Source organism: Erinaceus europaeus, chromosome 11 (assembly GCF_950295315.1).
Source record: "Erinaceus europaeus chromosome 11, mEriEur2.1, whole genome shotgun sequence".
NCBI classification, from domain to species: Eukaryota; Metazoa; Chordata; class Mammalia; order Eulipotyphla; family Erinaceidae; genus Erinaceus; species Erinaceus europaeus.
Genome location: NC_080172.1, coordinates 27,160,641 through 27,232,729, shown reverse-complemented (window position 1 = coordinate 27,232,729; position 72,089 = coordinate 27,160,641). Strand labels below are relative to the sequence as shown.

The following is a 72,089-nucleotide window of genomic DNA, read 5'->3' as shown; positions in this document are numbered from 1 at the left end:
TTTAAACAAGAACTTTCATAATTTCATCTCTTTTTATTTATTGTCCTCCAGAGTTATCACTGTGGCTCAGTGCCTGCACTACAAAGCCGCTGCTTTTATAGCATTTATTTATTTATTTTTCTTTTAGATAGGACAGAAAGAAAATGAGAGAGGATGGAAAGATACTGAGGAAAAGGAGAAAGAAAGATACCTGTAGACCTGCTTCACAGATTGAGAGGCAAGCCCCCTGCAAGTGGAGACCGCAGGCTCAAATCAGGATCCTTGGGCAGGTCCTTGAATTTTGTACTTTTTCCCTTAACTCAGTCTGCCTCAACCTCACCCCCTCTGTATTTCATCTCTTAATAGAACTGACTGAAGAGTAAAGAAGGAAAAGACTTTTATAAAAACGTGCTTTATGCTGTCTTAGGGTTCAAGAAGACAATGGATAGTTATTGTTATCATCACATTATTTGGTAATTGGGTTAACTTTGAAAGGTCCCTTTGTTAGAATTTTCTGTACAATACCCAACATCTTGTATACAGCTGTTCCACCAGTTGTTTCTGTTTTCCCTGGGGTAGGCTTTTGAGAGAATCAACATATCAAAGACTCAGCCTATAAATTAAAAAGACTTTGTGTGTGTTTTTAAAAGTTCAAGACATACAATCAATTTGCCCCTCTCATATTAATTAAATAGTGATTCACATGACTATAATTTAATAGGAGGGTAACATACTCCATTCCCACCACCAAAAGACCGTGTCCCCTCCCACCCAACCACCCCCGCCTCTCCGCCACTCTGGGAAGCCGAATGTCCACCCTTCCCCTAACCACAGGGTTTTCACTTTGGTGCCCTACTCTAGATTTAGTCAAATCCTGCTTTTAGTTTCCCTTTCTGTTCCTCTTTCTCAACTTCTGTTGATGAGTGGGATAATCTCAGACTAATCTTTATCTTTCTGACTTAGCTCACTTAACATAGTTCCTTCTAGCTCCATGCAAAATGGGTCAGAGAACGTGGGTTCATTGTTCTTAATAGCTGCATAGTATTCCATTGTGTATATATATAACAGCTTTCTCAGCCACTCATCTGTTGTTAGGCACCTGGGTTGCTTCCAGGTTTTAGCTATTATGAATTGTGCTGCTATGAACATGGGAGTACACACCTCTTTTTGGTTGGGTGTTATGGAGTCCTTGAGGTATAACCCCAGAAGAGGGATTACTGGATCATATGGAAGGTCCATGTCTAGCCTCGTGAGAGTTCTCCAGACAGCTCTCCAGAGAGGCTGGACCAATTTACATTCCCACCAGTAATGCAGAAGGGTTCCTCTGTCCCCACAGCCTCTCCAGCATATGTTGTTGCTGTCCTTTTTGATGTATGCCATTCTCACAGAAGTGAGGTGGTATCTCTATGTTGTCTTTATTTGCATTTCTTGATAACAATAACTATCCATTGTCTTCTTGAACCCTAAGACAGCAGGAACCTCACATTTCCACTATAGAGCCTAAATTTTCCCCCAGTCCTGGAACCTACGGTGGGGCGCACTTACCTGCATGCTTCTCTCAATTCATATCAAATAATATTGCATCCACCGATCACAATCTAATCAACGCAAAGAGTGCTACCATAGCATGCTTCACTTCTGACTGTGTCCAGAGACTTCAGGTGTGGAATGACAACCCTTCAGCTTCATTACTCAGGTGAGACCTTTCCTTTCATAGTCTTCTCTAATTCCATTCCAGGTGGCTCACTTCCTAACAATGTCCCAAAACCTAGATATAGACCAAGTCCCCTGAGATAGAGCATATGTTGACATGTATCCATAAATTAGGGCAAAATATATACATGAAAGCAAAAGTAGACAATAGCCTGCAGTGTGTACCCCCCAACACTTCATCTGCACTATTCCAGCCTTTAAGTCCATAATTGTTCAACAATTTGTTTGGCTTTGTATGTTAACTCTCTTTTCAGCCACCAGGTTCCAGATGCCAGCAGGATGCCGACCAGACTTCCCTGGACAGATGACCCCACCAGTGTGTCCTGGAGTTCCACTTCCCCAGAGACCCACCCTACTAGGGAAAGAGAGAGGCAGGCTGGAAGTATGGATCAACCACTCAATGACCATTTTCAGCAAGGAAGCAATTACAGAAGCCAAACCTTCTACCTTCTGCAACCCACAATTACCTTGTGTCCATACTCCCAGAGGGATAGAGATGGAAAAGCTATCAGGTGAGGGGGTGGGTCATAGAGATCTGGTGGTGGGAACTGTGTGGATTTGTACACCTCCTATCCTACAGTTTTGTTAATATCTCCTTTTTAAAATAAATAAATAATAAATAAGAAACTGGGAGTTACAGCAAAAAATATGCTTTATGCCTTTGAATTATTAGATGAACTGTTATATGAACTTTTGTTTTATCTACACGTCTAATGAAACAAAGATGTTTTATATTTTATATATATGTATGTATACATACATTTATATGAATATTCTAGTAGATATTCAATATATTGTTGAACTTTTTAATAAAATATGGAAAGTTATTAAGCTATGCATTAGTCACATTAAATAACTAAAGGTTTAGTATAGTCTAGAAATTAGAAAAATATTTCAAAACACTTAGGGAAAAAAATGCCTATGCCTACGTAGACATAAATTCTGAAAGGAAATACACATTAAGAGAAAGATTGTAAAAAAATAAATAAATTCTAGCTCTGTGCTAATGACTTAATTTGGTTCATACGCCCTTGTATTTCCTTTAGCTGAAATTTTATTTTTGAGATAGTCAAATTATAGTACTTAACAAATCAAACACCAATTGCTTCCGTATGTCTAATCTAATTTTTGTTCTCTTGCCTCTTTATTCATTTATAGATGATTCCTCATTTCTTTTTTTTCTTTTCTTTTATATTACTAGGAATAATAGTAGTTAGCTAAATCATTGGAGAGAGCACAGAATACTGCAACTAATATTATTTACACCCTGATCTCAACAGATAGCTCATTATTAATGTCACTGGGCCACAAAAAAAGCTAAATGAGAGTAAAACAGCATATCATAAACAACCACTTTTGAGTTTCTCCAATCCAAACAATGCTTACTTGAAGACCTGCAATTTGTAAAGCTACAGTATTAATACTCTTCTATCCCTAAAGACAAGGACCAAAATATTCATTATTGAGGCTAGAATTTCATTTCAGTTTTGCACTTTTGATCTCTTAATGTATATAAAAGAGAAGTACATGAAGAATTATGCAGGGATTTATTCTGCAATTCTAAATAATACCTTTTATGTGAATTATCTCAGGGCAAATATATAATTGCAATTGTACCATATAGTAAAATGAAACTTAAGGATTAGATTTACACCACCAACCTATCAGTAAAGCCTATAAAAAAGATGTGATCTCTCATTATAGCCTAAAGGTTAGAAAATGACATATTCTAGAAATGTGGTTATTCCAGAAACATAAAACTGTACACCAAAGTACATATGTCTTTATTTTTGAAAAGGATAAATTTAGAGTGAGATAACAGAAATATACCAACTGATTGCAATATTCATAATGATGCAAAAATGTCATTTTTCTAAAAGAAATCTCATGTCATGCACTGTTTTATCATTCCTCAAAATCAATATCTGTATTTAAATATTATTATGAGAGAGAAATGATTATACAGATGGTAATAAAGTAAAACAATGATAACCAGATGTGGAGTTTTGTAAAATAGATGGTATCTGAAAAGATGTAAAAGACCTACGGGATTTGTGGAACTATACCACTCTTATTCTATGGTTTTGTTAATGTCTCCTTTCTTAAATAAAAAAAGAAGATAAAAAAATAAATAAAAATTATCTTAAAAAAAAAAGATTTAAAAGACCTTTGGAAAATCATTGGCCCCCTTAGACTCCCCACACATGCTCTGATTAGCTCAATAGCGGTCTTTACCTTATCCAAATCTCTCAACCTTGAAAAAATACTCATCTCTATGCAAAGTAGGAGAAAAGTGTTTCCTGCACAATGCAGGTTCTCGATAGTCTTTGGACTAGCCAGAATAACATGGGAAGTAGACAGACATTACAGAGTTAGGTCTGCTGGAAAGAATGCACATTTTAAAAACAGAGATATTTTCTAGAAAGGGCATAATTTCATTTCTGAAAGTCATGGAGCCCTTCATGTTTAGTTCATTTCTGGATAGTGTATGCTGAAATTAAAATAGTCTTTCTACAGGTCAGAATATGCTGGATCAGGTCAGTAGAAAGAAACCACCTTTAGCACAATTTGAAATTCTAATCATTTCTACATGGCCGTTATTTCTGAGGAACTCACTATAAGAGCATATACTTATTTAAATATATATTATTCACTAAAAGTGTTTTTTTTCTTATACTTATGATCAGAGCCAAAGTGACTGAGAAAAACTTGGAGCTAGGAGACAGGTCACCCAGTAGATGATACATTTTATCATACAGCCCAGTAACAATAGAGTATCATGCAAAATGGAAATTCATAAGCAGAGAAAGTGTGCTATAGTATTACTTCTATACTCCCTCCTTTCACCCTATATTGGAAGAAGGAGGAGGTGGAGGAGGAGGTGATGGAGTAGGAGGTGGATGAGGAGGAGAAAAGAATCCACTTGACCAGTGGAATTGTGCAAGCATGAAATCCTAGAGAAAACCCTGGAAGCAAAAAAAAAAAAGTCCAAATTGTTCCAAAAATAGTAATAATAGAACTAGAAAAGCAATATTTGAAACAGACTAATAATTACAGATCAAGGCTTAATACTATAATGTATACAAAATGCTACAAATCTAACTATAAGTTAAAATTACAAGGTATGTACTGTAGCATATTTCTCCCAATGGCCATAGTAACATTGCTGCCCCACAAGCAATTCCAGATCCTTGCCACCTCACCAGCTAACCTGTGGTCTTTTTACCTCCCCATAAAATTAAGAAATTATTTAACAAACAGATTACAAAGAAGAGATACTGTGTAACTTCTGAGAGGAGGTCAAAAAAGCAATTCACTTTTTGCTGGCTCTCCTAATTTCTCTGGGCATGAGTACTGGGGAGCACTCTGCCAATTTGTAACAACTCAGAAACCCTGAAGCTTCCTAACAATTATATAGAAAGTCTACAAACATGTGCCAACAATTATACTGTAAACCATCAGCTTCCCAATGAAAAAGAGAGAGACTACAGATAACCACCCCCAGAGAGAGAGAGAGAGGAGGACAAAGGGGGGGATTTTCAAACAATTCCAGCTTCCCAGCCTTCAAATCTTCCAGCTGAGGCCCTAGACATTGTAGAGTACAAACAAGTCAGCAACTTGCTGTGAAAAAAGATCCCTGACTCAGGTAAATTTGTGTTTAATAAATGATGCCTGATGTTACTAAGTTTGAAATGCTTTGTTATTCAACTATGTCAAGTAACTGAATCCACATACAAAATACAAAACAAACAAAAAAACATTCCATTCAGTGAATCTGATGATCCTCTCCTTTTATTTTTATGGTATTAAAAAATCTATATTACTATTAGATCCCTTAATGTTAATGAAATAAGAAAACTTCATGTCCCACCAAATACATAAATATAAATGATGCAATATTCAATAAATATAGAGTTTTCAAAGAGCAATTTTAATATAAAATCTTCCCCAAAAGGCCAGCAACAAAGCTCACTTGTATAGTGTGCTTGCTTTGTCATGGGCATGACCCAGATTCAAAAGCAGTCATCACAGAACTGAGGGAAATTTCAGTGCTAGGTTGTCTTTCTTTGTGTATCTTTATATCTTTCACTCTATCTGAAAAAGTCAGCCTGGTGCAGTGAAGGACCAGGAATCACAAAAATATTAATAAGACAAATGAATTTTTAAAAAAATCTACTCAAATAAATTCCAAAGATCTACTCTTTGCACATGTTTCCTGGGACATGCCCAACCCTTCTCACACCCACATTTATCTCTAATATGAACAAAGGATTAAATAATTATAGTCTTAATTTGACTCTCTCTTATTAATTTTCTTTACCTCCCAAATTTCTAGAATTATGTCTCAGAGAAAGTTCAAACATAAGAAATTACAAACTAAGGGTGATGATCAGAAGAAATTGGTACCCTTCAATGATAAATGCCTAAGTGGATATAAGTGGTAATTTCCATAAAATCTATGAAGTTGACATAAAAAGTCAAAGGAAACAAGTTGTATACCATCAAAATAAAATTGTTCACATCAGCAAAGGATACTATTAGACATAGTAGCTTGTGAAAAAGAGAAAATATGTGCAAGCTACATATTCCTTTTTTCAGTTTTATTTAAACACATGTGTTTTTAATTTTTATTTATAAAAAAGAAACACTGACAAAAACCATAGGAGAAGAGGGGTACAACTCCACACAATACCCACCACCAGAACTCCGTATCCAATCCCCTCCCCTGATAGCTTTCCTATTATTTATCCCTCTGGGACCCAGGGTTATTATGGGGTACGGAAGTTGGAAGCTCTGGCTTCTATAATTGTTTCCCTGTTGAACAGGGGTGTTTGTTGATAGGTTGATGCATACTCCCAGCCTGTCTCTCTTTCCCCAGTGTGGCGGGGTTCTGGGGAAGTAGGGCTCCAGAACACATTGGTGGGGTCCTCTGCCCAGGGAATTCCAGTTGGCATTATGGTAGCATCTGGAACCTAGTGGCTGAAAAAAGAGTTAACATATAAAGCCATAAAAATTGTTGACTGGGAGTGGGCAGTGGTGCAGTGGGTTAAGCGCACGTGGCACAAAGCGCAGGGACCGGCGTAAGGATCCCGGTTCGAGCCCCCGGCTCCCCACCTGCAGGGGAGTCGCTTCATGGGTGGTGAAGCAGGTCTGCAGGTGTCTATCTTTCTCTCCCCTCTCGCTCTCTGTCTTCCCCTCCTCTCTCCATTTCTCTCTGTCCTATCCAACAACAAAGCAATGTCAACAATGGCAATAATAACCGCAACGAGGCTGCAACAACTAGGGCAACAAAAAGGGGTAAAATGGCCTCCAGGAGCGGTGGATTCATGGTGCAGGCACCGAGCCCAGCAATAACCCTGGAGGGGAAAAAAAAAATTGTTGCCTAAGCATTAACCTAAAGGCTGGAATATTGTAGATGAAGATTTGGGGTCTCTGTTTTGGAAATAGCTAGCAGATCTATTTTAGGAATATTCCATAGGCCCATGACTATACTAGTTTTTTTCCTGAGCCTGCCATCTGATATGCTCGTGGACCCAGGTTATTGTCTGGGGAGATATGCAAGCTACATATTCTGCAAGAGGTTAATAGCCAAAATACAGAAGGAGCTAATACAACTCTATAGAAAAAAGAAATATATATTTAAAAAGAATGAATTACTAAGCTGACAATGAATCCAAGGGACATTATTGTTCCGAAGCAGAGATACAGAAGGACAATACTTTCATGGATAATTACTCAATAACACTAATTATCACTGTAATACAAATCAAAACTACAGTAACCTACCACCACACACTTGTTAGAATTACTACAACGAAAAAGCAATGGATAATGTATATTGTCAAGGGTGTGAAGAAAAGATAATCTGATTGGTTGTTGGTGTAAATAAAAAGGAGATTCCTTAAAAGATTAAAATACTGTTATGACATGATCCAGCAATCCAACTTTTAGGTATTTAGCCTAAGGAATAATGCTTTTAAAAAACTATTTACTTATTCCCTTTTGTTGCCCTTGTTGCTTTATTGATGTAGTTATTATTGTTGTTGTTATTGATGTCGTCGTTGCTGGGTAGGACAGAGAGAAATGGAGAGAGGAGGGGAAGACAGAGAGGGAGTGAGAAAGATAGACACCTGCAGACCTGCTTCACCACCTGTGAAGCGACTCTTCTGCAGGTGGGGAGCCAGGGCTCGAACACGGATCCTTAAGCTGGTCATGGCGCTTTGCGCCAACTGCGCTTCACCCATTGCATTACTTCCCAACTCCCAGAATAATGCTTTTATTTCAGAGATATCTGTATTCTTATATTCACTTGATATTATTCACATGAATCAGAGTATGGAAACCATCTCAACCTGTTGCTGAACAATCATCCTATTGTTCATCAATAGAAGATTGGTACGTAGTGTACATATACACACACATACAAACATATATTTATTTTATGTAATGAAATAATTGGCTTTAAAAAAAGAACATAACCTTAGTTTTTTGTTCAAATATGTGGAATATGTGCAAGACAAAATGCTAAGTGAGATAAACTACTTTGTTGTATCATATATATAGAATGTTTTTAAAAATCAAATTGATAATAATAGAGTGGAATAGTGGTTTCCAGAGGCTAAGAGATAGTAGGGGTTACAAACTTTCAGTATAAGATAAACCAGATCTGAAGATATGATATATATGGTGACTATAGTTAATAAAATTGCATTATATAATCGCATTTTTATGAAAGAGTAGAATTTAAATGTTCTCATGCTTACAAAGTGTAACTATGTGAGCTGTTATATGTCTGCCATTTCAATGGCGATACAATCCATACATAATTTATTTGTAGTTAAAATTTTCAGTGTGTACGTGATGTAGCCTACAATTATATTTTCTAAGTTTTCCTTAATGAAGCTGAAATTTCTTAAGAAAAAATACTGTGCGTTTTATAGCAAATTAACAAGTTTGCTATAAACAAGTTCTGTTTTCCATCTACACCATGCCTCGGCCTCGCGTGAGCTTAATGTGCAGCTTGGCGGTACGAGAATCCGGCATGAAGCCCAGCCAGTCTATCTTGGGGTTACTCTCAACACTCTGTCATTTCACAAACATCTCATAAAAACTGCAGCAAAGGTGGGCGCAAGGAATAACATCATTGCAAGACTGGCCAGCTCCTCATGGGGCGCGAGCACTTCCACACTACGATCATCCTCTCTGGCATTATGCTATTCCACTGCAGAATACTGTGCCCCAGTATGGTTCCGTAGCCCCCATGTCCACTTGGTCGATTCCAAATTATATTCCTCCATGAGGATAATTTCTGGAACCATCCGTTCCACCCCGGTTCCATGGCTGCCAGTTCTTAGCAACATTGCCCCGCCAGATATTCGTCGGGATGCGGCATCATCTAAGTTCATTTCCCACGTCTACGCTCGACCGGACCTGCCAATATACGCAGATATCTTCACCCACCCTGTCCAACGCTTGACGTCTCGTCACCCAATCTGGTCCCCTACGCCTACACTGAACTTCTCTGTTCCAGACTCTTGGAAACAGAGTTGGCAGTCAGCTGAGGTAAAGAACAAACACCTCATCACAGACCCCTGCAAGCGTCAACCCGGCTTTGACCTAGCACGTTATGATTGGGCCCTCCTCAATCGCTATCGAACAGGCCATGGCCGGTGCGCCGCTATGTTCCATCGCTGGGGAGCCAGAGACGACATGAACTGCCCCTGTGGCTACAGACAGACTATGACCCACATAGTCAACGACTGCCACCTCTCCAGATTCAAAGGAGGTCTCGAAACTTTACATCAGGCTCAACCTGACGCTGTTGACTGGCTACGGAAGAAGGGCAAATGCTAGAAGAAGAAACAAGTTAATTATAAAACAGCGAAGATGAGCTGTTAAAGGAATTTGGTAGTACCAAGGATTCCTTCAAGAATACATATTAGAGGGTGTAAAAACTGCTCGTAAATGAGTTAGAAAGTGGTAAAATGAGGAGTCGGACAGTAGCGCAGCGGGTTAAGCACACATGGAGCAAAGCATAAGGATCCAGGTTCAAGCCCCCTGCTACCCACCTGCAGGGGAGTCGCTTCACAGGGAGTGAAGCAGGTCTGCAAGTGTCTATCTTTCTCTCCCCCTCTCTGTCTTCCCCTCCTCTTTTCATATCTCTCTGTCCTATCCAACAATGACAACAAAAATAACTGCAACAAAAGGGGAACAAAAGGGAATAAATAAATATTTAAAAAAGAAAAATAGGTACTGAGTAGAAGATAAAGCACATATTTTGTATGCTTCTTCCTAAATTTTAAAACAATTTATAAAATTTCCATTAACACTCTCACTTGAATATACAGATCAAATTAAAAATTCTAGAATCTTGTGCTTTACTAAGCCTCCAGAATTTAAAATCACTAAAAATCAATAAGAAATTAATGTGGTAAATTATAGTTTATCTTGAAGATCTTTGTAAATCTACAAAATCTTCCAAATCATTGCAGTTTTTCCTAACTGCTCTAAGAAAATAGATCTGTCATATTTTTTATTTCTTTATAATTGAATGGGATATTCTCTCCTCCTCTCTAGTGTAATGCCTGTTATAAAAGGCAAAAATGATTTCTGACAAAAGCTCATGTGAACAGTTCATGTGTGTTATCTATGTTTGAGCCTGTTCCCCACCACATTTAGTGTTGTAGTGTTTGTGGCTGTCTGTCTATCTGTCTGTCTGTCTGTCTGGAATATCACAGAATAGTGAAACCCCAGTGATAACAACAACAACAACAACAAAAAAATCATAAATGTAAAACCACACCAAAAAGAAGTAGGTCTAAATGTATGCAGCTTAACTTCACAAACTCTCAAGGAAGAATAAATGCCCAGGATTTTCACACACAAAACTCATGAGCCAAGATTCCAAAACTATTTGAGCAGACAATGAACTAAAACAATTAAAATGTTGGTACAATTTATGTGACAGAATTGCTTCTCTCCATAACTACTCTGCCAATATTCTCTCACAAGCAAATGTCAGGAGGCACAATTCATAGTTAAGTTGACAATCAAACAGAACAGCTGCATGTGTCTGGCACATTGGGAATTTTGAGGGCCTTTACCAAACAGACAAGCCAGAAGTTGAATTTGTAAGGAAAGAACAACACCAAACTAGATGTTCATGGAAAATAGTAGACTATCACAGTCAAGGGAAAAAAGAAACAGAATATTTACTCCCAGGAATAAGTGTGTTCACACTGATATTCATGTGAGCATTATCATGTGGCACTCACAAATCTCAACATATCATTTTCAGTCTTTTCCAGATGCAATTTTATAAGCAACAAATATCTATTACTGGATATGCTTTGTGGGCCATTAGGCTTGTAGTAAGACCATCAACTGGATCGAAAGAAATATTGAAAATAAAAAGTCAAAAAGTGCCACCAGCTTTTTGCCATATTGTAATAGTGTTATAGTCACTTTATCACTCAGATTCCATTAAAAAAATGCATTGAGCACTTAGGAAAATACTCTTCTGTCAACAGAAATGTATGCTGTGATTTTAGCTCAATTGTTTATCATGTATGTGTGTGTATGTGTGTGTGTGAGAGAGAGAGAGAGAAAGAAAGAGAGAGAGAGAGAGAGAGAGAGAGAGCTAATTTTGATCTCAAGGGGATTTATTCATCTCTGAGTTTTCCATAAGGAAAGATATTCTGATATTCTTTTATGATCTGCATTCATAACCCTATTTTCTTGGCCTGAAAGTCACTAAACTTCTAAGCACATTCTTCTATTTTCTGTTTTAAATGTTTTATTGTATTTCAATGAGAAAGATAAAAAGAAAGGTATAGAGTTCTATTTTAAAGATGTGAAAACTTCTAACTACAGGAAAAAAAATAACACCCTCTATGTTAGGAATGTAAGTAATATACATTCCTTTTAGGTTTTTATTCACATAAGCTTTCCATTTACCTATTACATTTTCCCCAAGTATATATAAAGTCTACACCTAGACTCAATGTACCTAGAATGGAGATAAAATGCAAATTTTCTTCTAATTGTCCTGCACTGAGTGGTGTCTATTTTCTTTTATACTTTGCTCTTCATATACTTTCTGAAAACACTTCTTCTTCTAGTGTTTGCCTCTGAAAACACTAATAAGCATTATATCTACAAAGATATCTAAGTAAATTATCAGCATACTAATGACTTTGAATAACAAAGTAGAAATGTGCTTGTTAATATAATATCCATAGGACAGGACAAGTGACACAGAATGACAGAAACTATAGTATACTGACCACTTGAAGAGTTTCTATGCCACTGATCTCTTCCATGTTAACAGGATACAAATATCAGTCAGTATCTGATATTGTATCATTTTTGTGTCTATGGAGTATTTCTATACAGCCATATATGAAATAGCTTCAACTACACCCTCTACTTCTCTTCCATATACTATTTTCACAGATAGGGAGCCGATGGTAGCTAGCTTTTATAGAAGTTCCTTAATATGAACACTAAACATTAAGAAAAAGAAACCCCTAATGTGATATAGACAAGTCAGATGTCATGACTTACCTGTTAAGAAGAAACCTCTCTGATAGAATCTCACAGTTTGTAGAATAAAATCGTTGTTCCTTCCTGTGACTCACAAATCCTGGGTAGTCTAGTTCCTTTTTTACCTCAGCTTCTTCTATACCCTGACTTTTTCATTATGCTTCCCTGCAGTATCCTTCTTCCTTTTCTTCTAGAAACCCACAGCATATAGTAAAGAATAGTGAATGTTGTGAGAATGAAGGATCCTGGCTCTTTCACTCTCTTCTTCTGTGACAATGAACATTTTACTTACCTTCTATGTGAAATATGGAAGAGTTATCCCAGGGCCAGGTGGTGGCACACTTGGTTAAGTGCACATGGTACACTGCACAAGGGCCTGGGTTCCAGCCCTGATCCCCACCTGCAAGGGGAAAACTTCATGAGTGGTGAAGTAGGGTTGCATGTGTCTCTCTGTCTCTCTCCCTCTCTCTCTTCCCCTTTCCTCTCAATTTATGCCTGTCTCTATCTGATAAATGAATAAAGATAATAAAAAAATTAAAAAGAGTTATCCTATTTATAAGTTTTAAACAAAAATGCTAACTACCTCAAAAGGATATTATAAGAATTAATATTGGGAGAGTGTGTGGCAGGAACACTGATAATTTACTTCTCCTAGGCTTAAATAATTTCTGCTCTATTAAGAAACTTACTATGGTGTTATTTTTAGCCAGAGCACTACTCTGATGTGGCTTATGGTAGTGCTGAGAAATGAATGTAAGACCTTTGGCATCAAAGGCTTGAAAGTCTTTTTTTACATAAAAAATAGGCTATTTCCTCAGCTCTTTTAGGCCATTTCTAAGTTTAGATTTCCAGACATCAAAGAAACTTTCCCCAAACATCCAAAGAAATAAACACTATCTGCCATGAAATCTAATTTTATCTTAGTATCTTCATTAATCCCTGTCAATATCTCATTTTAAAAAAATTTTTATCTTTATTTATTGGATAGAGACAGCCAGAAATCTAGAAGCTAGAGGAGACAGAGAGGGAAAGAGAAAGAGAGATACCTGCAGCACTGCTTCACCACTTGTAAAGCTTTCCACCTGCAGGTGGGGACCAGGGAATTGATCCTGGGTACTCGAGCATTGTAACATGTGAGCTCAACCAGATGTGCCACCATCTGGTTCCTCAATATCTCATTCTCATCTTTCCTTCTTTATTATTACTTAGTAATGATTGACAAGATTTTAGAATAAGAGCGGCACAGTTCCATACAATTCCTACCACCAGGGTTCCGTATTCTATCCTCTTTATTGGAAGTTTCCCTATTCTGGGTCTAGGAGTATGGACCCAGGATTATTATGGAGTGCAGAAGTAGAGAGGAATGGCTTCTGTAATAGCTTATCTGCTGAACATGGGCATTGACATACTCCCAGCCAGTTTCTATATTTCTCTAGTGGGGCAGGGCTCCTCTAAATATATATCAAACACTTACTGAAGGAGCTATAAAAATATATCAATAGTAACACAGTAATGATAGGAGACTTCAACACCCTATTCTCATATTTAGATCAGCTAGTTAGAGAGTCAACTAAGAAACAAGATAATTAATTGAGAGATGAATAAACTAGATCTGTTGAACATTTTCAGAGTTCTACACCTGAGAAAGTGGCATACATGTTCTTTTCGAATCCACATGGCATATCCTCAAGGATAGACCACATGTTAGGCCACACAGATAGTATCAACAAGTTCAAAAGCATTGACATTATCCCAAGTATCTTCTAAGATCACAGTGGAATTCAGCTAATACTTAACAGCCAACAAAAATTAGTATAAGTCTCAAAATATGGAAACTCAAGAACACATTGCTTAACAGCCACTGGATCAAAGAGAAATTCAAGAATTGTAGAATCAAATGAAAATGAAGATATGAGCAGTGTCACAGGTGTCTCTCTGTCTCTCTCCCTCTATCACCCTCTTCCCTTTCAATTTCTGGCTGTCTGTATTAAATAAATAAGGAATATATATATATATATATATATATATATATATATATATATAAACATTAGGAGATCTGTTTCTTAAAGTTTACCTATGAGTGAGAACATCACATATTTTGTAATTATCTTTATTTATCTATTGTATACAACCAGAAAGCAAAAGGGAAGGGCATGATAGAGAGGGAGAAAAACAATGAGTGACCTGCAGCACTATTTCACCACTCACAAAGCTTTCACCCAGCAGATGAAGACCAGGGGCTTGAACCAAATCCTTTAGCACTATAACAGGTGTGCTCAACCAAGCGCTCCACCATCCAATTCCGACAATCACATACCCATTATTCTTTTCTGGCTTATCTCACTGAACATAATTCCTTCAAGCTCCATCCAAGATGAGATGAAGAAGGTGACTTTGTCATTCTTAATAGCTAAGTGATATTCCATTGTTCATACATACTACAGCTTTCACAGTGATTCATCTGTTTTTGGACACCTGGATTACTTCCAAATTTGGGCTATAACAAATTTTGCTGTTATGCACATAGGTATATATAGACCTCTTTGGATAATTGTGTTTGTTTTCTTAGGCTATATCCCCAGGAGAGGAATTATGGAACAAAGGGTAATTTAATAAATATTAGCAAAAAGGTAAACATAAAGTAAATCTTGGGTTGATTTAGTGTATTGCACCAATGCAAAGAACTCTGGAGAAGGAGGACTGGCAGGGAGATTGGTGGGAGGAGAGGCCTTCAGGTCTGGGTACATGGTGATGGACCTAATTTGAGGTGAGAGTGTTTTACAGAGACCTGTGTTGGTGAGATGAGAAATTATACCCATGTGCAAACAACTGTATTGTAAATCATTAACCTCCTAATACAAAAAAAGAAAAGAAAAGGAGTAGACCTGAACTCCAATTCTATTATTTGAAAAGTTATAAGATTACTCAAACATTAAATTACTTCATTTATAATTGAGGATAATTACAGTTTCTTCTGTTTCAGTGCAAAGTACAAATTGTATAATCTCTGTAAAGGCAGTATGGATATAATTATCTCCAAATATTAGCTATTGTTTTAAATAAAAAAGAGCTATCATAGTAGAATAAGTAGTTGATTAAGAGTCAACAATTCCCTTTAATCACTGTTTATGAGACTCTAGCAAATCATATCATTTCCAGGCATTTATTTTTTGTTTCATTTTTAAATAGTTTATTTAACTATCAGTGATATAAAGAAAAAGAAAGCCAGAGCATCAGGACTAGAAGATGGCTTATTGGACAGAGTTCACAGGTTGTGATACATAGAGATTAAGGCTGCCTCCAGCCATCATATTGAAGGGCCTATGGGATGGGAGGGGGGACTTAATGAATAGTGGAGTGGTGTTGTTGTGACTATGTGTCTATAAATCTGAGTGTGTATGTATGTATGTATGTATGTATCTGTCTACCTATCTATGTATCTAAGTATCTGTCTATTTATCTATCTATCACTATTTCTAGAAAGGAACCAAAGAAAAGAAAAGAAAAACAACTAAAAAGTAAGCAATGAACCCCAGGGATAATCCTGATGATAAAATAAAAGAAGGATAGGGAAAGAGAGAACCAGAACATCATTCTGTTACTTGCAATGCTTAGAGATTGAACTTAGGACCTCACACCTACCAATCCTGAATTCTGATGCTGACATCAGTAACAATGTAAAAGTCCTATGAATTGGAAGAAAATGTTAGCTATAAAATTTTTTAATCTTAATATTCTCCTCATCATGATAGCTTGTTATAGATCATTGATCCCCCTTTTCTTTAATTCATATAAAACTCCTTAAAGTTATAAATCCATTCTCTACCACTTTGACATAAAAAATGGAGTTTCTTGAAAGCCAGGAATGTCTTCCCTGACACTATGAGACATAATTATCAAGAAAAGTAATGAGGTAGACTGGGAGTATGGACCGACCAGTCAACGCCCATGTTTAGCGGGGAAGCAATTACAGAAGCCAGACCTTCTACCTTCTGCAACCCTCAACGACCCTGGGTCCATGCTCCCAGAGGGATAGAGAATGGGAAAGCTATCATGGGAGGGGGTGGGTTATGGAGATTGGGTGGTGGGAATTGTGTGGAGTTGTACCCCTCCTACCCTATGGTTTTGTTAATTAATCCTTTCTTTAATAAAAAAAATAAATAAAAAAAAAATTTTAGAATTCCTGTCATTCACCATTTCCATAATCCATAAACATAACTGTATAGTGGGAATGATACATATGTGGCATTTACATATTGACTTTTTTATATGATATTATTCATTTAAGTTTCTTCTATGTCTTGACAACTGATTTTTAGTGCTGAATAAGTCTGCATTTATATTATCTGGACATAGTTTATTTCTCCATTCACCTACTATCTTGGTTGCTCACAACTGCTGGAGAAAAGTCAAAGAATAAAATGCTGGACTGTATTATGAGGACCCACCAAACTGTTTTTTAAAAAAATGGTTGCTTCCATTTCAATTCCCATTACGAATACATAAGTATTACTATTGACTCAAGTCCTTGTTTCTACTTGTCTCTATTCCAAATTAGAGACACCTTACTTGATGTGTAGTGGCATGTCATTGTCGCTTAGCTGCCATTTTTTCGATGATTCACATGCTTATTTGACACTTCTCTTCCTTCTTTTACTTTCTCATAGTTCTCTTTTCTGTGTCAAACACATCTAAAAGATTTACACTTTAAAGTTTCTCCCCATAATTAATGTCCACATTTAAATAGTTCTTGACAGTGATTGATTGTCTATTTTACATAATATTTATAACACACTACTGTCATTTAACACAAACCCCTTCAGAGCCTCGGTTTTTATTTCTGCAAAACTGGTAGGTTGAATTAGGCAATTCCTTTCCTATTTTGTGCTCTGTTGAAACTAAAATTTTGCTCCAGGGGTTTTCTTTACATCTTATTATTATACCTGCAATGTATTTGTATACTCTTAATAGACTATGCAATGTAACTATGCCAGGCAATTTTTATTCTTTGAAATATATTGGTTTTTATATCTGTCTTCTTATCATCATTGTCAAACTCACAGTAAAGTTATCAGCAATTTATTTAAATCTCTGGAATTATTCAGTTCTGATTGACACATGGTAAAGTTAATAATAAATAATCAACGTCAAAATTAAATTGACACTAATTTGTTAGGAAATTAAAATATACTTTATTTTTCAGTTTTCTAAGATGACAGAGAGAGAGAGAGACATAAAGGGAGTAAAGATACTATAGCACTGAAACTTTTTTCAATGCCATGGGATTTGGGCTTAACATAGGTCACACACAATGGCAAAGTAGTGCAAAGTGAGTTATTTCATAGTACTCTAGTGTCCTTTAAATTTCTGAGGATTATTTTATTTTACTTGATTTTGATTTTTTCAGAAATGAATGGTCCCATGAATGTGTGACATTTTTGAGAAAACTTGTTCTTATATGATCAAATTTATTGATCTCATATTTACTTCTCCTCTGTCTATAGTTCTCCCCAGTTCCTGAAGTTCTTTGTTAGAATAACCTTCAATTCAGAACTATTAAAGTCTCTGCTTTTTGTTGGTTCATTTAAAATTCCTAGGAACAGATACACCCATGAAAATAAAACCAATAATGTATATCAGAATAAGTCATATTTATATTTGACTCAGTGGCTGATTTTCATTTGATCAGCTGCCTTTTTCTATCACTCATTCTCAGGCATGTCAGCGCTAAAGGTCATGGTTGTTTTATGTCAAAACAAAGTGAAAATCTGATAATGTAGATATATGAATAACAATTCAGATTTAATAAGAATTTTCTTGAGAAGCTGTGATAATTTTTTTTACAAGGAATTAGTCAGTTTAGATGAGACACAATGTATATCATCATCTATGTTTTGTCTGATTTTCCATTTTTGTTACCATTTGATAGTGAATTTCTTGATAAGTAAACAAGCAGAAGTAATTAATTGATTTTAAAGAAACATTTACTAATCTATGATAGAAAGAATCAGAGCATCACTCTGGTATGTGTAGTGCCAGCAATTGAATTCAGGAGCTCTTGCTTGAGAGACCAACATTCTGTACACTGCATAACCTCCCAGATAGCAGCTGATCATTTTAGAGAGAAAATTTCAGTTGTGCTCTATGCATATTAATGCAGTATAAGAATCTTAACAAATTAAGAATTCTGTAAGAAGCAAACTGTAATTAAACAACAGTCTAAAAATAACATTTAAATTATCTCAAAATGATTCCTAATTCCTTTTATCTAAAGTCCCAAATATTTTTTTGATTACCAAGATCTTTTCCAAAATATTCAATAATTATTTCCACATACTCACTAAGAATCAAAATGAGGAAAGGCAATCTAGCACTCACTGAATACATGCATACAGAGAGAGAGAGAGAGAGAGAGAGAGAAGGAGAGACTCACGTTTCCCTTGCAACAGTTCTATAAGAGGAAAAAAATTATTTCCATTATAAACCAAATACTGTGGCTTGGAGTGTCTAAGTAGAACTTAACCAAGTACATGCTACATTAATGTTTATTTTCTCTTTAAAAAACATACTTTTTTATACTGCTACTGCCTCTGGCATTAAAAACATTATTCTACTATTAATCAAATAGAGGCAACATTATAAAGAAAAGAGCCATTCTTGCTCACACATGTCCTTTAACCATCAATCCCTGCAAAGTGGGAGGACTAGAAGGAAGCAGAGCTTTGATTTAGATCCTTTGCTCATTAGATTAGGAACACAGAAAACATTGAGTCATATGATATTTCAGAAAGACAACTTGAGGAAGTGGTAATGGAGGTGATTTTTTTCACAGTACATAAAAGATACAATAATGGAGAATCATATATCTCCATGCAAATATGATGACAGCACATATTCCTAGCATAGATTCCCCTTAGTTTTCAAAGCTGTCACTAGAATTCAAACCCATAGATAAATTTCCAAATACAAATGTTATGCAATTAATTTCTAATCACACTTATGAATTGCAGTTGTCACTTTACCCATCCTGCATTTTCTGCATTACTTAGTTGATTTTCTTAATGTAAGGTTCTAAATTTATTGCTCCTAAATTTTTTGACTTTAAAAAACTTCCAGTGGTGCCTGAAATTAGTGACAATTATTTTCTTTTGAGATAGAAAGAAGTGTGTGTGTTTGTGTGTGTGTGTGTGTGTGTGTGTGTGTATCAAGTCCATTGAATTTGTTGCTTCATTTAACATTGCTATTTTATTTTATTTTATTTTTTTTTCTCGGGGATACCCAACTATTAGTGTGTTGTTGTCATCATATTCTCTGAAGATACTTATATCTGTTTTGTATATTTGGATATAATATATATATATATATATATATATATGAAAGTTACATCAAGTAGTTGGATTGATCCTTTAATGTAGTATTGCAGTATATAATGAGAAGCCCATATCCTTCTCTATTTTTTTCCCCTCCAGGGTTATCACTGGGACTATGAATCCATTGCTCCTGTGTCCATTTTTCGATTTTTGTGATAGGACAGAGAAATTATAAGGGGAAGGGAAGATAGGGAGATAGAAGGATGGACACCTGTAGACCTGTTTCACTGTTTAGTGAAGCTACCCTCCCTGCTGGTGGTGGGGAGCCGGGGCTCGAACCTGTATCCTTGTGAGGATCCTTCCATTTCTTACTATGTACACTTAACCCACTGCGCCACTGGGTGGCCTCTGCTGGGTCACCTCTTTTAAACTTCTCTATGTATTATTGTCTTAGAAAACTTTGTACCAGCACTTTTGCATCATTAATATCTCTACTGTTTTATTGCTTTGAACTTTTCTGATTTCTGCTCCCCTCTTTATTATTTACTTTCCTCTTTGTGAGGCTTGACTTGGTGTCCTTCATCTAATTTCTTGGCATGGTGGCTTATGTTACATCCCAGCATTTAGTGCTATAATTCCCTTCTTAGAGCTGCTTTTGTAATCTCTTTTTGGTATAGTATTCTATAAATATTGATTCTGTCTTATTAATTAATGAGGGTGCTGAGTTATGTTATCCTTTTCCAATTTTTATTTGCTCTTTCAGATGTTGATATGGGAATTGTAATTGATCAAACTCTGCACCCTCTTAAAAGATATTACCAAATGTGGTAAGTGTAGCCTTCTTGAAATTAAGGTTGTCAATATGAGGTCACCTTGAATTTAGGATATAGACCAAATTCAACAAGCTTTTCCTGTTTATTTCTTACTTTTTTTCATAGTCATTTTAATAGCATGCTGATGGCATATTGACTGGGGGACTTTAGTTGTTTTTTACTATCCTGACTGGTAGAAGCAGAAGGTTTTTCACTTAATCTGCAGGTTGGTAAGAGGCGGGATTATTATGAATGAACACTGGCAAATGGTATAGGTCTCCACTGTCTTATCTGGCACGGCTCAGGTGTGTAAAACTAGGACCATCTCATTAGTGAATTGAGGTGCAGAATACCACATGGGCTCTACAGATGCTAGGAAGATAAAAATGGGTACCCACCACCTCCAAGCAGGAATGAAAGTTCTGGCTTCTAGTCAGTCTTTTCTGACTAGTCAGTCTTTTTCCCCTTGTAGGGAGGTTGGGGTACCTCCTTACAATTTCACGAGAGTCCCTATTCAGAACTCATTGTTAAGGTTAGGAGTCAAAGTACAGGTTTGGTTTTGTTTTGTTTTTTTTTCCTTTCTGTGGTTTTGGTTGTAATTTAGTAGTGATTGTCTAAAACTCCCTGTCTTGCTAAACTGCCTTTTTCCTGGTATTTTGGTTAGAGAGATTAGTCTGTTGTCTTTGTTATTGTTGCTGTCTTTGTCATCTGACCATTGACATTTCCAGTTACTGGCTTCTTCACCTCCAAGTATTGGCTATTTGATTAAAAAAAAAACTGAAGAAATTCATCATATTGTTATTTCATAGGTCATGACAGCACAAGTTGAATGCTTTTTGTTTTATCTAGTTGTTTCAGAGTTTTAGTGTTTGTTTGTATGTACTTCTGCTAGATATTATTATCATGAAGAACGCTTAAAATTGTATTCCATTTTCTTGGAAACAGATGTAAAGTAATTTCATATCATTTTTATTTGTCTTAAAATATGATCTTTTCAACTACTTAAAAGTACAGTACTGGGGAGGCAGCATAATGGTTATGCAAATGACGTTATGCCTGAGGCTATGAAGTCTTAGTTTCAATCCCCACCACCATCAAAACCCATGATTGAGCAGTTATCTGGCAAAAAAAAAAAAAAAAAAAAGACTAAATCCAGAAGACAGCTTGCACAGTAGAAAGAAAACATGTTTTAACCATACTCAAGATCCTGGTTTCAATCGCCTGCACCACCATAAACCAGAGCTGAGCAGTGCTCTGGTTTAAAAAAAAAAAAAATGATTCTGGGCTCAAGTTCTAGGACCCTATGGGAGCACAATGGAAGGCATCAGGGAAACTAAATAAATTGTAGAGTAATACGGCAATGTCTTTTCTTTCTATCTCTCAACTAAGAAGAATAGATTGTCTGCAATTTGTCTTGACAAGCTCAGGCAAAAGCAGGTGACAAACTGGTTTTGGTTCTGAACCATCATTTGTCAAACCCTGAAATGAATAGATTTCTTAACTGTAACTTTTCACTGTTAAAACATAGAAATGCATACATGCACACCCAGAAAGGCTGAGGAAGGTAGACATTAGAATGGGTAAAGGGGAAGAAAGATAGTTCAGTGGGTACTGCACAAACAAAACTGCATGCGAGGCATTGAATTTGATCTCTAACACTGCATGAAACCACAAAGGACCACAAGGACCACAACAAAAGGAGCTCTGTAAATGGTGGAATCATACTTTTGGTTCATCTCTCTATAAGACAAAATAATTGGGCCAGGGAGGCCTCTTGGTGGTAATAACCACATGTGAGAACCAGGTTCACTCCTCAGTGGCACAAAAAAAAAAAAAAGGAGAAATATCTCTTACTATTGTCTGAGAACTTGGAAAGAGGGGCAATACTGGTTGGAAGAATGCATAATCCGGGTAATATTATAATTATTAAAAAACAAAGCATCACAACAAACATCGTCACCTTCAGATTTAATTTCAAATAAAAGTAATACCGTCATAAATGAAGTGTAATTAAGTTCAACTGATGTTATGATTGGTTAAATTTTCATTAATATTCATTCATTTATGAAACATTCAGGACTTTAAATAAAATTTAAGTGACTTCTTCCCGTTTTTGTTTATGTTCTAATCATATCTCCAGTCTCATTATTTAGTTATAAAACTTGATACTATTGATAAATACATAATGAAACATATATGTGTGTGCTTGTGTGTGTGTGTGTGTGTGTAGAAAAAAAGAAACATGGTCTTTAAAGTGTAAATATTATGTAGAGAGAGGTTAGTTGTGTGTGTGTGTGTGTGTGTAGAAAAAAAGAAACATGGTCTTTAAAGTGTAAATATTATGTAGAGAGAGGTTAGTTGAACTATGGAAGTATAATATGGACAAACTATAGTTCAAAAACTCAGATGTCCAGAACAAGGGTTCTGGGCACAGGATGCCAGAAGAAGACATGGGACATCCATGGCAAAGACACACCTTTATTCCATTAGGGCCATACAGCTCAGTTTAGTCCCCTTTTATCTCAGCCTTGTTCAGCACTGCTTAGCTAGGCTCTGCTTGGCTCTCCCCCTAGTCAGATCCCTGGGACTTTTTCACAACCCCTGCTTTTATATGTGGGACTACAAAAATGGCAAGGGACCATCAACTACTTTCAGGAAGTTAACAGAGGGAGATACAAATAAGTGCAGTAATGAGTATAGCCCCAGGCCACAGAACATGTTTACTTCCTGGTTATCTAACCAGGCACCTGCATTCCCAGGCAGGGTAGCTCAGTCATCTGAAGCAGGAAAGCCTGACCTAATCCATTTTCCTCTACATCAGTCAAAGCAGAGGTCAAATATTGCAACATGTAAAACTAAGTCATATATGTGAGAGAAAGTAGTAATTACTAATAACTAAACCAAATGAAAAGATTAAACATCTAGAAGCTGAAAAAATCCTGAGGAGTAATAGTTTCAAGAGTCCAAGATAAAACTAACTTTAGAAGAAAAATTCAGATAAAGTCTTATAATGGAAAACCCACCACAGCTGCAAAACATTTCTGATAAGGCTGGGCAGAGAATGAATGGGGTGGGGAAGACAATGTTGAACTCATATGGCAAATGAATGTGCTGCCACATCCTGTTGTTAAGCTGAGCCAGCCTGAAAATTCATGCAAACTGCAGTTAGTGTACATAACTCCACTTTAAAGCTTTCGTTCTTGAATTGCTATTAAATTTTAAATAAACTAAAACATGAACATTTACTAAAGTCATTACAAGTCGATTTCCCGTAGCATGCAGATCTGTACACATTATGCCACTCTTTTGCTGTGAATACTATTCAAAGTTTCTCTCTAACTCTTTGTTCATTTAGTTTGAAGATCTTCAGCAAGAAACACTTAGTGTCATCTGAAAGGACACATTGTAGGAAACGGATTTTGACCCTTACTGGAGATACATGACTGTGACTTCTATGCAATACAATTGCCAACCTGAGAAGGTGGAAATTTGGTTATAGAAAAAAAGATGCTGTTCAGGTTGGAAATTTTTATAATTTTGACTCACAAAAAGAGAAATATTGAATTCACCTAAACTTGAATAAGACAATAAATGACTGATGTAATAAGACAATGTTTTTTAAATTTTTTGTTAGCTTTATTTATTTATTGGATAGAGACAGCCAGAAATGGAGAGGGAAGGGAGTGATAAAGAGGGAAACAGATAGAGAGATACACTGCACTACTTCCTCACCACTCCCAAATCTTTGCCCCCGAAGGTGGGGACTAGGGGCTCAAACTGGGTCCTTGCATATTGTAACATGTGCACTCAACCAGGTGTGTCACCACCTGGCCCCAAACAATGTTTACTTAGTAGTTACTGATTTCAACTCAGATGGGTGTGATTTCAACTCGGTTGAGTACAAATAAATTCACTTATGTGGTCATTCTATTATTTGCAATAGTTTAATTAGAAAATTCTTTACACTATTTTTTGTTTTAAAAAAAATCCCCAAATTTCCATTAATATGTAGTTAATTAAATAAACAATGGTGTATTTATATATAACATTATGCTAAAATAAAAAGAAGATAATAACTGGTCAGGAAAATAGCTCAAATTATACAGTACATGACTTGCATATGTGAGGGCCAGGGTTCAGTGTCCAACACTGCACTTATCAGCATGGATCAGTGGTCTTACTTCTGTTTCCTTCTCAGATGAAATAAACAAACATTTAAAAACACATAAATGGAACAAAATACTTTTTTAAAGTATAAAAAAGATGAAATTTTGTACACATTTATAGACTTCCTTATACATATACAAAAGGATTAATTTTATTAACTCTACAGTTTTTGAGTGGTTAAGCCTTGAAATTGACACTGATTTGAAAATGTATTAAATATTGGGCCAGCAAAATAGCTCACCTGGAGAGCATGCTGCTTGTGCCACATGTATGATCCAGGTTCAAGCCCAGACCTCACTGCACTGAAGAAACTTTACTCTGGTTGTATCTTTCATTTTCTGCCTCTCTGTCTCAAACATGTATTTGTTTAAAAGCTTGTAAATAGCTATTTAATTGCTTATATGTTATATGAGTTAAGTGTAATAAATAACTGTATTGTATTGTGTAGGTAATCTCTAGTTTCTGCTGAATGCATAATGTATTATACTTACATCAGATCAATTAAAATCTCATGAGATAAACATGATCAGATTCTGTTAATCCAGATGAGCCCCTAACACTGAAGTCTACTCAACAGAACTAATTTTACTTAGGGGGAAAATAGTCAGATAAAGATCTATTATGTTGAAGAATCACATGATGCATTAACATGACCTAATGTACCTCTTCTCGTGCTGTGTCACTTTCTGAAATTCTTCTTATTGGTGAGGACTATTCAGAGAGAAGTTCACAATATTTACCAACTTCCAAATTGTGATAATTTTTGGTCATATAAGTTAGCACAGTCAAATCTCAATACATTCAAGGAGCCAAAAGAAAGATAATACAGGACAGTTTTATTTTTATAGAAATATTTTTAAATTCATTTGGAGTCTTTCCTGGACTTGCTAAACACTGTCAGCACCTGGTTGCTAAATTGTTAAACATCCAGATGGGATGAGAATAAAAATATTAAATAAAATTTGATTTAACTTTAAAGTTTGATAAAAACTAGGTCTGAACAGTATCCAGTATCTTGTATATAGCTGTGCTATTGGATGCTTCTAATCTACTACTTGGTCTAGGCTTTTGAGAGAGTCCGCATATCAAATACACAGCCTATATATTAAAAAGATTCCGTTTCTGTTTTGAGAAACTTTGAGACATACAATTGATTTTCCCCCTCATATTAATTAACTACTGATTTATATGTCTACATTTTGCTAGGAGTGTACATAAACACCATTCCCACCACCAAAAGACTGTGACCCATCCCTCCCATCCACTTCCACCCCCCGCTGGCCCAGGAAGCTGCATGTCTACCCCTCACCACAGGGCTTTTACTTTGGTGCCCTACTTACAATTTGATCAGGTCCTGCTTTTAGTTTCCCTTTCAGATCTTCTTACTCAACTTCTGTTGATGAATGGGATCATCTCATACTCATCTTTATCTTTCTGACTTAGTTCACTTAACATAATTCCTTCTAGCTCTGTCCAAGATGGGTCAGAGAAAGTGGGTTCATTGTTCTTGATAGCTGCATAGTATTCCATTGAGTATATATACCACAGCTTTCTCAGCCACTCATCTGTTGTTGGGCACCTGGGTTGCTTCCAGGTTTTAGCTATTATGAATTGTGCTGCTATGAACATAGGAGTACACACCTCTTTTTGGTTGGATGTTATGGAGTCCTTGGGGTATAAGCCCAGGAGAGGGAGGAATTACTGGATCATATGGAAGGTCCATGTCTAGCCTTCTGAGAGTTTTCCAGACTGCTCTCCATAGAGGCTGTACCAATTTACATTCCCACCAGCAATGTAAAAGGGAAGCAGTTACAGAAGCCAGACCTTCTACCTTCTGCAACCCTCAATAACCCTGGGTCCATGCTCCCAGAGGGCTAGAGAATGGGAAAGCTATCATGGGAGGGGGTGGGTTATGGAGATTGGGTGGTGGGAATTGTGTGGAGGTGTACCCCTCCTGCCTTATGGTTTTGTTCATTAATCCTTTCTTAAATAAAAAATTTAAAAAAAAACTAGCTCTGAGTAATGGAGATAAAGGTTTTATTGACTAACATCCATTCTAAAGAACATAAAAATTTGAAGGAATCTCACATTCCATAAGAGTCTCACAAATACTTCTTTACATCATTAAAGATCACTCTATATTCAAAGTGATCAACTTTTCCTTTTTTTTTTTCCTCCAGAGTTTTGTTGGGGCTCAGGGCTTTGTGATAGCACTAGAAATCCACTGCTCCTGGTGGCCATTTTTTTAATTGGATAAAACAGAGAAAAATTAAAGGGCAATGGGAGAAATACAGAGATAGATAGATGAGAGAGAGGGGGAGAGGAAGAGGGAGAGGGAGAGAGAAAGAGAGAGAGAGAGACTCCCATAGCTTTGTTTTGCCACTTGTTAAGCATTCCGGAAGCCAGAACTTGAACCCAGATCCTTGCCCTTATTACTATGTATGCTTAATCAGGTATACCACTGCACAGCCCCCCAAATGATTAACTTTTTAGAAAACATATTCTTAAGTTAATACAAAATAAAAGAAAGTGAAAAAAATAACATGGGAAAATAGAAACTTAAATATACTATGAAGTAGTCAAAATAACATAAACATTCAAGGACTGAGACTAACGGTAGTTACCATAATATCCACCCTGTTCTTTATATTTTCTTTTCCATTAGAGCTTTTTAGAATACCAGAAGAATCCAAAGTATTTTAAGTTGGTATTTTATAATTATAATTAGGAGGTAAGAAAGCATATTTTGGATAACATTTATTTATTTTTTATTTATTTAAGAAAGGAGACATTAACAAAACCATAGAATAAGAGGGGTACAGTTCCACACAATTCCCATAACCCGATCTCCATATCCCATCCCCTCCCCTGATAGCCTTCCCATTCTCTATCTCTCTGGGAGTATGGATTCAGGGTCGTTGTGGGTTGCAGAGGGTGGAAGGTCTGGCTTCTATAATTGCTTCCCCGCTGAACATGGGCGTAGACTGGTCGATCCATACTCCCAGTCTGTCTCTCTCTTTTCCTAGTAGGGTGGGGCTCTGAGGAAGTGGCGCTCCAGTACACATTGATGGGGTCGTCTGTCCAGAGAAGTCTGGTCAGCATCTGGAACCTTGTGGCTGAAAAGAGAGTTAACATACAAAGCCAAACGAACTGTTGAAAAATCATGGACCTAAAGACTGTAATAGTGCAGATACTTGAAGTGTTGGGTACTATACCCCAAACCCTATCAAAGGGACTTTCCAAAGTTAACCCTATCACCAAATAATGTGTCGATAACAATAACTATTCATTGTCTTCTTGAACCCTAAGACAACAGGAACCTCACATTTCCACTATAGAGCCTATATTTCCCCCAGTCCTGGAAACTTAGGGTGGGGCCCACTTTTCTGCATGCTGCTCTCAATTCGAATCAAATAATATTGCATCCGCAGATCGCAACCTAATCAACACAAATGCCACCCCAGCATGCTCCACTACAGATTGTGACCAGAGACTACAGGTGTGGAATGAAAACCCTTCAGCTTCATCACTCGGGTGAGACCTTTCCTTTCATAGCATTTTTTTTTAATATCAGTGAGAAAGTTAATAAAAAGTTTGCTTTAGGAAAATGTGTATCAACTGAATGACAGAAAAAAACTGATTACAGGTGCAACGAAAATTTTAATGGTTGGAATATTTTTAAAAAATTAATCAGATTTATTTAGATTTATTTTTCAAAATAAAAAGAAAGACAAGACAGAAAAAGTAGAACATGGAATCAATAATAAATACAAATCTGTCTACATGAATGTGAAGACAACTTAGAATTATTACCATTAAAGTTTTTAAAAGTACACTAATGACAGAGACATTGTGTCTAAATTACCCAAGTTTATCTTAAAGTACCTAAACCATAGAATTTCCCTGAGAGTCAGGCAGTAGCTCACCGGGTTTAGCACACTTGGCGCCAAGTGCATGGACCGGCCTAAGGATACCAGTTCGAGCCCCCAGTTCTCCACTTGCAGGGGAGTCACTTCACAGGCTGTGAAGCAGGTCTGCAGGTGTCTTTCTCGCCCCCTCTCTATCTTCCCCTCCTCTCCATTTCTCTCTGTCCTAACAACAAGGACATCAATTACAACAACAAATGATAACTACAATAATAGTAAAAAAACAAGGACAACAAAAGGGAAAATAAATAAATATTAAAGAAATATTTTTTTAATTTTATTTATTTTCCCTTTTGTTGCCCTTGTCTTTTTATTGTTGTTGTAGTTATTATTGTTGTTGTTATTAATGTGTTTGTTATTGGATAGGACAGAGAAAATGGAGAGAGGAGGGGAAGACAGAGGGGGGAGAGAAAGATAGACACCTGCAGACCTGCTTCACGGCCTGTGAAGCGACTCCCCTGCAGGTGGGGAGCGGGGGGCTGGAACTCGGATCCTTACGCTGGTCCTTGTGCTTTGCGCCACCTGTGTTTAACCCACTGGGCTACCGCCCAACTCCCAAAGAAAGATTTTTTAAAAAGAAGTTCCCTTTGTATATTCTGAATTTGTAAAACTCATTCAAATAAATTTTTCTTAGGATCATTGTATTAAGCATATTGGCCAAGATAGAAATTAAGTGAATAGGCTAGCCTTATTTGTAATATTTATAGCGTAAAATACTTCAATTTTAGAACTGTCAAATAGAAAAGAACGAAAAATTGAAAAGTTAAAAATTAAGCAAAATGACAAAGTAGCAGTGGTTCCTTATATAAAAAACTGAATTTTTCACATTTTCATTTTTGTAAGATGATTTTATTTTATTATTTATTTATTATTTTTATTTGTAAAAAAAACAAAAACCATAGGATAAGAACAATACAACTACACAAAGTTCCCACCAACAGAACTCCGTATCCCATCCCCTCCCCTGACAGCTTTCCTATTCTTTAACCCTCTGGGAGTATGGACCCAGGATCATTATGGGGTGCAGAAGGTGGAAGGTCTGGCTTCCATAATTGCTTCCCCGTTGAACATGGGCATAGACTGGTCGATCCATACTCCCAGCCTGCCTCTCTCTCTCTTTTCCTAGTGGGGTGGGACTCTGGGGAACTGGAGCTCCAGGACTCATTGGTGGGGTTGTCTGTCCAGGGAAGTCTGGTTATAATCATGTTAGCATCTGGAGCCTGGTGGTTGAAAAGAGAGTTAACATACAATGCCAAACAAATTGTTGACTAATCATGAACCTAAAGGCTGGAATAGTGCAGATGAAGTTTTGGGGGTCTGCGTTTGTAGTTAGTAGGCCTATTTTAGTTGTATTCCAAAGGGCCCATGACTATACTAGTTTTTTTGTTTGTTTGTTGTTTGTTTGTTGAGCCTGTTATCTGATATACAGGTAGATCAAAGTTATTATCTGTTCTGTAGACAAAGATAGTACTAAGGATATAATAAAGCTGAAGTGCCATAAATATAATGAATTGTGATCCTGGTAACTATGTACTACAAAATTTTCTTCAAAGAGTCGTATAAATTTATTGCTTAAAAGAACTATAAAGGAGTATAAAAGCTTGATGTGGGTCACAAAATTAAAATTACAATAAAATAGAGTTAACTGGATAGGGAGTTGGGCGGTGGCACAGCAGGTTAAATGCATGTGGCGCAAAGCGCAAGGACCAGTTTAAGAATCCCTGTTCGAGCCCCCAGGTACCCACCTGCAGGGGAGTCACTTCACAGGCGGTGAAGCAGGTCTACAGGTGTCTATCTTTCTCTCTTCCTCTCTGTCTTCCCCGCCTCTTTCCATTTCTCTCTGTCCTATCCACAACAACAACATCAATGACCACAACAATGTTAAACAACAAGGGCAACAAAAGGGAAAATAAATAAATAAATAAATATTTTAAAAACGTAGTTTAGAATTAATTGGAAACATGATTAAAGTACTGAAGAGTGGTCTGGGATATGGTGCAGTGGATAAAGTGTTGAACTCAAAAGCTATGAGGGCACAAATTCAGTCCACGATAGCACATGTACCAGAGTAATGTCTGGTTCTTTCTCTCTCTCTCCTCCTATCCCTCTCATTAATAAATAAATAAAATATTTTTTTAAATAACTGAAAAGAAATTATGTTAGTAATGTTTTTTTGGGAAAAATATCAATTTTCAGTTGATGGCAAATGAATGATGTAGCAAATTTTAGTAAGAACAGAGATGTCACACAGACTGACCTGAATGAAAATAGAAGCAAGAAATAAAGTTAGTTTCAGTTTAGGAAAATTGAAGCTAATATTGTACATTATCAGAAGTGTAAATCATCAATGGAAAAGGCAGGAAGAAATTGTCAAGATGAATGCCTGGAATTATATAAAACCTGAGTTAACAATATGTGTTTAATTGGAGCTAAGTATTGTGTCATATTCACAATTAAGAAATTATGGATAAAATGTCTTTTTGTCTTTTATGAGCACTGTTCAGCTCTCTAGTTTATAGTGGTACAAAGAATTGAACCTGGGACTTTGGAGTGTCACCCTTGAGAGTCTCTTTGCATAAACTTTATGCTATTTATACCTATCATAAGAATATATTTTCTTAATCAAAATAACATATGTACATATTTACTTTTATTTATTAAATAAGATAGGTTTGAAGTGACAATACACAATTTTTCTCTTAGATATTATAAAATTATGTAACACATACATATACCTATTTTATAAACCACTATGTTAAGAATCGTACCTTGTTTTTTATACCAAGATATAGGTCTTATACTTTACAGTAGAGGTAGGCAAGATTTAAGAAACAGAAGGAATGGGGGCCGGGTGGTGGCTCACCTGGTTGAGCGTACATGTTACAGTGCTCAAGGACCCGGGGTTCAAACCCCCGATCCCCACCTTCAAGGGGTAAAACTTTGCAAGTGGTGAAGCAGGGCTGCGGGTGTCTCTCTCTCTTCCTATCATCCCTTTCCCTCTCAATTTCAGGCTGCCTCTATCCAATAAATAAATAAAGATTAAAAAGAAAGAAAGAAAGAAAGAAAGAAAGAAAGAAAGAAGGAAGGAAGGAAGGAAGGAAGGAAGGAAAAAAGGAGGGAAGGAAGAAAGGAAGGAAGAAACAGAAGGAGTATAGATTAACACTGTTCCCCCTACCCAAGGTCTGTGTCCCTACACCCACATACCTACAAAGGAGCTGAAAATCCTCCACCCCCAGAGTTTTTTACTTTGATGCAATACTCCAAACTTGGTCAAATTCTGCTTTATGTTTCCCCTTCTGTTCTTTCTCAACATCTGTTTTTGAGTGGGACCATCCCATACTCAGTTTTCTCTTTCTGTTTTATTTCACTTAACATAGTTTAGTCAAGCTTTATCCAACAGGGTTGAAGAACTTGAATTCATTATTCTTAACAGCTGAGTAGCATTCCATTGTGTATATATACCACAACTTTCTCAGCCATTCATCTGCTGTTGGACACCTGGGCTGTTTCTGAGATTTTATTGTGAATTGTACTGCTATGAACATAGGTGTGCACAAATCTTTTTGGATGGGTGTGTTTGACTTCATAGGATATAATTCTAGGAGAAGAATTACTGGGTTCTAATGAAGGTCTATTACTAGTCTTGTGAGGGTTCTCCAAACTGCTCTCCACTGGGGTTGATACAATTTGCATTCCCACCAGCAGTGTTGAAGTGTTCCTTTGCCCCCACAACCTCTCTAGAGTTTGTTGCTGTTGCCCTTTCTGGTGTATGACATTCTCACAGGGGTGAGGTGAAATCTCACTGTTGTCTTAGTTTGCATTTCTCTGACAATCAATGACTTGGAGCAATTTCACATATGTCTGTTGACCTTCTGTATCTCTTTTGCAGTAAATATTCTGTTCATATCCTCTCCTCACCTTTGAATTGGCTCATTTGCTTTTTTGGTTGCTGAGCTTGGTGAGCTCTTTATATTTTTTGGCTATTAGTCTCTTGTCTGGGGTATGGACCAGGCAAAAATTAGTAAAGTCATAGGATATACCTAAAATAAACTTCCTAACTTCTTCAAAGATGAAGACCCCAAATTTCACAGTTATACTCTTACCTTTAGGTTCCTGATTATTAAACAATTTCCTTTGCTTTACATCTTAATATTTTTTAGCCACAAAGTTGCAGGTGCTACCATGAAGCCAACCTGACTTCCCTGGACAGATGAGCTCACCAGTGTCTCCTGAAACCCCACCTCCCCAGAGCCCTGCCCCAATAGAGAAAGGCTGGGTGTATGGATTGACCTTTCAACACCCATGTCCAGCAGAAAAGCAATTACAGAAGCCAGACCTTCCATTTTCTGTTCCCCATAGAGATCTTTGGTCCATTTCCCAGAGGTATAAAGAATAAGGAAACTTCTAAGGGAGTGAGAGAATATGGAATTCTGGTGGTGGGAATAATTGAATTGTATCAAATTGCATCCCTTTTATCCCACAGTCTTGTGAATCATTATATCACAAATAATTTTTTAAAAAAGAAGAAAGGGAGACAAAGGAAGATAAATGAAATTTTAAGAAATTGGAAAACAAAGATATTTAATAACCAGAAATGACAATTTATTGGCCAAATTTTTCTACATCTTCTACTTTCCTGTAGATCTCTAGGTATCCTTATGCTAAAGAGAAAGAAAAATCTCATTTAGAACCTCTAATGCAGGTTTTTATGACACAAAGAAATAATCAGGGTTATCACAAAGTCATATTAGTAAAATGAAGATGATATGATAGGACATGGATGAGTGCATTTTAAATGTCAGGCAGGTTGTATACATTATCAACTTTAGTTTTCCCAATGTCACTAAAAGATATATCATTTTGAAGAGGTCATTGGAAATAAAAAAGGTGGAAAAAATGAACCAAAGGTCTTTGAACTAATAGGAGGCAGAAAATTAAGTCAAGTCTGTGGGCCTTTGATACTTTCAACTACAAAATATGCTCCCATATTGTATTATGCACATTCAAATAGAAAACATAATCATTTCTATCAATGAGTCAGCAGGCACATTAAATAGAAGTAGGATAAAGAAAGGAGTTAGAAGAAAAAGAGAAAAAGAAAAGACAGTGTAATTATTGATATTCCATTGATACTGATAAAATAAAAATTTTGAAGTATGATATAAAAATAGGCTTCCCTGATTTTCATAAGAGATTTCTCAGTATATAATTGGCTAGAAATTTATCTGGAATATTAAATCTTCATTATGACTAAAGTATAGATAAAAACAAAACAAAAAATAGGGGAGGGAAGAATTTCAAAGAGAGATGCTGCCCTCATTCTAGAAAGAAATGATTGGACAGCACAAATAAAAGAAAAATCAATAATTCTAGATATTTACTGGAACATCACATATCCCCAGTGAACATTATTAATTGTTGTGTGAGGCTTTAACACTTTAAAAATCACAGAGTTGTGTTACATTTAATATTTAAAAGGACATCTTTGCTCTTAACCTTCAATAGTTCCTGGTGTGAGATGTTCCATTTGAGCAATTATTTGTAGTCATCTGACATTATTTATGCATTTTCATTTCCTTTTTTAAAAATTCACCCCAATTTAGCGATTATCTCCATTTTCTGGTGATAGTTATTTCACTAAGTTGTTGTGTTATTTATGTCAACAGAAACTTCATGTGACCTACCACCAGGATATGGTTTTTACAGGGTGAAAGAACTGCTAAATTTATCAGTTATTACATCATCAAAGTCATTGATATTTTGTTCCAAAACAATAGTTGTACTGTTAAACAATATAACTCAACAGTGTATTTAGTTAAGCACCAGGAGTAAGGCAAAGCTATTGCATAAACTCTTACTCACCCATGAGAATTAACATAATTCTCCAAAAAGACAACAGTCTTTCCTTTTAAAATCAAATCAAATTTAGCTTTCCACCTTTTCTTCCTTCCTTCTTTCCTTTCTTTTTTCTTTCTTTTCTTTTCTTTTTTTTTTTTAAGACTATAGATATATCTATTCAGCCAGAGTCCTAAGGGCTCAATTAAATGCCAAAGAACTAGTTCTGGTATTTTTAAAGAGTAGTTCAAGTACACTTATAAAAGTCAGAATCACAACAGAATAAAGACATTTTGCAATATGGAACTTCGTGGAGACAAACCTGGAACTAAATTTAAATCTCAGAGAAAGAGTATACTTACAGATCAGCAAAAGAAAATACAAATGAGAGGATGGCTAATTATAGGTTAAATCCCCCAAAACGATATACACATAGGAAGATAATATTAAGGCACTTGTAATCTTCCTTTTTTTTTGCCTTATGGGATATTGCTAGGGCTTGATGCCTGCACTAAAATTTACCAGTCCACTGCTGCTAGTGGCCATTTTTCCCTTTTCTTTTTCTTTTTTTTTTTGAATAGAAGAAACTGAGAGGGGAGGGGTAGACAGAGAGGGAGGAACAACTGGCAGACCTGCTTCACAACTTGTGAAATTAACCTCCTGTAGTTGGAGAGCCAGGGAGCCGAGAGCTCAAACCAGGATCTTTGAGTAGGCCCTTGAAATTTGTACTATATGTGTTTAACCTGGTGCACCACCTCCCAGCCCCATAATTTTCCATTCCAATAGCTAAGAATGGTTACATGAACAATATGTAGCTTTTGTAAAAAAAAAAAAAAAAAAAAAAAAAAGTCACATAGGGAGTCGGGCGGTGGCGCAGTGGGTTAAGCGCACGTGGCGCAAAGCACAGGGACCGGAGTAAGAATCCTGGTTCAAGCCCCCGGCTCCCCACCTGCAGGGGAGTCGCTTCACGGCGGTGAAGCAGGTCTGCAGGTGTCTATCTTTCTCTCCCCTCTCTCTCTGTCTTCCCCTCCTCTCTCCATTTCTCTCTGTCCTATCCAACAACAAAGCAACATCAACAATGGCAATAATAACCGCAACGAGGCTGCAACAACTAGGGCAACAAAAAGGGGGGAAAATGGCCTCCAGGAGCGGTGGATTCATGGTGCAGGCACCGAGCCCAGCAATAACCCTGGAGGAAAAAAAAAAAGTCACATAGCCATATTATACCATCCTATCATCATCTAATAAGATATTTCAACAATACCAATTCATTTATTTTATGCAATAATCTATTTCTCTGTCAATAAAAAAGTAAAAAAAAAATTTAGTTTGTAAAATCAAGGGAGTCAGTTCTGCATTTCATAAGAATTTGCCAAATTGTCTATTATGCAAAGTATTCTCTATTTTCAGAGCAAACATGCAGATGTCTGTATGCACCTATATTCCTATATGGACTAACATTAAACTCTAATGTCTTAGGTCAGAGGCCTAGAGGTTGTTACACAAAACAGCAGCAATGTGATTTAAAACTTGCATATAACAATGACTTATTGCATTTATTTTCCATTGTGATACAACCTTTTAAAACTACACTCAAGTTTCATTTATAAAACTTGGAATATAAAACTTGGAATATAAAACTTGGAATTTCACGTGTCAAAGTCACAAACATTGAAGCAGTCATCAATGTGCACTGCTCCAGTTGGCTTGCACTAGGGAAAGCAAACCACTGAAAGTCTATGGCAGTGCTCCAAACCATGATGAACTGAGGCAATTTCATTTTCGTTGACCATTGCTTCAGGTCATTGCAATTTAATGAGTAGTAATCCTATTTAAAAATATGTTGCAGGCAGCAAGGTGCCTGCTGGGAGACAGTAGCTACGCATGAACGGATCAATATGCATTGTGTGCTTTCATCCATTCAATAATCGATTCACCCTTGTTATAAAAAAAATAAATGCCAAAGTCTCCAAAATTAATTTCTAAAGAAAGCATTTACAAGGATATCAATTTATTAAAAGTTTCCACGATCTATCTTCTTTATTTGATTCTGAAATCTCGTGGATATTTCTGACAATGCTTCTCCAGTCAGTATTGTGTGGGAATCAGAAAAAAATAAAATTCCAGCATAAAGATTGCCTGCATTTCTTTACTATCACTAAAGTGCTGGAGGCTTATTTGAACTAAAGTATTTTACAGACTCCACTACCTCCCCCTTCCATCTTACTTTTACATACACCAGCTGCATTTAATAAGTTATCAAATAAGGCTTTCAGCTGGCTTAACTATAAGATGTCAGATCTTCTGCTTCATGTGTTATTCAGTAATTTTCAATTTCTCAAATTTGTGCATTAAAAGAAGATAACATATTCTTTAGACTCGTCAGAATTTTCAAAAATCTTAGTTATATGCAATGGGCTTTCAACATTTCCCTGTTGCCATAGAAATGGGTTTATGAAGGACCGAATCTGTGCAGAATAATCACAAACATTAAATTGGCATATAAAAGCATCCCAGACTAGCATCTCTACTGTCTATGCTAATGGTTTTGCTGCTTTTATAGCAGTATCTTAACAGGCTATAATTCATTCAGGAAGCCTTAAACACCATCTTTCATTGAGCTAGATTTCAGAGGAGTGTCTATACATCGTGTACCATTTTTCTGTCTGCCGGCTTGAGATCTCAGCACATCATATTACCACATCAATGAGTTCTGTGGATTAGAAATGTAACTGGAGAACTGTATACATCAGAGCACCAACGGCAGTGCATGAATCTTCCTCATTCAACTTCAGCTGGGAGTGCTAAATGATATTAATTTCTGGGATCCAAATCATGTTGTCATTTAAAATTGATTAAAAGTTCACTTTAGTGATTTACTTTGTCACCTAAGTTACTAAACTTAATTCCCTCTTTTTTTTTTCTTCTCTCAGCAGGTTACTCTTAATTTTAAGTGACATGGAACTTAGATACCAAGTTGAATATGTTTGACTTTATATAGAAGTAATTTTTACCCAATTAATAATAAGCTTACTTGGACATTACACCAATCTGAAAATAATCAAACTAGTAATCTAGGGAGTGTTAGAAAAGCAAGTGTAATGGACATGTTCACTTGCTATAAAATTCACTTGGGATTCCCAATCCTTGCACCTTTATGGTTCTTTTTTTTTTCCTTGTTGCTTATTTGTTTATTTTTTCTTCTTTTATGTACCAAAACTAAAGCTAACTAAATTTTTCTCTGATAAATAAAACTAGTGATAATGTAAAATTCACAGCTACTTTAATTCTTGTGTGTCATCTTTCATTGAAATCTAGTTGAATATGTACTGTTCAGCAACTTTTAAAGAAAATCTAATTATGGAGAATTAGTCTCATTTGAGTTGATGACAGTGATGTGATTTTTATTATAAAGACAAAGTCATTTCCACAATTGTCAAAGAAAAACTAAACTCAATGTTGTCTAGAAATGCAAATGAAGACAACATTGAGTTTAGTTTTTCTTTTGACAATTGTGGAAATGACTTTGTCTTTATAATAAAAATCAAATCACCATCAAATCAAATCAATTGGGTTTACAGTCAACAATATTTATATCCCTTCCCCATATTAGGGAGCTACTCTCTTCCCTGATCCAGCTTTCTGTCCCTTTTCCAGCCACATCACCTCCCCAGAGAATAACTTGGATCCACCTGCATATCAGATTTCAGGCTCAGAGAAAAAAAAAACAACTAGTATAGCTACAGGCCATTTGAAATATAACTAAAATATGCCTACTAACTATCTACAAAATGGAGGACTCCCCAACACTTCCTCTGCACTATTCCAGCCTTTAGGTCCATGATTGGTCAACAATTTGGCTTTGTATGTCAACTCTCTTTTCAGCCACCAGGTTGCAGATGCTTGCATGATGCCAACCAGACTTACCTGGACAGAGGACCTCACAAACGTGTCCTGGAGCTCCACTTCCCCAGAGCCCCACCCTACTAGGGAAACATAAAGGCAGGCTGGGAGTATGGATCTACCATTCAACACCCATGTTCAGCGGGGAAGAAATTACAGAAGTCAGACCTTCCACCTTCTGCATCCCACAATGACCTTGGGTCCATACTCCCAAATGGATAAAGAATAGGAAAGCTATGGGGGGGGGGGGGGATACAGAGATCTGGTGGTGGGAATTGTGTGGAGTTGTGCCCCTCTTATGCTATGCTTTTGTTAATGTCTCCTTTTATTTAAATAAATTTAAAAAAGAAAAAAAACTAAACTCAACTTATTCTAAGCAGGCATAGAGTATGCTCAGTGGTTTTGGCCAAATGATCAAAATAACCTCACACTAAATGATAAAGCAAGGTCAAAACAAACTGAACATTGTGATTTTATGCTGGTTGTTCAGTTTACCATTTTTTTTCTCTTTGAAGTGTTTTTTTTTTCATATCTTAAATATTTGTGAATTGTTTGGCTCTGTGCAGCCTGGGAGGTGGAGCAATGGACAAAGAATTAGACTCATAAGCATGAGGTTTCAAGCTACAGATATTTTTCCACATCTCCCTCATTAACAAATAAAAATTAAATTTTAAAAATCAAAAAATAATGAATCTGTAACTTAGTCTGTAACATAGTCTAATAGTTTCTTTTTGAAATACTGTTGAACTATTACTTCTCTACATATATTTTCTAGTGACTGTGTAAATTTCCACAGGGAAAAATATTTATTTTGTCACTGGGACATCATTTAATGTATAGGACGACTTGAAACAAAATTGTCTCTATAGAATTCATATTCCCATCAATAAACATTATGTATTTTTACTTGGAAAGTGTTGCAAGTGTGTAATGTTTAGAGGACAAAGACAACAGTTTAATAAACTGTCTATTTAAAAGTGCTATTTGACCTACCATGGTTATTTTTACCAAAAAGCAATCTAAATAATTCCTTAATTAATTCATTCAAATACTCTCAAATGATCAAATCCCACATATGCAAATAAATTCTGTTTAGCTCACCACAGAGTTAAATGGGCTTACTATAGAAAAAAAGTCCTTAAAACAGCATTACAGCAGGATACTAATTGCTAAATACTCTTGACTGTTTTGTTTAAATTTTAACTTTTATTTTACTAAATACTAGATGCAAACTAAAAGGAAAAAATCTAAAGCTAAAAGATCTATAGAAAATGAAAGTCAATTTGTCCAATTTTCCACATTTTCTCTTACACCACAGAAACTGTAGACAACTTTCATGTCATTCAACTTCTCCTTTAAAAAAAAATAGTTTAATAATGATTGATAAGACCCTAGGATAAGAAGGGTATAATTCCAGGGAAGTCCGGCGGTACCGCAGCCGGTTAAGCGCACATGGCACAAAGCGCAGGGACTGGCGTAAGGATACCAGTTCGAGGCCCTGGCTCCCCACCTGCAGGGGAGTCCCTTCACAGGCGGTGAAGCAGGTCTGTAGGTGTCTGTCTCTCCTTCTCCTCTTTCCATTTCTCTTTCCATTTCTCAGAACAATAAAACAACCAGGGCAACAAAAGGGAATAAATAAATATTTTTTTTAAAAAGGGTACAATTCCATACAATTCCCACCACCAGCGTTCTGTATTCCATAGTCTCCACTGGAAGCTTTCCTCTTTATCCTTCGGGGAGAATGGACTCAGGACTATTATGAGGTGCAAAAGATGGAATGTCTGACTTCTGTAATTGCTTCTCCACTGGACATTGGCGGATCGGTCCATACTCCCAGTCTGTTTCTATATTTCTCTAGTAGGGCAAGGCTCTGCAAAGGTAGAACTGGTAGCTTTCGTATTCTCTAGAGACTCAAAAATAGCCTACAGAAACATGGTTCACCAGTATACAAACATATATATGCCTCCAGGGTTATTGCTGGGGCTCGGTGCCTCCACCACGAATCTACTGTTCCTGGTGGTTATTTTTTTCCCTTTTGTTGTCCTTGTTGTTTCATCATTGTTGTGGTTATTATTATTGTTGTTGTTATTGATGTCATTGTTGTTGGATAGGACAGAGAGAAATGGAGAGAAGAGGGGAAGACAGAGAGGGGTAAGGAAAGAAAGATAGACACCTGCATACCAGCTTCACCGCCTGTGAAGTGATGTCCCGCCCAACCCCCCACCCCTGCAAGTGGGGAGCCAGGGCCTCCACCAGGATCCTTACACTGGTGCCTGAGCTTTGTGCCATGTGCGCTTAACCAGCTGTGCTACCTCCCAACCCCCAGATACTTTCAAAAGGACAATTACCTTGATATATAAAGTTCTATTGAGAAGTTCCTTTCCAGCATAGCAGGTTTCTCATATGCATGCCTACTTCTCAATTTCTATAAAAATGATAAAAAACAAGATAAAAAATAAATCATAGAGAAAATGAAGAAATAACAGTCGGCAATGAGATTCATATAATGTTAATAGATGAAAAATAAGGCAATGGTTTGTAAAATATTTCCATGATGAAAAATGAAATGCCTGTATATTCATACCTATGAGAAGATAGTGCTTTCAAATTCGGAATTCCCTGAGGTAAACCTCTGCTAGTGAAGAATTTGATGAGAGATGACCTAAGAGTCATAGGTGGATAATAGAACATCATCTGCCCTCAGGTCCAGACCCTTATGTACAACAGAAAACTCCTTTAGGAAACAAATGGTGAGCTATAGTAATAGCTATATAGTATAACATCTTTAGAGATTTCAATAGAGAGCTTGTCTTCGAAAGCAGGCATTAAAAAATAAGTAGCATCCAGAATAAAGTTAAATTCCACGTACTAAAAACTGCTTCCAGCTCTCTCTCTCTCTCTCTTTCTCTCCCTCTTTACTATGTTATATGTTGGGTGCAGGATTAAACGTTGGGGGCTGAGGAGATAGCATAATGGTTATGCAAAAACTTTTATGCTTGAGACTCTGAGATCCCAGGTTCAGTCCCCAGCATCACCATCAGCCACAGTTGAGCTGTACTCTAGACATTCTCTCTGCCTTTCTCTCCTTCATTAAAATACAATAAAGAAAATATATTTTTCAAAAAATGAAGGAAAGTTGAATCCTCCAGAAACACAACTTGAAAAGTGCTCCATCCAAGTGAAATAAAGAAAAAAAAAACATAAAATAAAAAGAAGAAATAGGAGGTGACATGAGTTGAAGGACTGTTCACAACAGAAAAGGGAGGCAACAGAGGAAAGCAAAAATTTGTCACCCCCAAAATATAAATTTTGACTAAAGGATTAATTTCATATACATGAACTCAGGAGGTGAAATGTAGGTTAGATTAAAAATAAAAATGGTTTGGATAAACAGTTGGGCCCTGAAGTATGAGGTCCTGTGTTCAATTCCTGGCTCTGAATGTATCAGAATGATGTTCTCTCTCCTTTCATTCTCTGTCTCTCTCCCCCTCTCTCTCTCTCTCTTTCTCTCTCCATCCCTCTCTCCCTCCCTCTTCCTCAATCTCTATCTCTCTCTCTTTCTCGTACATATGCACATACATGCCACCTTTTTTTTTTTTTTTTTTTTTTTGCTTCCAGGGTTATTGCTGGGGATCCAGGCTCCGTGCCTGTGCTATGAATCCACTTTTCCTGGAGGTCATTTTTTCTATTTTGTTACCCTTGTTGTTGCCCTTATTGTTGTTATTATAGCTATTGTTGCCATTGCTGCTGTTGTTGTTGGATAGGACAGACAGAAATCAGAGAGGAGGGGAAGACAGAAATGTTGGTATTCTTCATGTTGGTTCGGTCCCCTTGCCCCTACCTCTGAGAGAAATGGTTTGGTCCTTGCTAGTTTCACACCCCTTTTTCTCCCCGCCCCATTATGCTAAGGACGTCCAGAGTCCCAGCAGCACCAGTGGAGGAAGAAACATGGAAAAGCACATGGTGTGGTGATTTGCCCGTTCGTGAATAAAGATTAAACTGCAGCTTCTCAGCCCAGCTGTGTGTCTCCGAGTCTGTCTCTGTCTACCGCCACGATGCTAACCCGGCCAGCTGGAGCCCCCAAAACCTTAACAACAAATGGCGCCCACGTGGACCTGACCTGTGCATCTCTCAGATAAGTGAAGACAATTTGGCTACCTATGTACTATGGCCTTCTCTTCTGCTTGTGAAGAGATCTCCAAAGGCCTCTGCCCTTCTTCATGAGACTGTTTCGCTGTTTCTGGAACATTTATCTCTGGACCACTCTGTGGTTTCTGCCCAATGCCAGCTCGCAGGAGCCCAACGCCAGCCCGCATGAGCCGGCTTTCTGCCGTGTGGCGTGGGACATTGAGCGCAGGCTCCCTCCACGCTGCTCGGCCATTGGGAGCAGGGCAGCAGACATGGCAGGGCCGTGGGGCAGGGCTGCAGCAGCCTATCATGGCCGCCACCCCGGGGCACCTCGGCCCGCGCCTTCTGCACAGCTGGCCCGCCCTTCCTTGTGCTATGAAGTCTGGACAGATCCTGGATCCCCCGGAGACCGCGGGTTCCCTGCCGAAACTGGGTTCCCTGCCAAAACTGGGTCTTCTGGCTGAGATCCTCAGCTCCGGTCTGAAGGCAGACAAGCTGGAGTACACAGAGATTCATGCAGAGATAGCAACCTACAATTCCTAGAAGTGGAGCTGCACGGGAGGCCCCACCTCCGGATGGTGACCCTCCAACAACAACTAAGACAGTACAGATTTAATTCGTGTTTAAAATGACATGTCTTCGTAACAAAGGTTTCTCTCCTTGTGTATTAATGACCATGTTTACGTGTGTGTTTAAAGTTTGGTAACATTAACTTTAAGGTTAACAATGTAACTTTAAGGCTATACTCTTATCAGACAAAGTTAAATGAAAAAGGTTTCAACGCAATTCTCATAAAGATAAAATTAACTTACATTTAAAGTCTGAGGTAAAAAATTAGTTAAAAATCAATATATTTTAACCAAGTTGGTCTAAACAAAACCTGTGCACACCTAGGGTGTGTCTCCATCTTGAATGGGTGTAACAAAAGGTTAAATAGACTTGTTGATATGTAAAACTCTCGATTACCTTCTCTATTAGAAATGGTAGATTACACAATGGCTATGCTAATGATTCTCATGCCTGAGGTTTTCTTTCCTTGATTCTTATGTTTACCTTTTCACATTCTATTGGTTAAACTTTAAACAACCTTAAAATCATTCTAAAAAAGACTTGTAATTGTAATAAAGTTATCAATTGTGGTAAACTTCTAACCTGCTACAAGTTTTGTTTCATAAGTAAGTAAATTGCAGCTGTCAAGTTCTCTACAGAAAAGCAGAATTCTGATGGCTGACATTCCCCATCGAGATAGACATACAACAATTCACCCCCTGGCAATTCTTCGGTGGACATCTGCTTTGGACTTCTATCAGACTCACTGGTACACCTCGGACACTTTGCACAAAACTAGCAGCTTCCCCTTATGCTGCTGGGTTTCTCAAAGACTGACTGCAGCCATGCCTTGGGACACTAGGCCTCACCCTCCCCCCATGCTAGAAAATGCCGTCAAGGCAAGTACGCCCCCCAGAGGCAGGAAATTTTTTTTTTAAGCTGATAAAGTTTTGCCCACAGAGGCAAAAAATGACCCCCTCAGGCTTTCCCTTGGCAGCACACTGGTTCTTGTTGCCCGCTTACATGTTTCTCCATGTTTGTGCCAGTTTCTTTTTTTTGAAAATGCCTGTACGATATAGGTTTCTGTTCACACCACACCCCTGATACTATGGTCATTTAGTTAAAAAGAAAAGGGGGAATATGTTGGTATTCTTCGTGTTGGTTTGGTCCCCTTCCCCCTACCTCTGAGAAATATGGTTTGGTCCTTGCTAGTTTCACGCCCCGCTTTCTCCCCGCCCCGTATGCTAAGGACTTCCAGAGTTCCAGCAGCACCAGTGGAGGAAGAAACATGGAAAAGCACATGGTGTGGTGACTTTCCCATTCATGAATAAAGATTAAACTGCAGCTTCTCAGCCCAGCCATGTGTCCCTGAGTCTCTCTCTACCACCGCGACGCTAGCTCGGCCTGCTGGAGCCCCCGAAACATTAACAACAGAGAACGATAGACATATGCATACCTGCTTCACAGTCCTTGAAGTGACTCCCCTGCAGGTGGGGAGCCAAGAGATGGAACCAGTATCCATATGCTGGTCCTTGTGCTTTGTGCCATGTGTGCTAAACCCACTGCACTACCTTCTGCCCCCCACATGTCAACTCTTAAAAAATAAAATGAAGCTTGTACCCATCAACAGAAGTTGAGTAAGAAGATCTGAAAGGGAAACTAAAAGCAGGACCTCACCAAATTGTAAATAGGGCACCAAAGTAAAAACCCTGTAGTGAGGGATAGACATGCAGCTTCCTGGGCCAGTGGTGGGTGGGAGTGGGTGGGAGGGATGGGTCACAGTCTTTTGGTGGTGGGAATGGTGTTTATGTACACTCCTAGTAAAATGTAGTCATATAAATCACTAGTTAATTAATACGAGAGGGGGAAAATTAATTGTGTGTCTCGAAGTTTTTCAAAACACAAACTGAATCTTTTTAATATATAGGCTGTGTAATTGATATGCAGACTCTCTCAAAAGCCTAGACCAAGTAGATCAGAAGCAACCAATAGCACAGCTATATACAAGATACTGGGTACTATACAACAAACCATAACAAAAGGACTTTTCAAAGTTAACCCAATTACCAAATAATGTGATGATAACATTAACTATCGATTTTCTTTTTGAACCCTAAGACAGCAGGAACCTCACATCTCCACTATAGAGCCCCTACTTCCCCCAGTCCTGGAACCCTTGGATAGGGCCAACTTTCCTGTATGCATCTCCCAATCCAAACCAAATAATATTGCATCCGCCGATCACAACCTAACCAACACAACGATTGCCACCTCAACATGCTTCACTTCAGACTGTGTCCAGAGACTTCACGTGTGGAATGACAACCCTTCAACTTCATTACTCAGGTAAGACCTTTCCTTTCATAGTATACTCTAATTTCATCTCAGGTGGTTCACTTTCTAACAAAGTCCCAAAACCTAGATATACACCAGTTTCCGTGAGAGAGAGCATATGTTCACACGTATCCTTAAACTACTGCAAAATATATACCTGAAAGCAGAAGTACACTAGAGTTTGCAGTGAGTACCCCCCTAACACTTCCTCTCCACTATTCCAAGCTTTGGGTCCATGATTGCTCAACAATTTGTTTGGCTTTGTATGTTAACTCTCTTTTCAGTCACCAGGTTCCAGATGTCATCAGGATGCCGGCCAGGCTTCCCTAGACTGAAGACCCCACCAATGTGTCCTGGAGCTCAGCTTCCCCAAAGACACACCCTACTAGGGAAAGAGAGAGGCAGACTGGGAGTATGGACCGACCAGTCAATGCCCATGTTCAGCGGGGAAGCAATTACAGAAGCCAGACCTTCTACCTTCTGCAACCCACAATGACCCTGGTTCCATGTTCCCAGAGGGATGGAGAATGGGAAAGCTATCAGGGGAGGGGGTGGAATATGGAGATTGGGTGGTGGGAATTGTGTGGAATTGTACCCCTCCTACTCTATGGTTTTGTTAAATAATCCTTTCTTAAATAAAAAAGTAATAAAAATAAAATGAAGAAAGCTCCTAGAGAAAACTTGATTTTGAAGTAGTAGACCATCACTGCCACTGGATCCACCCTTAGAGTGGATCAGGCTCAGATCTCAAGAGACAACTTGTATTTGAGTCTGAGTAAAACTCTTCAGACTTATATTTTACTGGCCGTCTCCTACTTGGAGAAAGTGGAATATATGTCACTTGAATAGACTCCCCTTCTTCCTTCCTTGTAAAGCTATCTTTAATAGACTCCCCTTCTTTCTTCCTTGTAAAGCTATCGGTTCTAGACTACCCTTAGATCTTAGCTTGGAACCATGGAGATTTGTTGGAGATATTTATTTTTAATGATATTACTTTACTCTTTCTCTTACTAAAATTATCTCTATTTTTTATTTTTTATTATTTTCTAAGTTTTAAAGGACACAGAGGTATATAGACTATCTACCACAACCCTTAAATGACAATTATGCTTAAGACCTGAGAACAACTAGTACAGTTTAGAATAAGTAAATACTGTATACTAGAGGACTTAGCATAATTATAGTTGAAATAAAGATTCACAGTGGTATTGTGCAGCACAAGAGAGTCTGTGTATCATGAGCTCATGAGAACTTCAATTCAAATTTCTTATGCATTAAAAAAAGGAGGGATCTGAAACTTGTGTGGTCTACTGCACCAAAGCAATCTGGGATGGAATGAGATAATATGAGGAGCCAGGCATTGGCATACCTAGTTAAGAGCACTTATTACAATGCACAGAGACCCAGATTCAAGCCCCTGTTCCCCACCGAAAGAGGGGAAAATTTCATAAGTGGTGAAGCAGGGCTGCAAATGTTTCTCTGTCTCTCTTCCTCTCTATCTCCTCCCCTCTCTTAATTTCTCACTGTCTCTATAAAATAATAAAAAGAAATAAAAATATATTTTTGAAAAAGAAGAAGAAAGAAACAAGATGAAAGGACATTGGGGTCTTTGGCTCCTAGACATCAATCAATAATCAGTCAATAAAAGATGTGCCAATGTGTTAAAGACTATACTTAAACCAGGGCCAGGTGGTGGCACATCTGGTTCAGGGAACATGTTACAATGCATAAGGACCTGGATTCAAGCCTTTGCTTGGTCCCCAATGGCGAGGATAAGCTTCACAAATAGTGAAGCAGGGCTGCTGGCATCTCTCTGTTTTTACCTTCTCTCTTAGTTTCTCTCTGTTTCTACTCAAAATAAATAATGCATTAAATTAAAAAATAAAGTCAATTACTTTTCAAAAAGACTATACTTAAGCTATTATGCCCACAATATATTGTTTTTAAAAAAAGAGAGAGGAAAAAAATATCTGATAAAACTTGTCATGTGAAAAGGCACTAATGATATTTCACAGGGCCATAGTTTGTAAAAAAAAAAAAAAAAAACGTGATAATCAGTGAGAAAATTTAAAAATGAGGCTATTTTAAATGACAATAAAAATATACAATAGTGGAAAGGTGGATAGAGTATATGAATAGAATACACATGACATATCAGTTAACAATATATCTATGGGGCCAGATGTTGATGCATCTGGTTGAGTGCAAATGTAACAATGCTCAAGCACCCAGGTTTGATCCCCTACCCCCCACCTGCAAGGGAAAAGATTTTCAAGTGGTAAAACAGTGTTGCAGATGTCACTGTGTCTGTCTCTCTCTATCACCCTCTTCCCTCTTGATTTCTGGCTATGTTTATTAAATAAATAAAGATAATGTAAAAATATTCTTAAAAAACCAATATGTTTATGATCACAAATATAAGAACTGAACATTAATTTCTCCCAAATATGCTATAACTATATTGGGCCAATATTAGAAGAAAAAAGAAACTCAAATGCTTAAACGATTTCATTTTACAACACTAGAAAATGATGGGAATAAAGCAGCTAGGAGAGTAGAATGTAGTTCTGTGAAAAAGATCTGAGGTGTAATACAAGAGAAAATTAAGTCTTCACTATATTTTCTAAACCCATCTACTTTTCTTAGTAAGTAGTTATTGCAACTACATGATTTTAAAAATACATTTGGAAAATATGAGTGTCAGGCATCAAATGCCAACTGTTCCTGTTTTGATTGCAGATTGTACGCATATTATTTTAATCTGTTGATATTGCTTTCACGATGTGATCTGTGACATGGAATAAATGTGATGTAGTAAAGATTCATGATGAGGAAGCTATTTTTCTCAAATGCTAACTGATTTTTTTTTTTATTTTGTCTTTGTCAATTTCTTTTCAGAAAAAAAAAATTTAAAATAAATAGTGTTGATTACAGTCTATTAAGAACAGATGGATAATGTTCCCATCAGGAAGTGGATCAAATGGCCATTTTTTTTTCTCTTTTTCTGTCTCTGTCATCTGTAATGGTAACTAGAACAGGCAAATATGTATATCTGCAGTATGTAGATTTAGAAAACAAGCAGTCCTAGAATACAGGTTCAGAATCAAAAGGAAGGAATTTTATTTTCCTTTCAGGGACAATAGACAAATGACAAAGCAATCTTCACAGTTCCTAATGAGATCCCAAGGTAATTTCGATGGTCTCAAAAGTGAAGTAATTGAACAGCTGAATTTAGAAGAAAAACCTTTTTAAGAACCTTCTAGTTGTTTTTTAACAAAGTGTGTAGCATACAGAACATTGGACAACAAAGGAATAATGCATTTTTACATTCTTGGGAATATCAAGATTTATTATCAGGAGTTCAGCACTGATTAATGACACCATGATGAATACTAAAAGGGAACAAGGAGAGATTTGTCAGCTATTATAAAGTGTAGTCACATTTGTTTTACTGTCTTGCTGAGAGTCTGAGGAACAAAAAGCATTACTTTATAAATGAAATATGGTATATTGGATATCAATAATAGGGCATCTGGAACACTCCAGTTTCCCTGGATTATCATCTATGCATATAATTTTGGAAGGGAAATGAATGAATTGTATAAAGCTCTGGAATACTTGAAAGTAAAGGAACTGCTTAGGGCAGTTACACAGGTCCCTTCAGGCCATAAGGTAATTGTGTAACTGGGATAAGGTCCTCAACTCTAACCTGAATTTCTCCAGTCCAAAATTATTTTAGTCACTGCTGTCATTGAGCCAAGAGGTAATTTTGTTATGAATATATATTAATTTCTGTCTTCCATGTTATTCATTTTTTGGTGCATTAAATCAGATGGCCAAATTTTGTCAAATAATTTTATTGATTGGAGTACTGCACTCTCTAATTCAAGGACATAAATTTGAATTAGTCACATCTAACTGCAGGTCATAGATACCAGTGAAAACTAAACTTAAGGGAGATGGTTATATGCTTTCACCCAACAGCTAAAGCCAATGCCAACTTCTGTTTCAAATATTATGTATATTATATACATACATGTGCATATATATATTTTTTATTTGATTTGATAAGATTTTGGAGTGAAATGCAATTCTGTGTGGTTGAAAGATATAATTGTCCTTTTAGCCCACATACCCTCAACTGGATTTTTTCACTGTGTTGGAAAAGTGTCTGAAGGAAGGAAAAAGAAAAGAAAAGAAAGAAAGAAAGAAAGAAAAGAAGAAAGAAAGCCATTGAGTTCCTGCCAATACCTATGACAAAGATTAGCATTCAACATGAGGCCTTAAGATCCTGCTTTCCCTCCACCCCAACTATTCCTAGAAAACCGCTCAATCTAAGTCACATCTAGTAGCTTTGTAATTAGATAAGAAAACAGAGGAAAATGAATTGAGCAGTGGCAATAATGCAATGAGGTCCTGATGCTCTGCAAGCTAACTGGAATTCCTCTGATAACATTCAACACTGAAATTCGACTCATTGGGGGGGGGGGCTCTGTCTCTGCTTTCTTCTTGTTACGACTATTATGACTATTATTTCCTTTATACACAGAGAAGTAGATTGTCCTCTCTATGTCATGCAGAGTGTGGTGACAATGAATGAAACACAAACACACACACATATATTTTCCAGTATATGCATATTTTTATTCTGACAGTTTGAGGCAAAAGAGTAATACGTGGAGATATGTAAACAACCCCTATCAATACAAGCTCCCAGTTCTGTAGTGCTAAATCCCCTTGACTATGGCTTGTGAAGAAGTAGAGAGAATGGCAAGTGGGGATTTCCCCCATTAGCTCTTCTTAATCCTCAATAGTGGACAACAGATAGACCCCATAAGAAAATCTTGGTTGCAGAAACGAACGGATGATAATCCATGTGGTGAAATGTTAAGGGCACTATAAATGTATAGGTTGACTAATGCTGCTAAAGGTAACTCACACAATATCAGGGTGAAAGGGAGTCTTTCGACTGGTCCATTCTGTCATCTGATAGTTTCTTTGTAGTACTCATTAGTTGCTTACCATCATCTTAAACATCTTCCATAAATTTTGAGGTATTGAATTTGAATTATCGTGTGTTTAAGATTAAAGAGGGGACTAGAAGTTGAGACAATAAATTCAAAAGTGGTAAAAGAAACAAAAAGTATGGTGAGTTAAGGTGAAAGACAAGGGTTTTCACAAGGAATTCCTCCTTCTCTGAAGATTTCTCTGTTAGTGCAATTTGAAACACATTTGATCTCCTTGTTACTTAATTTTTCACATTCACTGAGTACCAAATCTTTGCTAGGATTTTGGAGAATACAGGCATATACTCAATACAGGGTTTCTTGCCCCTTCAAGTAACTTAGAAGCTGGCTGAGACAAATGGTGCATAAAAATTAATCTTGCAATGTGAGCGATGTTAAAGCAAAGTACTCCTGTGAGAATAAGCATGATCCCTGCTGAGATAATTACACAGAGGCCTGCGTTTGAACTAAGGTATTTGAAGAAGACTTTTTTTTAAGTGGACAAAGTACATAACTCAAGTGGGTAGTAGGCTGATTTTAAACAGTGTGATCAGAGCTTGAAACCTAAGTCTAGGACTTGGCAAAGTTAAATACAGTTGTAGCTTTGAATTTATGGATGAATGGTAGGGAAAAATGCTAGGAAAGCAATAAAGTTAAGCTTTGAAGAGTATGTGTATATATAGTATATGCAGTATGCTAAAGGTATTCAAGCAAAAGAACAGATTCCAACTGTGGGGATGTGAGAATTTCTAAAATAAAACAAACATCAAAAAGACAGTTATATTGCTTGGAATAGAGTGCAGCCTAGAATGTCCTAGATATGACCATGGAATGTGAGCTCAGACTGGCAAGTATGCAGAGGTTACACAGCGTCTGGTGCTAAGTATGGCTAGATATGGGTCCTAGGTCAGGTCAATGGGGTTAACAGTTAGTGATATTTATATAATTTCTGCATATTTGGGAGCTACTCTCTTCCCTGATCCAGCTTTCTAGTACTGTTCCCCACTTTGAGACCATCTTCCTAGGCAATACTTTCAGTCCACCTGCATGTTAGCTATAAGGCTCAGGTAAAAATTAGTAAAGTCAAACCATGTGCCCCTTGGAATACACCTAAAATAGACTTGTAGCTTCTTTCAACATGAAGACCCCAAATTTCATCTGTTATACTCTTACCTTTAGGTTCCTGATTATTAAAAAATTTGTCCTGCTTTACATCTTAATGCTTTTCAGCCACCAAGTTGCAGATGCTGCCACAACACCAACCTGAATTCCCTGGGCAGATGACCTCACCAATGAGTTCTGGAACCCCACTTCCCCAGACCCCTGCCCCACTAGGGAAAGATAAGAATAGCCTGGGAGTATGGATCAACTTATCAACATTCATGTCTAGCAGAGAAACAGTTACAGAAACCAGACCTCCCACCTTCTGCTCCCCAAAAAGATGTTTGGTTCATACTCCCAGAGGGATAAAGAATAGGGAAACTTCCAATGGAGAGGATGAGATGTGAAACTCTGGTGGTGGGAATTGTGTGGAATTGTACCCGTCTTACCCCACAATCTTTTTGATCGTTCTTAAATCACTAATAAAAAAAAACTTGAAATAGGCTTTATGTTATCCAAAAGAATAGTTCATCACCTAATACCAAAACTTTATAATTTACATAGATCATAAGAAATGTACATAAGTTTAGATATATCATTTAATGTGAAAAAGCAAAACACACTCACCTAGTGTCTTATGTATGACAAGCTCTTTCTTACCTATTGAACAAACCTGCTGATTGCATATTCCAATTTTCCATCTTTCAGCATCTTACAAAAATTAAAATGCAATGCCTGCTTGGTGTTTGTTAGGCAAGAATATTAGTTACAATCAAAACCAAATCTCTATATTTTAAAAAAACCTTCCTCCAGTTGTTTATATTTGGCTTTCACACACCTAATTTGACAAAAAAAAAAGTTGTTTTTTTTTTAGCAATTTACCTTTATCTAGCTTTTCCAGAGAATTCTAATTAGTTAACGTAGAAACAACTATCTTTTCACACTCTCACTACATTAGCTCACAGATCATCAAGTACATCACATAATTATAGTAATAATTGACACAAATAGTTTGGAAATACTCTGCAGTAATCATACAAACCAACTTCTGGTAAAACCCTATCAGAATGTAGAACAGCAGAGTAGCCTGTTAATACTGTGTGTTTACAGGTTCTGGCCAGAGGCTCACATGTTCTATGAACAGAGTGAAGTGTTACCCAATCTTCTGTGTTTGATCATGATTACAATGAAATCCACATTGAAAACAATTTTCTAATTTTCCCCTCTCTATATATTTAGACAATTTAAAGACTGGAACAACCGTCTAGTCATATATTCACACTATTTTCCTATAAGGAACAAATAGTTTTAATGACTTTTATGCTGCAGAGATTTTTTCAAGTCTAGTACACATACACTAAAATCACACAGGAAAAATTTACACACTAAAATAAATATGTTTTTAAAAGTGACTTACTTAAAAAATTATATCTTGTATGTAGGGTACAAGGCCAACAACTAGATGTACAGTGAGACAGTGGCTTTTCCCTATTCCTACGCCAAACTGTTTTGGGAATCCAAGTTATAGTCATAAGATATTAGGATAATAAGAAAGACATAGTATTGAAACATTAGAGGTTTAAAAAGAGCACAACATTTACATGTTTTTCAAAACTTACCAATCTTTTCCATAGATGTAGTTTTATTATTTCTGCAAATATTTTTACCATGTAAAGATTAAAGAAGCCAGACTACGAAATCTTATTGTTGTGACTTTTATTAATAATATGCAGCAAAATAATATGAAATAAGTATGAGGCCAAAAAGCTATCTCACTAGGCAGAACACTGGGTAAAACATGTGGTTTATCATGCACATGGCCCAGATTTTATTTCTGATACTATCCTACCTCTCCTTTTCTTTATCTGTCTTCCCCTCTCTCTTTTGTATCTCTCTTTATCTATCTGAATGAACAAATTTCCAAAAGCAGTGAAATCACACACATGTAACTGTGCAATACAACAAAATAAACCACACTACAGATTCTTCAGAATCAGTGATGCTATTCTTCTATCATTGTTTCTTTCTGAGTTATTATGAATAGTATAAATATATTGATAGGAAATATTCTAATTTTTTTAACTATTCTGTGGTAAGATACAGTTCCCTTAAAAACTAATCTTAATAGTTGCTAAAAGTACAATAAGAAAAGCAAATCATTCAGGAATACTTTATAATAAATCATATATATATATATAGTTTTCCTTAATTTAGCTAGAGACTACTGAATATTTTAAGCAACTAGTTTTTGTATATTAAATAGGATTTTATTGGTTCTAGGAACAAGAGGATGATATAGAAGGTTCCTGACTTCATTCTCAAGAACAGAAGTCAGAAAGGGCCCTGCAAATACCCCATAGCTCAGGCTAAGATCGATAGAAAAAGCTGTGTGGACCAAAAGTAGCACAAACTCCAATTAAGAGAACATAAATTTTCCCAGAAGATGGCTGACTGAGAAGCTGCTAGTGGCTTGAGCTCTGACCACATCTTCTGGAAACGGTAGGATTTTATGCCTTTAGTAGGCCAGTCAATAAGGGGTCCTAGCTGTGACACCAAGGAGGTGACTATAACTTAATTTGGGTTAAAAAACAGAGTAGAAAAAAAGGGGAAAATTTTTTTTCTTTTAAAATTATTAAGCACACCTCCTCTCCCTTCCCCCCTCCCATAACCAGTCCCAGGGGACCAGCTCCTAGCAGGCTCCCCTGCTGAGCTTCCTGCTTTACCAAGATTCCTGTCCCACCAGGGAGTATCATTCATTCTAAGTCTATACCCTTCTGAAACTTCTGGCCTTTTTTCTTTCTAAGTAGCCAGCCCCCCCCAACTCACCCCGCATAGCTAATTAAATAATTAAAAATAAATAAATTAATAAACTCTTTCCTTTCACCACTCTTTTATGACTGTTCTTTTTCTTATCTTTTTCTCTCTCTTTCTTTTTTTTTCTTTTTCTCATTCTTGTCATCCTTTCTTCCCTAATCCTACAGCTTCCAAAGCCACAGGCCCCATCCCCCACACCACCAAACAGTGTGCTTTTTTGAATTCACTGATACACATTTGGGAATTATTTTTGGGAAGAATTCTGATTCAGAGTAGACTCTCACAGCAAGTATCTCTGCTCAAATTCCCTTCCTCCTTTAGCCACCCCTAGAATATACAGTGGATAGTAGATTTGCATAACTGTCTATTTCAGCTATCCTTGTCTAGTGCTGAGGTTTTTTTTTTTTTTCTCTTTCTTAACAATCAGCTGCCTCTGATCACGAGGTTTGAGGTAATCTGGGAAAGGTTTTTTTTTTTTTTACCCTGCTCTATTTTATTATTAATATTATATAAAGGCATATATCTTCCCCCGTTTAGGTTGATCAGAATTAACTCTTAGGGTATCTTTCATTGCTAGGGTAGTGGGCATCTTATCTATTAAGGGAGGAACTTGTCTCATTACTCCTACCTCCTCTACAGACTCTCCCCTCCCTCCTCCTCCTAGCTAATTAAAAAAATTAAATTAAATTAAAAATAATCAAAAAAAAAAGCAAACTTTCCTTTCACTGCTCTTTAATTACAGCTCTTTTTCTTATCTTTTCTCTTTTCTCTCTCTTGTCTCTTTTTTCTTTTTTTTTAATCTTGTCATACACTTCTTATTTCCTTCTTCTTTGCCTTTCTGAATTTGTGAATTATTTTGGGGAAGAAATCTGACTCAGAGTGGACTCTCTATGTGTGTATCTCTGCTCTGCTTCCCTTTCCCTTCTTGTTACCCCTAGAATATACAGTGGATAGTAGATTTGCATAACTGTCTATTCTTGCTATCCCTTCTTTCTTTTCTCTTTCTTCTTCACTGGGATTTGGTTACTATTTTTTCACGGACTGGAGAAATTGTTTGGCTAACTGCTAGTGATTAAACTGCTTCAATACTTGCTTCAGGATCAATACTTGCAAGAGAGAAACAAAAAGTCACATACAAGGGAAAACCCATAAGATTATCTGCAGACTTCTACACTAAAACTCTAAAAGCCAGAAGAGAATGGCAAGATATCTATCGAGCCCTGAGTGAAAAAGGGTTTCAACCAAGGATAATATATCCTGCTAGACTTTCATTCAAACTAGATGGAAGGATCAAAATCTTCTTAGACAAACAACAGTTAAAGGAGGCAACCATCACCAAACCAGCCCTGAAAGAGGTTCTAAAAGTCCTCTTATAGACAAGAATATCACTATACTACTTGCAAAATATAAGAACAAACAAAAAAAATTTTTTTTGAACAATGGCACTACAATACATTAAATCCATAATATGAATAAATGTCAATGGCTTAAATTCACCCATCAAAAGGCACAGGGTGGGGGATGGATCAGAAAACATGACCCAACCATATGCTGCTTGCAAGAATCCCACCTGTCACAACAAGATAAACACAGACTTAAAGTGAAAGGACGGAAAACTATCATATAGGCTAACGGACCAGAAAAAAGAGCAGGAACAGCCATTCTTATCTCAGACATGATAGATTTTAAATTAAATAAAGTAATAAAAGATAGGCAAGGACATTACATAATGATTAGAGGATAAATCAGCCAAGAAGACTTAACAATTATTAACATTTATGCACCCAATGAGGGACCATCTAAATATGTCAAGCACTTACTGAAAGAATTTCAAAAATACATCAATAGTAATACAATAATAGTGGGAGACTTCAATACCACACTCTCACACTTAGACAAATCAACAAAGCAGTGAACCAACAAAGATACAAGAGAATTGAATGAAGAGATTGACAGACTAGACATCTTGGACATTTTCAGAGTCCTTCACACCAAAAAACTGGAATACACCTTCTTTTCAAATCCACATAACACATACTCAAGGATAGACCACCTGTTAGGCCACAAGACAGCATAAATAAATTCAAGAGCATTGAAATCATCCCAGGTATCTTCACAGATCACAGTGGAGTAAGACTAACATTTAACAACAAACAGACAATTATTAAAAGTCACAGAATTTGGAAACTAAACAACATACTCCTTAAGAACCACTGGGTCGGAGACTCACTCAAGCAGGAAATTCAAATGTTCCTGGAAACAAATGAAAATGAAGACACAACCTATCAAAATATTTGGGACACAGCTAAAGCAGTACTGAGAGGGAAACTTAGAGCCATACAATCACATATTAAACACCAAGAAGCTCAAATGAACGACCATACTGCACACTTCAAGGACTTAGAGGAAGAGGAACAAAGGAACCCTAAAGCATCCAGAAGGACAGAAATGACTAAAGTTACAGCAGAAATAAACAACATCGAAAATAAAAGAACCATACAAAAGATCAAGGAAGCCAAATGTTGGTTCTTTGAAAGATTAAACAAAATTGACAAACCCCTAGCCAGACACACCAAACAAAAAACAGAGAAGACTCAAATTAATAGAATCATAAACGATGGAGGAGATATCACAGCTGACACAACAGAAATCCAGAGAATCCTGCGAAACTTCTATAAAGAACTATACACGACCAAGCTAGAGAATCTGGAAGAAATGGAACAATTCCTAGAAGCATATGCCCTTCCAAAACTGAACCAAGAAGAACTACAAAATCGAAATGCACCAATCATAGACAAAGAAATTGAAACCGTTATTAAGAACCTCCCCAACAACAAAAGTCCTGGACTGAACGGCTTCACAAACGAATTCTACAAAACTTTTAGGAAACAGTTAGTACCCATACTTCTTATGCTTTTCCATAAGATTGAAGAAACAGGAATACTCCCTTCCACATTCTGTGAAGCCAACATCACCCTGATACCAAAAGCTAATAGGGATACAACAAAAAAGGAAAACTACAGACCAATATCTCTGATGAACATAGATTACAAAATATTAAACAACTGGATACAGCAGCACATCAAAAAGATTGTTCATCACGACCAAGTGGGATTCATCCCAGGAATGCAAGGCTGGTTCAACATCCATAAGTCAATCAATGTCATTCACCACATCAATCAAAGCAAAGCCAAAAACCACATGATTATCTCAATAGATGCAGAGAAAGCCTTTGACAAAATCCAACACTCATTCATGCTCAGAACTCTACAAAAAATGGGAATAGATGGTAAATTCCTCAAGATAGTGGAGTCCATATATAGAAAACCTACAGCCAACATCATACTCAATGGACAGAAGCTGAAAGCATCCCCCCTCTGATCAGGGACTAGACAGGGCTGTCCACTGTCACAGTTACTCTTCAACATAGTATTGGAAGTTCTTGCCATAGCAATCAGGCAAGAGAAAGAAATCAAAGGAATACAGATTGGAAGGGAAGAAGTCAAGCTCTCACTATTTGCAGATGATATGATAGTATACATAGAAAGACCTAAAGAATCCAGCAGAAAACTACTGGAATTTATTAGGCAATATAGCAAGGTATCAGGCTACAAAATCAATGTACAAAAATCAGTGGCATTTCTTTATGCAAACACTAAATCTGAAGAAGAAGACATCCAGAAATCACTCCCATTTACTGTTTCAGCAAAATCAATCAAATACCTAGGAATAAAGTTGACCAAAGAAGTGAAAGATTGTATGCTGAAAACTATGAGTCGCTCGACTCAAGGAAATTGAAACTGACACCAAGAAATGGAAAGATATCCCATGCTCATGGATTGGAAAAATAAATATCATCAAAATGAATATTCTCCCCAGAGCCATATACAAATTTAATGCAATACCCATCAAAGTTCCACCAAGCTTCTTTAAGAGAATAGAACAAACACTACAATCATTTATCTGGAACATGAAAACACCTAGAATTGCCAAATGTGGGGTGGGAGTGGGTGGGAGGGATAGGTCACAGTCTTTTGGTGGTGGGAATGGTGTTTATGTACACTCCTAGTAAAATGTAGTCATATAAATCACCTGTTAATTAATACGAGAGGGGGAAAATTAATTGTGTGTCTCAAAGTTTTTCAAAACACAAACTGAATTTTTTTAATATATAGGCTGTGTAATTGATATGCAGACTCTCTCAAAAGCCTAGACCAAGTAGATCAGAAGCAACCAATAGCACAGCTATATACAAGATACTGGGTACTGTACAGCAAACCCTAACAAAAGGACTTTTCAAAGTTAACTCAATGTTGTATGCTTTACATTGGGTTGTTCTAGCTCTCCCCCTGCCAAGAAAATTGGTTCAGTCCTGCTAGTTTCATGGGCCCGCCTGTCCCTGCCCCAAGGAACCCTGACAGAGTTCCAGAGTGACAGAGTTCGAGAGTGCTTGGCGCCGCTGCGGGGAAGGAGGCAGCAGTGTTCTGTTTGGTTATTAGTTTGATTTAGTTTATGAATCGTTGTTCCTAAATAAAGAAATACAGCTTCCCTGCAATGCCGAGTGTCTTCAAGTCTCTGTTACCCTCCTGTGAATCTAGCCCGGCCAGCTGGACCATCCAAATTTTAACAACAAATGGTGCCACGTGGACCTGACCTGCGCATCTCTCAGATAAGTGAAGACAATTTGGCTACCTATGTACTATGGCCTTCTCTTCCGCTTGTGAAGAGATCTCCAAACGCCTCTGCTCTTTCTTCACGAGACTGTTTTGCTGCTTCTGGAACATTTATCTCTGGACCACTCTGTGGTTTCCACTCGCTCGGGCGCACTCAGAACAGCCAGCAGAGTGGAGAAGAGCCAGCGGGCGGGAGGCGAGGCGCGGAGCTGCCATTTCCACCTGGTGGAATAGCCAGCCAGCCTGCGGCTCCTGGACAACCCCGCGGACTGCGCCCGCAGCCCCGCAGCCCACAGGAGGCCGACGCCAGCACACAGGAGCCCGATGCCACCACACAGGAGCCCAATGCCAACACGCTAGAGCCCGATGCCAACATGCAGGAGCCTGATGCCAACACTCAAGAGCCCGAGGCCAGCCCACAGGAGCCGGTTCTCCACCGTGTGGCGCAGGTCACTGGTCGCGTGATCCCTCCACACTGCTCTGTCACTGCGAGCAGGACAGCAGACATGGCAGGGCCATGGGGCAGGGCCGCGGTGGCCTATCATGGCCGCCACCCCTGGGCACCTCGGCCCGCGCCTTCTACTAAATAAAGTTCTATTACTTAATTCTACTACAAAAATATGTTGTATAAGAATTACTATAGGGGACAAAATGTGGCGTCCTTTGTAGAGCTCATACTTTATCATGTGCTAGGTTCAAGCACCAGGTTCCCACCAGTAGGTGGGTAAGCTTTACAAGCAGTGGAGTAGTGCTGCATGTGCTTCTGTTTCTCTCCCTCCTGATCCCTCTTCCCTCTCAATTTCTCTCTGTCTCTATCAAAAGAAAAAGAAAGAGAGAAATTAAAGGAAAATAAAGACGAAAATAAGAAAGGCAGGAAAGAAAGAAAGAAAGAGAAAAAAAGAAAGAAATGAAGGAAGGAAGGAAGAAACAAAGAAAAAACAAAGAAAGAAAGAGGGAGGGAGGAAGGAAAGAAGGAAGGGAAGAAGGAAGGAAGGAAGAAAGGAAGGAAGGAAGGAAGGAAGGAAGAAAGGAAGGAAGGAAGGAAGGAAGGAAGAGAGAGAGGGAGAGAGGGAGGGAAGGATACCTAGACATAATGTTCTAATAATATACAGGTACAGGCTAGTTATGAGAGATTTTTTTTTTTCACATAGGAAACCACTAAGTCGAGATCATTATGACATGTTAGATACAGAGCAATTGGTGTGGATATTTTATCTGGAAATTAATGAATATTTGCTTTCCCCATCAATAAACAAGGAGATCATTCAAAGCAACAGCAGTTACTTCCTATTATATCTGCTTAGAATTTAGAGTAAAAGCTTTTGGTAGCTTCTAGGAGTAACTTTTCCCATTCATAGATATTTTAGTTGGTGAAAAGGAAGAAAAGCCTTCTATCCATGGGAGCTGTTTTAGCAAAGACAACACTGGTTTGTATGAAACCTGTTGAGATAAGGTAGCAGCTAAAGTGAGCAAACTTAACTACATATGAAAGGTAGGTGAGACTAAAATTGCTTCCCTTGACTGCCAAGCTATTATCTTTAGATGTTATTTTGGTTTTCAATCATAATAGTGTCTTAATAAATCATGATTGTAAAAGATGAGTCTCACTCATATGGGCCTTCAAGCAAATGTAAGGTGGAAATAAACACAGACATAGAGTGGAGAGTTGCAGAAGTGTGAACTTCTGCAACTTTCCACTCTAAAAAGAGATCTCTCAAAAAAGAGATTCTCGGGATGTTGTAGAAAAGGGAAAATAATTTTAATGAAAAACCAGCAAGCAAAGCTAAACTGATAGAAAAGAAAACCAGAAACTATTGTTGGGTTTTAGCAACTAGAATATTGTCAGTGAGTTTAAACATGGAACTGTAGTAGCCAGTGAATACTAAAGCTGAATAACTAATGACTTCAATTACATAATTATAAAGACATAATGGTTAATCATTCTAATATTTAAAAAACTGGCAACTGTAAAATGGAGATTTCAGGAAATAAAGTTTAGAGATGGGAAGATTGAAGATACTGTAAATCAAGAAAATAACAAGTGAGTGGAGTCAGGGGGAAGAAAGTTTGGAATATAAGTTTTGTCAATACTTAGAGGAAAGTATTGGCAGAACTCCTTTCCATATAAATTTCAAAGACATCTTCAATGAAATAGATCAAATTACAAAGACGACTAGATAAAAAATAAAGCAATGGGACTACATCAAATTAAAAAGTTTCTGCACAGTGAAAGAAACCACCATGCAGAGAGACCTCCCACAGAATGGGAGCAGTTCTCTACATTCCATCAGACAAGAGGTTAATAACCAAGACATATAAAGAACTCACCAAACTCAGCAACAATAAAACAAATGACCCCATCCAAAAATGTGAAGAGGATATGAAAAGAATATTCTTCATAGAAGAGATCCAAAAGGCCAACAAACACATGAAACACTGGTCCAAGTCATTGATTGTCAGGGAAATGCAAATAAAAACAACAATGAGATACCACTTCACTCCTGTGAGAATGTCACATATAATAAAATGTAGAAGCAAGCTAGAGAGGTTGTGAGGACAAAGGAACTCTCCTGCACTGCTGGTGGGAACATCAATTGATACAACTCCTGTGGAGAGTGGTCTGGAGAACTCTCAGAAGGCTAGAATTGAACCTACCTTATGTTCCTGCAATTCCTCTCCTGAGGATATATCCTAAGGAACCAATCATACCCATCCAAAAAGATTTGTGTACAGCTATGTTCATAGCAGCACAATTGTAATAGTCAAAACCTGGAAGCAACCCAGGTCTCCAACAGTGGATGAGTGCATAAGTTGTCATATATTTACACAATGGAATAATACTCAGTTATTAAAAATGGTGAATTCACCTTCTTTGCCCCATCTTGGGTGGAGCTTGAAGAAATCATGTTAAGTGAGTAACAAAAGGATAAATATGGGATGATCTCATTCATAGACAGAAGTTGAAAAGACCAGAAGGGAAAACACTAAGCAGATCTTGAACTGGAGTTGGTGCAGTGCACCAAAGTAAAAGACTCTGGAGTAGGGGGTATTATTCAGGTCCTGGAACATGACGGCAAAGGAGGACCTAGTGGGGGTTGTATTGTTATATGGAAATGTTATGCATGTACAAACTGTTCTACTGTTGACTGGAAACCATTAATCCTCCAATAAAGAATTTTTTTTAATTAAAAAAAAGAAAATAATAAGTGGTTTGACCTGGGGGGGGAGTTTGGAAATAGTCTTGACAAGAGAACTGGGGACACACTGCTCTAATACTGAAAGGAACATGGAAAATAATACATAGCAAAGTGTATTTGTGAGCAGTAAAGTAAGGAACCTCTGTACTTTTTGTAAAACAGTGATACAACTATTTGACATAAGGGGCTGATGCAAAGAGATTAAAGGATTGAAGCAATCAGAAATTTAGAAAACCAACTGCTAAATAAATCAATAAGCGAATAAAAAGTTGTCCTACTTGCAGTGACTGAAAAAGTAAATTAGAGGTCACAGTAAGTTAAATCAACACATTCTTATGACTGTCAGTATTCTCCAACCTAAGAACATAAAACTGATAAATTTTTCAAGGGTTGATGCAAGACATAGCAGATCTGGCTATATGTTAAATGTGCAAAGCAATATATATAGCCTTAGGACTTAATAAAGGTGACTGAAACTCTAAACAAGGAAGGATTCAAGTATAGTTAGAGGGTATAATGACTGAGGGAGATGAAGAGCTGGGTCATTAAGGGTCTCTGTAAGGGCAGACCCTGGTCAATGAGCCTAGGAGAGCATCTGAAATTCAGAGTACAGCAATATTACAGTGTCAAAGGCAGGACTGCCTTTTCTTCCTAATAATATCTCTGGAGCCTCATAAACTATAAAAAATGATGAAATAATACAGGAACTTGTACTAAAAGACAAACAATTACTTACAACTATTTGAAGACTCATTTTTCAGCTTTTAGAGAATTTGTAAGATGACCTAACTTCACTGAAAAGAAAGACTATCTACTGCTACTTTCCAGAGAGCAGCAAGTGACTGGCAGGTGTTATCAAAATAACTATAACTTTAAGGTGAAATGAAAATATTCATTTCTCTCCTTGATTAATCAGTTCCCTGAGCATAAATATGGCAGCTTAAAGAAAAGGTAACTTGTCTTAAAACATCAGAATGTTCTTTAAGTGAGGTAAGTTTACAATAAATATTCACCATCTACTATGTGCTGATAAATTTACTGGGAAACCCTAATGTACTTAATTTATTAATACCTGGAACTCTGGTCGAGGGTTGATGCAACTGGTTGAGCGTTCATGCTACCATGAAGGAGGATCCTGGTTCCAACCTTTGGTCCCCACCTCCAGGAGAAAGCTTCACAAGTGGTAAAGCAGGTCTGCAAGTGTCTCTCTGTCTCGCTACCTCTCTGTCACCCCCTTCCCTCTTGATTTATGGCTGTCTCTATCCAATAAATAAAAATAATAAAAATTTAAAAAAATAATGCATGGAAATCCTAGAAGATACTTAAAGATTGGTGTGGAAGGAAAAGAAATGGAAAGTAAAAATCAGCAAAAGACCATGTAGGGGCTGAAGTTGTTGAGCTGAGACATCAGCTAAAGCCAAATAAGGATAATGACTCAGTAGCAGGACTCTGAGTCATAAACTGCCTCATTGGGGCATGCAGGGCATGTTCTCTAACTGGGTCAGTAGACAATAAGAACTTAACACTCTGCCAGTCAGTGGAATTTTAATATATAATGCATCGAAGTTGTACCAAATAAATACTGAGAACAAAACGCATGTTGTACTCAGAATGTATGGTATTGATCATTAAGCATATATAAACCCTGAGATTTTTAAAAAGCTGAATCTCTTTCATAAAGATTCCACCTAGCCCTGCCTTTGTTATTAACTTTATCTTTCTTAAAAGTCTCAAATACCAATCAGATAGCGCTGGTAAGACAGGTATGACAAACAGGGAAATTAAGGTCCTCCAAGTGAAGAACAGAACTTATGTGAGAAAGAAAAAGAAGCTATGTCATAGGAAACCTCAACAAAAGAAGTTTAGTTTACAAAAAAAAAAAAAAAAAAGGAGTAGGGCATACAATACTCAAGGCACAGTCTTATCAGAAATAAAAGGAAAATGCTGGACAATAAGCATACCTCCACTCCATGAACAAACACATACACAGAGAGAGAGAAAGAGAGAGAGAGAGAGAGAGAGAGAGAGAGAGAGAGGATAAAAAAGAGTTATCTCAACTTCAATAAGAAAGTTACAGGTAAATAAGCTAACTACTCTGGTTCAAGGAGATCGTGGTTGCCAGTCTTCAGTACTAAGAATGTAATTCTTTATACAGCAAGAACAATTCATATTTAAGTTATTTAATATAATGCTGATAGCACAGGGAAAGTTTGAGGAAGGGTCTGAGGTAACACATCTGGCTGCCATGGTCATGTACCTAGGCTCAAGCCCCTGATCCCCACCGACAGAGGGGAATGTTTCACAGATATTGAAGCAGTGTTGCAGGTATCTTTCTCTCTCCTTCTCTTCCTTGTCGCTATCAAAAGGAAAAATGAAAAAGTCACATGAAATGGTGGGTTCCTCCTAAGGACACCACAACCTAGAGATAATCTTGATTTATGGTAGTGCTGGGGAATAAACCCAAGATCTTTAGTGCATCAGGCATGGAACTCAGTTGGTCTACCTCAAGTGCTGTCTCTGATTCCATAGAATTGCCTTTTGTCAGATGTTACATAGGCTCTTGTGCTGACTGTGGGCCCCAGATCAAGTCAAAGGGTTTACATTTAATAATAATTACATACTTCTCCCATATTTGGGAGCTACTCTCTTCCCTGATCCAGCTTTCTAGTCCTTTTCCCCAACTATGACACCATCTCCCCATATTGTTGACTGTACACCCCATCACTTTGATCTGGGGCTTATATTCAGCATAGGAGCCTATGTGACCTTTACATCCCTGTAGGTCTGAACTTGCATTCTGTGATCATGAGTACGAACATTCCAAGTTGCACCAATTTCAGGACCCATCTTCTTCAGGTGGTAGATAGAGTATGTTATCCAACCCCACTTTAGAGGATGGAATATTCTCTCTACCATTGTTGATCCACATTGAAGGTAAGGTCCTATGGGGGCCTCCAAAGGGTTCCATTATGTTGTTCCTGACCAGTGACAATGGAGAAAGGAATCTATTTGAGGTCTAGGCTCATAGTGTCTGCGTGGGAATCCCAGGACTCCCTGACTAGGGCCCCAGTTGATGGGGTGGCCTGATAGTGACTAAAGAGTCATCATCCAAGTATGCCAGTCTCTTGCTCTTACTCAACTTTTGTAGTACTTACTTTAATAAGGTTTTCTTTGGAGTGACTGAGGGTAGTATAATAGGAAGTAAGAAAGGAGGATATCTAGGTCTAAGTAGTGCAATATTCTTGTCTTTAGGTTCATGATTAGTCAACAATTTGTTCTGCCTTATAGGTTAACTCTTTTTCAGCCACCAGGTTCCAGATGCTATCGTGATGCCAACCTGACTTCTCTGGGCAGACAACCCCAACAATGTGTCCTGGAACTCCAATTCCCCAGAGCCCCACCCCACTAGGGAAAGAGAGACAGGCTGTGAGTATGGATCGACCTGTCAACCCCTGTCTTCAGTGAGGAAGCAATTACAGAAGCCAGACCTTCCACTTTCTGCACCCCATAACAATCCTGGGTCATACTCCCAGAGGGTCAAAGAATAGGAAAGCTATCAAGGGAGGGAATGGGATATGGAGCTCTGGTGGTGGGAATTGTGTGGAATTGTACCCCTCTTATCCTATGGTTTTGTCAGTGTTTCCTTTTTATAAATAAAATAAAATAAAAACTGCCCCCTTTGAAAAGTTTGATATTATAAAGCTATTTGTACATTTCTACTTCTTCTCCAGTATAGTTCTATTTGTTTATTTCATAATTTATAACACTGTCAGCTGTGCTAATGTCTGAAAAATCTTTTTTAGAGCCATGAACTAAGAAAAATAAGAACTGTATGTACTCAAATGGATAAAACACTTTTCCAAATGAAAGGCAAGGATTAATTTCCTCTTAGTACTCATTAAATACAATCTCCTTTCAAAAATAAACTGCTATTACTGATTTGTGTATACTGTGGATAATTTTTATGCCAAAATGTTGAAGACCTAAAGAATTTATTTTTCATCTTAAGCTGTTGGAAATTATCACTTCGGCATGCTTATTGTTAGTACTAGAATTGAGGTAGGTTTCTTAGCTGTGTCAGAGCTATCTTGAAATTGACTCATCTTGTTTTTTAATGCTACTCCAAACAATGCACTGCATCAAGACATAAAAAAAAAAGTGCCCATAGCCATAAAAAAATGGTTGGAGCTGGGTAGCTATTATATAATCAGAGTGAAGCGAGGATCAACTACATTCGTAAATTTGTGAAATACTTTCCTTACTCTCTAGAGTGGAAAGGAATTTTCACGTTAACCTTATAAATACAATATAACAAATATAGACTCATTAAGTGAACAAAGCATTTCCAAAAGAAATAATACTACTGTAAGGATATGTGTTGTGATATTAAATAACTATTACTCTTTGCCATCCTGATAAAGTATTATAATAATAAAATGATATTATAAAGGAGTAAATTCAGAGGGAAAGTAAAGGAATGCAGGAAACAATACAGCAGCAACAACAATGTAAAGTTGTAAAGTAAATGAACAGAAAACTTAAAACTATGAGTTGGCTGTAGAAAAACAAAAAGAGACCCTCTAATGCAAATCCCTAATTAGATGACTCTAGAAAATGCATATGCAGGGTTTTTGTTTGTTTGTTTGTTTTATTTTTTCCTCCAGGGTTATTTCTGGGGCTCAGTGCCTGCACTTCCAATCCACTGCTCCTCGATGCTATTTTCCCCTTTTGTTACCCTTGTTGTTTATTGTTGTTGCTGTTATTGCTGTCTTCGTAGTTGTTGGATAGGACAGAGAAATTGAGAGAGGACAGGAAGAGACAGAGAGTGGGAGAGAAAGACACCTGCAGACCTGCTTCACCACTTGTGAAGCGACCTCCCTGAAGGTGGGGAGGCAGAGGTTCAAACAGAGATCTTTGGTCCTTGAGCTTTGAGCCGTGTGCATTTAACCCGCCTTTGCGCTACCACCTGGTCCCTGAAGGTATTAAAGAAAGTAATGAAGATTGAGAATCCGTGTAAAAATATAGCCCACAAAAACCTTCCTTCTCTCCTATTCTACATAGTCAAAGGTTAGTCCTTCCCCAGCCCTCTTTAGGTACATTCATATTGTAATGAAAGGCATAGTATCTTTTTTTCATTTCCTTTTTCCCTCCCTTTTTTCCCTCCTTCTCTCTTGTTTTATACTGAATATTATTCCATATGTAATAACACTCATTAGGGAGTCCGGCGGTAGTGCAGCGGGTTAAGAGCAGGTGGCACAAAGCTCAAGGACCTGTGTAAGGATCCGTCAGAGCCCCCGGTTCCCCACCTGCAGGGGAGTCGCTTCACAAGCGGTGAAGCAGGTCTGCAGGTGTCTATCTATCTCTCCCTCTCTCTGTCTTCCCCTCCTCTCTCCATTTCTCTCTGTCCTATCCAACAACAATAATATCAATAATAATAACTACAAAACAACTACAACAATAAAACAACAAGGGCAACAAAAGGGAATAAATAAATAAATATTAAAAAATAAAATAAATAAGAATAACACTCATTCATCTTCCCATAACACTTAAATTGTCAACTATGTGAACATATGCAATTTTTGCATATACACAATAAGCCAACTGATACTCTGTCATTTTTTAATAGATACTCAAAAGTCATCTGAGGGGATAGAAAATGTACCACAAATCATTCTGATACATGGGATGCTGGGGATTGAACTATGGACATCATGGTTGAAAATCCAGTGCTTTATCCACTGTGCCCCCTTCCAGACCACGGAATGTAAGTTTATGATTCATGTTGGTCCATCCCTGTGTCCATGTTTTAAGTCTAGATAATTTTTTCTGCACCTTTGTTAACAACAATAAAGTCAATTTATAGTACCATAGCAATAAAAATCATTATTGTAAACAAGTTTATTGTAGACATATTAAGTTTGTAAAGTCTATATAATTTTTTTTTCAAATGAAATACATCATACTGGGACTATGTGGCAGTGACATACCTGGTAAAGAACACACATTACTCTGTACAGGACCTTGGTTTAAGCCCTGAGGGCCCATCTACAGGAGACAAGTTTCAAGAGCAGGGGTCTCTCATTCTCTCTCCCTCTCTATTCCCTCCTCCGTTGACAATTTCTCTCTGACCTACCAAATAAAAGAAAGGCAAAATTGGCCAACTGGAGCAGTAGATTTGTCATGTAGGCATTGCTGCCCAACAATACTTGTGGTGGCAACAATAAATAAATAAATAAATAAATAAATAAAATACAACATGCTTCTTGCTTGACTAAATAAGAGGCTTTTGTTTTTCAAATTCAAAGAAACAATTCATATTAAATACTTCCGCTGTATTTCTTTTTTTAATTTTTATTTATAAAAAGGAAACATTGAATAAACCATAGGATAAGAGGAGTATAAATTCACACAATTTCCACCACCAGAACTCTGTATCCCGTCCCCTCCCCTGTTAGATTTCCTATTCTTTAACCCTCTGGGAGTATGGACCCAAGGTCATTGTGGGATCCAGAAGGTTGAAGTCTGGCTTTTGTAATTGCTTCCCCGCTGAACATGAGCGTTGACAGGTCGATCCATACTCCTAGCCTGTCTCTCTCTCTTTCCCTAGTGGAGAAGGGCTTTGGGGAAGCAGAGCTCAAGGACACATTGGTGGGGTTGTCTGTCCAAGGAAGTCTGGTCTGCATCCTTCTTGCATCTGGAACCTGGTGGCTGAAAAGAGAGTTAACATACAAAGCCAAAGAAGTTGTTGAGCAATCATGGACCTAAAGGCTGGAATAGTGCAGAAGAAGTGTTGGGAGGTCCTCCATTTTGTAGATAGCTAGTAGGCGTATTTTAGTTATATTCCAAAGGGCCTGTGGCTATACTAGTGTTTTTTGTTTGTTTGTTTGTTTTCTTTTTCTTTTTGCCTGAGCTTGAAAGCTGATATGCAGGTGGATCCTAATTATTGTCTGGGGAGATGATGTCATGGCTGAAAGAAGGACCAGAAAGCTAGATCAGAGAAGAGAGTAGCTACCAAATATGGGAAAGAGGTATAAATATTGTTGACTGTCAACCCCATCGATTTGATGTGATCTGAGGCCCATATTCAGCTTAGGAGCCCGTGTGATGTCTGCATCCGTGTAGATCTGAGCTCACATTCTGTGGTCATAAATAGGAATGTTCCAAGCTGCCCCAATATCAGGACCTAACTTCCTCAGGTGTAGCATAGAGCATATTGTCCAGCCTCCCTTTGGAGGATGGAATATTCTCTACCATTGTTGGTCCAAGTTGAGGGCAAGGTCCTTTGGGGGCCCACAAAGGGGTCTACCATGTTGTTCCTGATAGAAATGACTGGGTACAATGGAGAGAGGGATTTATTCTAGGCCTAGGCACATCATGTCTGTTTGGGACTCTCAAGACTCCCTGACTAGGGTCTCAGCTGATGGGATGGCCTGATAGTGACTAAAGAGTCATCCTTAAAGTACACCAGTCTCTTTCCCTTATTCAGCTTTTTCAGTCCTTGCTTTGATAAGGTTAGCTTTGGAGTAAGTGACAGAACTGTAATAGGAAGTAGATGAGGAGGGTATCTAAGTCTAAGTAGACATTATTTCATTATGAACTTTATACTGACTCACTACAGACTATTGTGTATTTTTGCTTTCAGGTATATAGTTTGCCCTAATTTATGGATACATGTCAACATATGCTCTATCTTATGGGATCTGCTCTATATCTAGGTTTTGAGTCTGTTAGGAAGTGAACCATCTGGAATGTAATTAGAGAATCCTATGAAAGGAAAAGTCTCACCTGAGTAATGACATAGACATTCCACGCCTGACATCTCTGGACACAGTCTGAAGTGAAGCGTGCTGAGCTGCTACTCTTAGCTTTGATTCGGTTGGGATTGGCGGATGCAATATTATTTGGTATGAATTGAGAGAAGCATGTATGAAAGTGAGCCCCACCCTAGAGGTTCCAGGCCCGGGGGAAATATAGGCTCTATAGAAGAAGCGGGAAGTTCCTGCTGTCTTAGGGTTTAAGAAGACAACAGACAATTATTCCTATAATCACATTATTTGGCAATTGGGTTAACTTTGACATATCCCTTTGTTAGGATTTGCTGTACCATACACAACATCACCATAATTTATGTCCTAGGACATTATTTGTATATAGCTGGTTGCAATATATATATATATATGTGTGTACTGGTTGCTTCTTTTCTCCCTGGTCTGAGCTTTTAAGAGGGTCAACATATCAAAGGTAGCCTATGTATTAAAAAGACTCAGTCTGTGATTTAAAAAGTTTGAGACATTCAATAAATTGTTCCCTTCTCATACTAATTAATAGTGATTTATACGACTACAATTTATGGGAGTGTACATAAACACCCCACCAAAAAACTGTGTCCCATCCCATCCACCTGCTTCCTCCTCCCCCCCCCCCAGACCTCCCATCACCCCGTGAAGCTGAACATCCACCCTCACCCTCAACCCCAGAGTTTTCACTTTGGTACCCTACTCCAATTCAGTCAAATCTTGCTTTGTGTTTCCCTTTCTATTCTTCTTTCTCAACTTCTGTTGATGAGTGGGATCATCCCATACTCATCTTTATCTTCTGACTTAGCTCACTTAATATAATTCCTTCTAGCTCTATCCAAGATGGATCTGATAAGGTGGGTTCATTGTTCTTAATAGCTGCATAGTATTCCATAGTGTATATATGTATATATATATATATATATATATATATATATATATATATATATATATCTCATAACTTTCTCAGTCACTTATCTGTTGTTGGGCACCTGGGTTGCTTCCAGGTTTTAGCTATTATGAATTGTGCTGCTATGAACATAGGTATACACATTTCTTTTTGGTTGGGTATTATGGAGTCCTTGGGGGACTCTAAGGAGAGGGATTACTAGGTCATATGGAATGCCCATGTCTAGCCTTGTGAGAGTTCTCCAGACTGCTCTTCACAGTAGCTGGACCAGTTTACTGTTGTTAAAATTCGTAAGGCTCTTGCTGGCCGGGCTGGCTTCATGGGCGGGTAACAGAGATGTGGAGACAACGGCTGGGCAGGGAAGCTGTATTTCTTTATTCAGGAACAACGATTCATAAACTAAGACAAACTAATCACCAAACAGAACTCTGCTGTCTCTTTGCGGCGGTGCAAGCACTCTCTCTTACTCCGGAACTCAGGAACCCCTCTCACAAGCACTCTCTCTAACTCTCTAACTCTCGAACCCTCTGAACTCTGGAACTCTCGTGGGGTTCCTTCAGGGTGGGGCCAAGCAGGCCTGCGAAACTAACTGGACTGATCTAATTCTCTCGGCGGGGGAGAACTACCCAATGTAAAGCATACAACAATTCCCCCTTTTCTTTTTAACTAAATAACTATAGTATCAAGGGTGTGGGGTGAACAGAAACATATATCATACAGGCATTTTTAAAAAAGAAACTGGGACAAACATGGAGAAACATGTAAGCAAGTAACGAGAACCAGTGTGCTGCCGAGGGAAGGCCTGAGGGGGCCGGCCATTTTTTGCCTCTGTGGGCAAAACTTTATCAGCTTAAAAAAAAAACATTTCCTGCCTCTGGGGGGCTACTTGCCTCGATGGGCATTTGCATGGGGGCAGGGAACGGCCTAGAGTCTCAAAGGCAGCTGGCTGCAATTTACTTACTATGAAACAAAACTTGTTATTAGCATATTTCTAATAGAGAAGGAATTTGAAACTTTTACATAGCAACAACGTCTTTTTAACCTCTTGTTACACCCATTCAAGATGGAGTCAGGAAAAGAAACCTCAGGCATGAGAATAATTAGCATAGCCATTGTGCGATCAACCATTTCTAATAGAGAAGGTAATGGAGAGTTTTACATACCAACAAGTCTATTTAACCTTTTGTTTAGACCAACAGTTAAAATATATTGATTGTTAACTAATTTTTACCTCAGACTCTAAATGTAAGTTAATTTTATCTTTATGAGAATTACGTTGAAAACCTTTTTCATTTAACTTTGACTAGTAAGAATTTAGCCTTAAAGTTACTGTTTACCAAACTTTAAACATACACATAAACATGGTCATTAATACACAAGGAGAGAAA

General features: G+C 37.5%; 1 long non-coding RNA gene across 1 annotated transcript; it reads right to left on the bottom strand.

Moving 5' to 3' along the window:
• Positions 1-27,574: 27,574 nt before the first annotated feature.
• LOC132541205 (uncharacterized) lies at positions 27,575-63,265 on the bottom strand. The gene is made up of 3 exons (XR_009552376.1): positions 63,065-63,265; positions 40,539-40,615; positions 27,575-27,642 (listed from the first exon to the last, which is right to left on the bottom strand). It is a non-coding gene; the product is annotated as an uncharacterized LOC132541205 (long non-coding RNA).
• Positions 63,266-72,089: the final 8,824 nt, after the last annotated feature.